Here is a 58,427-nt window from a genome sequence, read left to right as displayed (position 1 = left end):
TATTAATTTTATTGGAGTTTATAATTATAGGTTCATGAGTATTTGCATCGTTCTTGTAATCCTACAAGACACTAAGGGCAAAATGATAATTTTAAAATTACAGAATTATAAATAAAACGCTTAAGAATAATTAGTTGATAATTAATTATAAATTAAATAGTGTGATTATTCAAATTTGAATTTTAGAACACACATGTCCACATGGTGTACACGCTCTATGCGGGATTCAATCGCTTGCTCTAAGTTATCCGATTGACTTATTTGATAAGTTGTACAATTGAAATTCAAATTAAATTAAGTTTGACTTAAATTTGAATTTGAATTTGAGTCAAAATTGGACTGCAGAATAAAAACATAATTTTACCTTCTTCCTTACCTGTTATTTGCGCCTACCACAAGGAGGAATCTCCTTGTGGTGACTGGCCATATGGGATAAGGAGAGTGGATTTTGTTTCTAAAATCAATTAGAAGTGAGAGATAATAATTAAGCTTTATATTAGAGATAAAGTTTAGACTTTTTATGAGAGTTTAACTACTACTCTATAAATAGGAGATTGCAGAAAATTGGAGACCACAATTTTTGCTCTCCCTAGCATAGGTGGCCTAATTTTATAGAGTGGGGAAAGGAAAAATTTTCTCCAAATTTCACATCGTGCATGTGTTGGTGTTCATGAAAAATTTGAGTGTTTTCTTGTTAATCCAATTTTATTTCAGGTGTGTCCACACACATGTCTTCGTAAATTTAAGGAATTGACGAGGAACATTCGGGTATTCTAAACAAACTTGAAGCGAGAAACGTTCGTGGTGAAAGAACTCAAGTTATCGATCTAATCGTTATGCAGGTAAATAAATTAATTTAATTAATTTATTCATGCATAAATTAATGTAATTTATAGAGTATCTCAAATATTTATTAAAACTTTTGTTATACATAATCCGCTAAATATATGCTTCCGCATAGAAAATCATCTTAAAAACCAACAGACGGAGGCACTCATTCGATTTATGTCCCACTTCATTGCAACGGTAACATTTGCCCATCATGGGTCTTGTATAAGGGTTGGATTTGCCCACTTGAACCACAGCCTTGCCCGCAGTCTTGGAGGCACTGGCAGCAGATTCAACAAGTGGTTTGGTCAAAGATGGGTGGAATGTGGGCTTGCTGGGCTATGTGATTTTGACCTGTCACCAGTAGGACTAAAGGAAGTTCGGTTGGAATTGGAAGATCGGTGGGACGCTCAAGATAGCCTCGTTTTCGTCTGTTGGGCAAAGTTGAGAGCAGTTAAGAGATTCCAAATCGGTTGAAACACGAGCTAGTCACGAATCACATTGCACAATTCACCCAAATACCGAGCAACTTGTTGTTCTTCAGTCTTAGGGAGATTAGTGCGGGCACTGAGACGGTAGAATTCTTCGGTGTACTCACAGACAGTGAGGCTCTGCTGTTGGCAATACTGAAATTGCTGGTAAAGGGTCTGAGCATAGTCCAGAGGAAGGAAACGGGTCCACAACAACTGGCACATACGCGGCTAGGTCCGAATTTCGTGCCTCCCTTCTCAGCACCGATTGCTCTCAATCTATCCCCACCAGATGAGTGCACCTCCCTGCAGTTTCAAAACCACCATCCCAACACGTTGGTGCTCTGGAATTTCCTGGTAATGGAAGAAGTTTTCCACCACTTGCAACCATTCGAGGTGTTGAGAAAACTAATACTAATAATTGCGGAATAAAACTTTTCCTCTTTGTGTGCTAAAATAGGATCTCAAACAAAATGCCAACAAAGCCAAACAATCAATGCATCAATTAATTAAAATAATCAACCATAAATGAAACACTAATTTTTAGCGTGAAAAACCTCTCAAATTAAAAGTAAAAATCAAAGGATCCTTATGCCACTTAAATTTCTTCTACTATATTAATAATGAGATTACAAAGTTTCTCTCTAGAATCAAACTAGAGGCTCACAACAATAATATCATCAAGAAACACTATTCTTAGTTCACCAACAATATAGACATCATCATCAAAGATGGATAATAACAAGAACACCAAAGAAAAGTTTATGTCTCACCAAAATAGAAGTACTAAAGAGAGTACTAAAAAGATGCTAAATGAGAAATCAAGTCTGGTAGATGAAAAGAGTTCACCACAAGGATTCTTCACATCAAATTTGAGCCGAAACTGATAACGTTTTGCCACCCGATCGTCTTGTACAAACACCAAAATCCTACCATTTTTATCTTTCTCTCTCTCCTTTTCTTCCCTCCTCTTTCTCTGATTCCCTCGGCTGTCAGCCTCTCTCGATTCTCCTTTTCTTTTCTTTTCTATTTTGCTGGTTTGCTGCCCACCTTAGCAGCACGCCTTTCATTTTTTTTTTCCTTGGCATTTGGGCTTAAAGCCCATTATTTGTTCCCTCACTCAATTGATATTAACCTCAATGGCGAAGAGGAAAATACAAGCAAGAGAATTCAACCCAAAACTCAGTCAAAGGGGCTCTTCACGCATTAAAGAGTATAATAAAGAGGAAAGCTTATCAGAAGCTCCCAAACGACAAGAAAAGTCTGGAAACTTATTACAATACGCAAAACGACAAGTTAACAACTAAAGATCGTCTAGAGTGGGTAGCTGGACACATGAACGACTCGTCGTTCAAGGCCCTGCATCACTTGTTTTTGGTTTCTTTCCACTGACGAATAAATAAATAAATATTGAATATCAAGGCTCTTTCTAATAGTACTTTCCATTCTCTGAAAAGTAGAACATGTATTGACCATATGCACTAGTTAAAATATTAAAAGTATTATATAACAGATCTAGAACGTCGTTCGACAAGAGTCACTGCCATTAATAGATCCCGGAACATTTTGGATCATATATTATTCACAATATTAAAGACCCCAGCCCTTTCTTTTTTTAAATTTATTAGTATAATCTATATGCTAACCAAATTGAATCGTATAATACTGACTATTATTTTTTATTTGTCACGTATCCTGATTGAATAAGGAGACATTTAGTTTATGAATTAAAATCATGTGATTAGAACTATTTTTTATTTACGTGTATTTTTTGTGAGAGAAAACGCTGTAGTGAACCATGAACCATGATTCAAATCATGGTTTGAATCCTCCAACTAAACGTCCTCTAAAAGACCACGGTAATATTAGTAGCAATGAAAAAATGTCCAGCTAGTATTACAAGAATTTTACAGTAGGATATAAAAAAATGTCTTACCGGTAGATATATATTAGGTTTTATCGATTTTAGACATATATTTGTATATTTTTTATGGGATTTTGATTAAATTTGATATTGAAAAAATATTTGGTTGGGATTCCCTATTCTAGAAAGTTGTTATCTTTCAAACCAAATACGAAGGAATCGATAGAGAAAACTCAAAAGTAGTTGTCAATTGTATTAGGTATTCATATTAGTGTGGACCAACCACTTTTTTATTTTTATGTTTTAAGATTGTAGTTTGAAAATTTCCTTCCAAACACTCATTTTTGGAATCAAACTAACCTGAGCCACAAAATCAAAATATTCATTCGACCAAGTAACAAAAGTGGAAGAACCTAGACCGACATTAAATTAGGTCGACCTTAGTAGGCATATAAGTCTCGTTCATTTCACCGATTCGAGTTTTATTACAGTAAAAAATTCTTAAAAATAGTCACATTTAATTTTTTTACTACAGTAAAAAACTCTCACATAAAATCACATCTCAATTCAAATTAAAAACTCAAATAAACGAACTAAACGGACTCAAAAAAGCACATAGTTATTCAATTATATGGAGGGTGACCGTGAGTGAGTGATCAAAATGAGAGAGGAGATTCAAGATCAGTGCCCGCAAGCAAGCAAGAAGAAGGGGTCCACAGTCCACTTCATAGACAAAACTTGATAGCTAGAAATGACATGACTCGCGAGTCATCACATAAACTTTGATATTTCTTTGCCAAATCTCTTCGGAGGCCCATAGCTAAGCTGGGCAGATCCTTTTGTTTCATGTTTGAGACAATTTTTTAACTGTTGAGTGGGTCATATGCTGCGTGCTTGGCTTTCAGAGCAACTAATCATAGTATGTCACTGTCGCATATGCTTGTGTGTGGGTTTATTTTATTTTAGTTTTCGGCTTTTATGTGGAGGAGCTTATATTAGGTCCAGTCAAAATTACTACAAATTTTATAAATATATATATATATATAACAACCTATTTCATTGTCGGTAGAATTTGTTTTTGTGTATCCTACCGTAGAATAGAAAAACGGTTTATTTATATGGAAAGATATAATTTTAGGTCCCGTTTATTTTACCAATTTGAATTTAAAAAATGAGTTTTATTACAGTAAAAAGTTCTTATAAACAATCACATTTAACTTTTTTATTATAATAAAAAACTCTCACATAAAATCACATCTCAATAACCGACTCTTAGGTTAGAGGACAAAAAAATACACTAACATCATTGTATTAGATTTGTAGTTAAACTCGATGAAATATACACAATATATATTATTCTAGAATTGTGTAGTTTGGATCTGGATGGATGACCTTTCCCTTTGTTATCACATGAACAATAATCCTTTCAATAACCGAAGGATCCATTAAATCCATTAAATTTAAATCTATAAAAGGATTATATCCTCTAAAAAATTATTAACAAATAATAAAATAAACAACATAATAATTAGATAAATAAATTTTATCAAAGATTAAAAATATATGATGTCATCAAGAAAAAAAAAAGATGGTTGTGTTTAGAGTTATTTTTGTTTTTGTTTTTCACGTTTTTTGTGAAAGAAAAAATGAAAACGGGAGAGAAATGAAAAGTTTGGCACAATTAAAGACAAAAAACAGAAATGAAAATGATTTTTTGATTCAGTGTAAAATATGAGAGAAATGAAAAATGACTTTTAGTGTTTTTTATTTTTTATTTATGTTTTATCCTCTCTCGAGTAGAGAGAAAAAAAAAGAGACATTAATGAGTTATTTTATACTTGAAAATAATCTCTTAATAAAACTACCAAACGCAGTTTTAAAAATAATTTCTGTCTGAAATTGAAAACATTTTTATTTTCATATAAAAAATTAAATCATTTTAAAATGAGAGGATGCTCATTAGGTAACACCCTGCTCTATAAAATCGAGACAGTCCAACAAAATAATCTATGAGCGATAAAATTTTCCGTCCTCGGAATCGACATAAACTCATATAACAAGAAATCTGGAGCAGTTTCATATATTTTTAGCGTGAAAAGTTTCATTGATTTGTAAGTGGAAGAATCAAATACGCATTAAAAAAATAAAATAAAAATCAAATGCAGATCACGAGCATCACATTCCCTTTTTAAATTGTGGGTAAAGAATAAAATGTAGAGGCTGCCCGCCCGCAAGTCATCTCGGTCATTGAATGCTCTTTTTTTTTATTAGTTTTTTAAACACACTTGTGAACACAACTTTAATGTACATTATTGAAAAACAGGCTATAATAATCTTTCTTATTTTTTCTCTTTGTGCTATTTAATAGTTAAAACAAAGGGGAAAAAAAAGAGAGTTTGATTAACGTGGTTAGATGTAGAATTCTTTTAGCAATGATTATACCGGATTTAACCCAAAGTTTTTTTTTTCCTCTTTTTTTTTTTGTTCGTTTTTTTCCCTTTATGTGATAGATATTTTACGTAAAAAGTGTCAATAATGGAACATGTTAAGGTGACTTTTTATTGCTAGACTGGACTGGAGTATTAATGTGACTGAATAATGCAGCAGCGACAAGTTGGCTTGTAGTAACTGTTCTTTTGTCTTGACATGGACAACATTTACATAATTTGACGTGAAATTTACCTAAACCCAATTAATACTAAAACTTTATAAAAGTTCATAATCATTTACATTCTGTCTTGTGAAACTTTTATTGAGAAAATTAAATTCACATTTATTGAGAAAATTAAAATAGATTCACAATTTCCACACAATGTCCACTGCGTCGACCTAGCGTGACACATAAAATGGGGCCCGGCCATGCACAGAAAGTAGCATACAGCTACCTCCCTGCCCGGTGCTTGAGCTTTTTAGAGGTTGTTTGTTTGAAGTTTAACTCAAAAAAAAAAAATTAAATTTAAGTTATAATTTTATTTAAGTTTTTTATTTTATTTTATAAAATTTGAGTTTTAATTTGAGTTTGAGATTAAAATTTAAGTTCAAGTTTCTCCTTCAACTTAAATTCCTAAATTCAAATTCAAGTTAACGAATAATATTTTTTATATTATTAAAAACGTAATAATTTTTTCGTTTTAATTCCGATTGAGATGATTTTTTTTCTATGCGTTCACAACGAAGAGACGAATAAAACTCCACCCATATACATTATTAAAATTTTTCATCACTATTTAGTTTTTATTAAAATACTATCTAAATATAAATTCAAGTTTTGACTCACCTAAACACAAACTCAAATAGATTTTCAATTCAAATCATAACTCAAAATGTGTTCATCCAAACACAAACTCAAATTAGAGTTAAACTCAAATCATACTCAAATACACCTTAACTCAAATCAAAATCTGAACTCAAGTCACCCTAACTCAAAAATATAAACGAACAAGCCCTAAAAATTTTACAATTTATCGACATTAAGTCACATTTTAAACTATTATTCTTTTCTATCAAATCACATTAATTTTACAGATAAAGCCTTAAGTCCGTTAGTCGTACAGTTTGTCAGATGTAGTTATTTTTATATGATATAATTCATACATTTGTGTAACGCTTAATTTATTTAGTATAATCCTAAATATTAAATATTTTTGAATTATATATATTAAACATTACACTAAAATGAAGTGTTACACAAATATATAAACGATATTATAAGAGTATATATGGGTTAAGAACAGTGATTTTGACTATAACTTTTAAAATTTAAATTTTTATAAAAAAAATATTATAACAAAATTAAAACTATAAATTATATTGTAGCAAAATTGATATATCAAATAAGCACATAATTAATTCGAGTGTCGAACTAAGAAAATTTTTAAACATGTGATGGGGTAGGATACTTCAGAATCTATCCAAAAATAAAAAGAGAGAGAAAAGGAAAATGAAAGGGAAAACTCGCGAATGAATGAAAAATCGAATATATAAGTACAATTGTTGACGTGGAAATTCGAGTTAAAACAAAATAATGTGAGCTTTTCTGTACCCAAATATTGCCCATCATTACCGAAAAAGTAAAAAGTCGTGAGACATTTGGGGAGTCAAAAAAGGGCACGGTCCCATAACTTCACCAACTGACAAATTTTGTCATTTTTAACGTTATAACCTATAGTCGGTAGTCCATATTGGCACGGGTATAAAAGGAAAGGGAATGTTATGCGCAAAAAAAAAAAAAAAAAAAAAGGAAATGGAAGATTGACGGCAATACCCGTAATAACAATCAAATTCTCAGGGCAACTTGGAGCTTTGAATTCATTTTTCAATGCTGCATTGTTTTCAGTAAGCCACTCCACAAAGTAACGTGTTTATTAAATTTAATCAAAATTATATTAAATTTAAAAATATGTATAATAAATAATTTTTAATATAAATTTAATAGTTGAAAAATAAATACTACCGGTGTTTTTAGAGTTTTTTTTTTTTTTTTTGTATTTTTTAGTTAGGGTATCTTGAGTGATGATATTGAGTTGAGTTTGAGTTGTAATTTGAGTTGTGTTTGGATGTGCACATTTAAGTTATGATTTGAATTGAGAATGTCTTTGGGTGGGTCAAAACTTAAATTTGTATTTAGATAATATTTTAATAAAAACTCAACGCTGATGAAAAATTTTAATAGGATATATGTGTGGGGTTTTATTTATCTTTTCATTGTGAATGCATAGAAAAAAATAATCTTAATTAGAATTAAAACGAAAAAATTATGACATTTTTAATAATAGAAAAAATATTGTTTATTAACTTGAGTTCAAGTTGAAAGGAAAATTTGAACTTGAGTTTAGCTTCAAACTCGAGTTCAAATTCAAATTTTATAAAAGAATATAAATTTAAATAAAATTATAACTCGAGTTTAAATTTTATCTAAATTTTATTGTAAAATAAGAACCTCTTTATTTTTTCTACTCGAAACTCTTTACTCTTATAAATAATAAAGAATTCGACTGGCTGATTCTTAACATAAACTCCCATCAAGTAGAAAGCTAAAGTTCTCATTATTTTATTAACGGTCAAAACCTTAAGGCATGACTTTGACTTTCTACAAAGTATATAATTTTAATACTCGTCAAATTTCGGCTATTCGCATCAAGAAAAATAGCAAACGACATTAATTTGCGCATTATCCATGTGAAAGGAAAAAAAAAAAGAAAAGCAACAACCACAAAACAAAGACATTATGCAAGACTCAAAATCGTTAAATTTATTTGTAATTTAAAATAGTATTGTGGGTTGTATAGATTTTTATTTAGTTTGATTGCATATGCTGAATTTTTAGGAACTAATCACCAAATTAATCCTTTCCTTCCAGTAATTAATCTCAACAGCTTAAGTGGTAAAGTAACTTATGAATTATGATAGGGAAAATTGATGTCATTTTAGAAGAATTTGCATTTGACTTAAAAGGTTATAACTTTTTTTTTTTTTTGATAAAAAAAATATTATAATTTTACTGTATAGATATTGTTCGTATATTATTTATGGAGTTTTGTTTTAAACCCTTAAATTATTATTCTATTTTATTAATTTTATATATTTTATATTCACAAACTCTAGCATCAATACATTACTCAAACTAAAATATGTGTCTCTAGCGGAAGTTCCTGAGTATACTTCCTTGTGAAAACACATTTAGAATCCTATTTTCCCCTCCTTTGAAGGAAACTTTCACATGGAATGTTCTTTGTAGAAGCTTAATAGAGAAAAAAAATATTGGGAATTTCCTTTCTCTTTATTCTTTTTAAGGAATTGTTTTTCTTTTCTTGCCGATAATACTTCTATTACCACTATAACTTCAGTCAAAGACTTAGATTGTATAAATCTATGGAGATTATGACACAAATCTGAATAATAATTTTTTTGTTTCTAAAATATTATTAATTCAACAATGGGAAAATAATATTCTATCAATACTATACTCTACATTAATCGAAAACCGATCTGGCCATCTCCAAGTAACATTGCTGACGTGACAAAATATACAGTTCTCACTAAAGGTGATTATGATGGTTGATTTTTAACTACTTAAGAGTTGCTGGATAATGTATTATACAAAATCCCTAATCTGAAAATTTTATATGTAAATTTGCAATTAATTAAAAGTTTGCTGTTAATTACGCTTAAGATGGTAAAGGAATTCTTTAATAAGGTATCATAAAAAATTATTTTTAGCTGTAGTACATAACTTTCAACCATCAAAATTTTATTGAATTTTTTGTGTTCTTAGGTCCCGTTCATTTTACCGATTCGAGTTTTACTACAGTAAAAAGCTCTCAAAAACAGTCACATCTGACTTTTTTGTTACAGTAAAAAGTTCTCACATAAAATTACATTTCAACTTGAATTAAAAACTCGAATCAACAAACTAAACGGGCTCTTAGTGTGTTTGGTAGGGTGGAAAAGAGAGAGCAAAGAAAATAGATAAAGGATTTTAGAGAGGAAAATAGAATTTTAGGTTGTTTGTTAGAAAGAAAATGAGAAAGGAAGGAAAATAAAAATCTATGGGGCTCACTAATTTTTAATCTTTCTAACTTTAGAAAGAAAAGATGAGAGAAAAAGTTAGATAAACAAATGAGGTATAAAATAACAATTTTAACCTTCACAATTTATCATATTTTTATTTGTATTGAGGTATTATTATAAAATGCCTTAGATTTAATATTTTCTTTTCACTTTTATTTCTCTTCTACCTAACAACATGAGAGAAAATCATTTTACTTCCTTCACTTATATATTTCACTTCTTATTCCTTCATCTTTTCTATCCATCCTACTAAATATAGCATTAGTGTTATGAGATTCTCAGAAAATCAGCTAAAAACCATGTGTATGATCAATTTTTGATGTATTTTTTTAGGTATCGATTTGTAGAGTATATATGCATTGCAAAACAAAATAAATAACACATGAAATATATTGTTAAAAAATTCACATGCTAGAAGTTCATATTTTTCGTTTGGTTCATGAATTAGAATCATTTTTTATTTACGTGTATTTTTTGTGAGAAAAAATACTGTAGCGAACCACGAATCATGATTTGAATTAGGGAACGAATCCTTCTACCAAACATTAATATTGATATGCTATTGATATTAGGGAGTTTACTCTGGTAGGATAGAAAAAAATAAATTACGGATAATTTTATATTTTTAACTATTAAATTTATATTAAAGATTATATATTTTATATAAATTTTTAATCTCATGTAATTTTAATATAATTTAATAATTAAAACTTAACACTGAGGAGGACGGACCTAAAAAAAACTCCCTTCATATTATCATTTGCACTGGTCTAAAATATATAAAAAAAAGTTTGGTTTGGGTGCAAAATGTAACGTAGAAAGGAAAAAAAAAAAAAAAGCAGAGGAAACAAGTGTTGGGATTTGGGAATCCTCCTGAAAAAACTGCCTTTCCTCTGTTTACATTTCATTTTCCGATCCCTCTCTCTCTCTCTCTCTCTCTATCCTATTTTTTATTTTTTATTTCGATTTCATTAAGAAAATCATTTTCATTTTTTCGCCGACACATCGCACACGCATACACAACACACTTCCTTTCTCTCTCCTCATTACACCAAGCTTCGAATCTCTCTGTTTCTCTCTCTCTCTCTCCGTCTCCTTTAATGGCGATGCCTCTTCTCAGAGGTCGCGATCTCAATCCCAACTGCTACTTCTACTTCCACGACTCCCCATTCTCTTCTTCTTCTTCTTCACCTGCGCGCGCGTCCATGGTGCTCTTGCATGTTCCTCGCCTCACCTGAACCTCCCACCCTCCCTCCTCAGCTGCTTCGCATTTACCACCAATGGCCGACGCGCTCTTGTCTCACTCGCTCACTGAGTCGCTACTACTTGTGTTCTTAGCTGCGATCTTTGCTTTTCCACCTCTTGTTGGAGCCTTCACTGATGCTTCAGATGGTATTACTTTTTTTTTCTAAATTTATTTTCATTTTTTTTGTTGTAATGATTGGATTTTTGTTGGTGGAGCTTGGATTTGGTTATGATTGGATTGAGTGTTGAGAGATTAGAAGGGAAGATTAACAATGAGGTTTTGACTTTTTGTTTTTTCAAGTTTTTGATTTGTTCATAAATTTCGGTCCTTTATTGTTGGCGAGGAAATGCAGGAAAATCTTGAGAAGATTTAAGTTTCAATTTTTATCTTCGAAGTTGTCTTTTTTTTTTTTTATTATTATTTTTATTTTTATGTGCAAACAAAAGATTGAGAAAATATTTTTTTTTTTTTTTTTTTTTTTTAGAAATTTTTGCTACGGCTTACCCGGATAATTTTGGTACAACTAAGTTGGATTTGAGCTACAATGCTATTCAACAAATCAATCTATGTAATGGGTTTTCAATAATATGTTCTTTATAGAATTTTTAGCATTAAAATTTCCCTTTTTTTTAGTGGTTTGTGTCGTATATTGCAGTTCAAGCTCTTCAGGTTATGTACACCTCACTAAACAGCCCTTCGCAGCTAACTGGTTGGACAAGTAATGGTGGTGATCCGTGTGGGGAGTCATGGAAAGGGATAACTTGTGAAGGTTCAGCTGTTGTCTCAATGTAAGAAAGTAATCATTTATATCGCAAATTTGGATTTTGTTTAGAGATTCGCTTAATTTAATAGTTCTTATTGCTTTTGTAATAGAGAAATTTCTGGGTTAGGACTCAGTGGAACGATGGGATACATGCTTGCCAACCTTGTGTCTTTGAGAAAATTGTAAGAAATTCATTTCCATTGTTTCATTTTCTGTTATCTGTGTTTTGGGTTACTTCTGCTCTAAGCTAATTTTGAGGCTTTTTATGCTTGGTAGTGATTTGAGTGACAACAACATTCACGACACAATCCCATATCAATTGCCGCCGAATCTTACGAGCCTGTAATGTTCTAATGCCTATCATTCATTCATTTATTGTTCTTGTTTTTGCTTTAAACCTGTCACTTTCATAGTTATTGACTTGCCTGTTTATTGGTTGTATATTGCGCAGGAATCTTGCGAAAAACAACTTAAGTGGGAATCTTCCTTATTCCTTTTCTACCATGTCTTCTCTCAATTATTTGTGAGTGGTTTGTCTTTGTTGTCTTCTTCACTTCCTTTTCTCAAATAGTTTCAGTTGCAATATGGGGCCCTTCTCTTTGCCAATTACAAAACAAACAACCTTGGTTTTCAGGAATGTTAGCCGCAACTCACTCGCTCAGTCAATAGGAGACGTTTTTGTTAATCTTTCTAGCCTTGGAACCTTGTAAGGCATCTTACCTCAGCACATTTTCTCATCGTTGTTTTGTCGGTTTTATTTTGTTATTGCTTTGGCTAACCGTGATGTGATTCTGTTAAGATTGATGACAATTTCAATCGCATAAATCAGTATTATTAGTACTACTTACTGTCAAATGTTAATGAAACATCAGAATACATAAATTGCAACGTTAATGTTCCTGGAATATGTTATGGTTGGTTAGTTCTTCCACAGGATGCTTATTAGTTGTGATGATAAGAGTACCTTTGCTGTAATAAATGTCTTGTCTTGTGAGAATAACTAGGTTGGATCAAGTTGGTGTTTATTTGAGCTTTTGTGTGGCTTTGTCACATAGGTCACTCGCTTGAGTACCCTACTAGTCATTATTTCAGTTTTATTTTTATTCTATATTTTAGATTTCTTATGGTTTCTCACACATTTTATTATCCTACATGTCCATCTAGGGATCTCTCCTTCAACAATTTTTCGGGTGATCTTCCTAATACATTAGGCTCATTGTTCAATCTTTCTTCACTGTAAGTTCTCTTTACCTTCTTTTGAAAACACTTATTCTATACTTTGTCTTAATATGCTTTGAGTTCTCATAACATCTAAATTCGTGACAGCTACATGCAGAACAATCAATTAACTGGTTCTCTGAATGTTCTGACGGGTTTACCTTTGACTACACTGTGAGTTTCTTCCCAATCCTGGACTCCAAATTCTATTACCATCTTGTTCTGACTCTACATTTTCTTTCGAACAGAAATGTGGCAAACAACCACTTCACCGGATGGATACCTCAAGAGCTTAGTTCAATTCATAGTTTTATGTAAGCATTCACGTCTCTTTTATATTTTTCTCCAGTCTACATTATAATTTCAACTTCTGCATTATGTAATTTAGCTCTTAAAATCAACACAGATATGATGGAAATTCATTTGACAATGGTCCTGCTCCTCCGTCACCACCACATACCCCACCTCCCCCAGGAAGATCTCATAATAACCGCAACCATTCTGGATCTGGCACACACACAGAGGATTCTGACCATGATGCATCTCATTCAGAGAACGGGTTGGCAGTTGGGGCTATAGTAGGGATCATTCTGGGTTCTATATCTGCTGCTGCCATTGTGTTCCTCGCTATTTTCATTTGCATCCGAAGGAATAAACGGAAGGTCACAGGTGCAAGACCTTCTGGGGCAAGTCTTTCTATTGGCTCAAATAGTGGTAAGTTAGACCATCTTTGCTCTCCTACTCATTCGTCTGTAGTTTAGCTTTGCTATTTGGTTAATGTGATTCCCTTCTTTTGGCTTTATTGCTGAAGAGGCATTCTTTAAAGGTTTTATTTATTTATTTATCATAGCGAACTTCCTTCCTTTTTGATAGATAGAGAAGTTGGGACTTTCAGTGGTGTAGGAAATTTCTATATTTAAATGGCTATGTTCTAACCTAACCACAAATGGTTCCACAAAGTGTGAAATTTTTTCACAGCTATTTCAAGTTGCTTCTATTCCAAGTCCAACCATACTCACTGTTTCCATGCTTATGCTTTGCTTTGCTTTTGTAGTAAGTACTGAAATGCAAGAGCAGAGGGTAAAACCAATGGCTGTTGTAACAGATCTAAAGCCCCCACCGGCAGAGAAAGTGATGGTTGATAGCCTGCATGGGAAAAATGGATCTGTAAAGAGGATAAAGTCACCCATCACTGCTACTTCATATACCGTCGCGTCTCTACAGACAGCAACTAATAGCTTTAGTCAAGAATTTCTTATTGGTGAAGGCTCCCTTGGTCGGGTTTACAAAGCAGATTTCCCAAATGGAAAGGTACTTATTTGACATGTTCTAGCTCACAAGAGTGCTTTTTTGTCCCCAACACAATCATATTCAGTTTTATCATTTATGTTGCTGGCGGCAGGTAATGGCCATTAAGAAAATCGACAATGCAGCACTATCATTACAGGAGGAGGATAACTTTCTAGAAGCTGTTTCTAACATGTCCCGCCTGAGGCACCCAAACATTGTTACACTGGTTGGATATTGTGCAGAGCACGGACAGCGTCTTTTGGTTTATGAATTTGTAGGAAATGGAAGCTTGCATGACATGCTCCATTTTTCAGAAGATGGAGGCAAGACCCTCACTTGGAATGTGCGTGTCAGGGTAGCACTTGGCACTGCTCGAGCCTTAGAGTATGTCACATGCGTATGAAATTAAAGTCTCTCTCTGTGCGTGTGGTTAGAATGCATGGCTGATTGTTGAAAATCTCATATCAACTCCCTTCCTAAACCATGTATGTTTACACCTGTCAGGTACTTGCATGAAGTGTGCTTACCTTCTGTTGTACATAGAAACTTCAAGTCAGCAAACATTTTGCTCGACGAAGAGCTCAATCCCCACTTGTCAGATTGTGGCTTAGCTGCTTTAACACCAAACACAGAACGACAGGTTGATAGACTCGAAAAGATTATCTAGTGTAACAACTTTAGGTCTTGCTTAGTTCTTTTCTTGTAATTCTGTCATGACTAATAACATTTACTTCATGCTTAACAGGTTTCGACGCAGATGGTTGGTCAATTTGGTTATAGCGCTCCTGAATTTGCCTTGTCAGGAGTCTACACTGTGAAAAGTGATGTATACAGCTTTGGGGTGGTGATGCTGGAGCTTCTGACTGGTCGGAAGCCACTAGACAGGTATACCCATTATACATTATCAAATTATCATGATTATGGTCTCGGAAGTTCTTCAACCATGAAAATCTTGATGTTGATTTTATCTTTATGGCTTCCTATTCTTTCTGCTGGTTAGTTCAAGAGTTAGATCCGAACAATCACTTGTAAGATGGGCCACTCCCCAACTCCATGATATCGATGCCTTAGCAAAAATGGTTGATCCTGCTCTGAATGGCATGTACCCTGCAAAGTCTCTCTCGCGCTTTGCAGACATCATTGCTCTCTGTGTTCAGGTAAATTACTTACGCAATGACCATTGACCAATTGCTTTAAGCATCATCTCGTTGTTGCTTTCTTACACATTTTTCCATTTCCATAGGAATTTATATATAATAACACAAAAACCAATTGTTTGATGATTCTTTCATGAAAAAATGATCCTAACACGGTATCTTGTATGGTTATCGTATAGCCGGAACCCGAATTTCGGCCACCAATGTCTGAGGTTGTGCAAGCATTGGTACGATTAGTGCAAAGGGCAAGCGTAATCAAAAGGCGTTCGAGTGACGAATCGGGTTTTTCATACAAGACCCCTGACCACGAAGCAATCGACATCTCAATGTAAGTGTCCCAACAATTTTCAGTTTTTCATACGACCATACATGCAGAGGTCAGTTCCTGGCTTGAGCGCACACAGAGCAATGAAGAAGGTAAATAAAAAATAGCAAAAAACGACTATGCATTGAGAGAGGTGATTAGCTATGGTTGACGCACACGAAGAGATGAGAAGTTAGTGAGGATGTGTGGGAACTCCAGAAAGTTGGTAATAGGTAAGCAGAGATGTGTAATTATGATGCATATAAAACTGGAAACGCGGTTGAGGTATAGCTAGAATTCTGCTTTGTATTTATTTATATTAACCTTTGTCTGCGGTACTCTTAAGAGGCACAATGGAGATGCTTTTTTTGCATCAAAATAAGATTTTACCTTTATTTTTTTACCCTTAATACAACTTGCTTTGTAATCACTAATCAGTGATCGCTGTTGAAATGAGTCAAATGGGATTGTGAAAATGTAAAAAGTTAGCCAATACCCTGCAGGCTGTACTTGCCTTCTTTTGCCTTTCTTGTTAGTGGGGGTTTTTTTTTTTTTTTTTCAAAAGGTAATAATAAAATCTTCAGATGTACTTCGAACAGTAATACTATGCATATATAATTCGACTCAAGTTATAAAATTAAAAAAAAGAAAAAAAAAAAAAAAACATCGCAACTTATGGCAACTAGTTCGTTCGTAGGTACTAGCAAAATTTGAAATTTATCTTTGGGTAACTAAAAGAACCGAGGCTTCAGTTAAATAGAAATGACATGCTTTTCCATTTGACAGCAGAAGATTGTTGGATAAAGCTAAGAAGTCATTTCTCGTAATAATATGAAACGTTTACCTCTACAGCTTATAGCGCTCGTAAACGACAAGAAGATTGTCATACGTCCAATACAAACGACAGCAAGTCATTAAAAGACAGATGTGCCCTTTTTGCATTCCACCACAGCACTTCTTTACTCGATACGATGTCCGCAATTATACGACACTAGATTTATAAGTCGAATGTCAAGCCGTATAAGTTGAAACGACAAAAAAAATATTAGGAAGATGTCGTTTAATCAACTGAAAAACGACAGTTGAACGACTTCACCGGAGCCGTACTCGTCTCTTTAACGAACAATTTTCCTATCCTAACTTCCATTAACCGCCACTTCTTTTTTGTTTTTTTGAGTTTATAACGGCCTCTCTCTCTCTCTCTCTCTCGTTTTTTGTTTTTTTTTATGTGTGGTGGTTTTCCCCTCTTTGTTTGGCAATTTTCCCTATAATTCTAAAGTTAGAAAAAAAAAAAAAAAAAAAAAAAAAAGAAAAAGAAAAAAAAGGACTCTAAGCTGAGCTTTCACAAGAGCACGCCAAGCTTCCTTTCCCTCGCTTCTCTCTTTTTCTTTCCCGAGAAAATCCGAAAGCTAATCTCTCTTTTCTCGGATCTCATCTCTCCATGGCCGATACTTTCGATCCGACAAAACCTCCTCGTCAAGAACAAATACAACAAAATGGGGAGATTGGGGTCCCACTGTCACTTTCACTCTCGGATCACTCGGATCCGCCCAAAACATCCTGGTCCGCCTTCATCAATTCCCGCCTGAACGCTACCCCTCCGAGGAGCCGCCAAGCCTCGCCGGCTCACTCCCCTCGTCTCGGCCCCAGCCGCTTCTCCATCGCCGACCGATCCTCCGATTCTCATCATGAATCGTTTCTCGAGATCGGAAGATGCAGAAGAGAGCGAAGAGGAAGAAGCTAGGGAAGATGTCGCACGGCAAGAGGCGAATCAAAGGGTTCTTGACCTTGATTTGCTTATTGGCTCTGTTCTTGTTCGTGAACTGGATCATGCTTTTGCGGCTACAAGAGCATGGAATCGTTCATCACAAATCTCGCTCTTCTATCAATAATTCGCCTGTTTCTGCCCGGGTATGTTTTACCCTTAGGTTCTGAATTCGATTGTCATTTTTTTTTTCAACATGCATTGTAGATAAATATTTATTCTTTAGGGGCAGTTCTTGCAGAATAATGATTTACTTTGAATATTTATAGATGGGATTTAGCTGAAGATGACATTTATAGACGTGAACTAACTGAATACATTCTTTAGGTGTAAACTACATAATCAATTTGCTCTAGTACCATGGAATATACAAGGATATATCAGAGATTAGGGAAGTTATGAGAAGAAGACTATTATGTTATTAAGACTTTTTGACAAAATGTTTGGGATAGAGCAGAAAGTTCAAGTTTTCAAGTAAAGCCAAGAAGTTTCTAGCAACCCTGTTTTTATAACATTATTGCCATTTGACATGGTTTGGGAAGGATTTGCGAGACCTGGGACATCTAGAATAGATTCTTAAAGTTGCGAAGAAATTTAGAATTGTTGTTGTAATGCATTACAGACATACAATTCATCATGGCTTATGTAGAGATCAACATGAGTTGGTTCCTAGAGCGGTAGTTATAAAGATTCTTCCTTTTGTGTCGGTTTTCTTTTGGCTTCTGCAGAAAGGATTACGAAAAATTGGTAAAGGAAAAGCCACACAGAAAGGGAACTATGGAAGGATGTTGGCTTTAGCTGCCCATGCCTTGGCAGAGGTATTTGAAATGAATCCTTATCTCAACTGTTTGAATGACATTGAAACTTTGTTTAGTTGAGTTGCGATCTAGTTATCGTGTAATACCGTCGATAGATCTTCTTAGTGTGGTTCTTTTGCTCGCTCTCATTGTTTTTGATTGTGACACAGGGACAAAATAAAGCTGAGCCAAAAGATTTGTGGAAGGAGCCTTTTATTCTTGCTTCTTCTTGGAAACCTTGTGCCGACCAACGCAACTGGGAACCTAATGGTTTTACTCTCTCTCTCTCTCTCTTTGTGTGTGTGTGTGCATGTGTTTGTTTTGAACGTTGCTTATATATGCATATGAAAATGAGTACATTCTATATGTGATTTGAGAGAGTGCGTGGGTTTTCTCACAGATCAATTACTTTGTTATTTGATCCGTTACAGATTACTAAATCTGGTTCTTACCCGTTTTTTTTTTTTTTTTCTTTTTTCGTTGGTGACTTCTTCATAGAGGGAAAGAATGGATACATTTTAGTCACTGCAAATGGTGGGATGAACCAGCAGAGAGTTGCTGTAAGTAATGTTTATGGTACTAGCTCCTATTATTATCTTCTTCTTCTTCTTTTTGATATGCCTCCTGGTTTGTTAATATCTACCATCTAAAAACTGTTCTGTTTGGCAACAGGTCTGTAATGCTGTTGTTCTTGCAAGGTTACTCAACTCCACTCTGGTTGTTCCAAAATTTTTGTACAGTAGCGTTTGGAAAGATGTAAGGTGATATACTTCTTTCCTTTCCATTCTTACTGTTCCTTTATTTGTTTTTGTAATTTTTTTTGGGGTGAGTTATTCCATTATCATCATGTATTTGAACTTCGAAGTAGAATAATATCATGAATGGAGGAGAATTTGGGAAGAGCATGTCCATATTAGGCCTTACTCATGACATGAATGCTATTCATTATTAACATTCAATGTGTCTACTTGAGGCTAAGTAGTGCTGCATGCTTTTCTCCTTCTCCTTTGCAATATTATAATCTCATATTTTCCCTGGTAGAGTGATGATAACTAGTTTCATTATGTCACAGTCAATTCAGTGATATCTATGAGGAGGAGCATTTTATTAACTACTTGTCACCTGATATCCGGATAGTGAAGGAACTACCCAAGGAGCTGCGTTCATTAAACTTGGAGGCTATTGGTAGCGTTGTACGTCCATCTGCCAAATTTTGAATTATTATGAAAAGTAACAGTGAGTTTGCTTCTATCAATATTTTTGGATTACATTGATTGTTAGATTCTTGTACCAGGTGACCGATGAAGACATCAGAAAAGAGGCAAAGCCAAGTTTTTACTTGAAAAACATTCTCCCAATAATCCTTAAAAATGGAGTTGTCCATTTGCTCGGATTTGGAAATCGCTTGGCATTTGATCCAATACCTTTTCAGTTACAGGTAACCAATAGGTCCCAGAACCGTGATTCTTTATAAGATTTTGGTTAATAAATTCATAATAGATCGAATCCTTTCCTTAATAGTTGCCTCTTCTACTTTTGTCTGGTTTCCTTTTCCTAATTGGGAAATTTCATCTAGAGACTTCGATGCAGATGTAATTTCCACGCTTTGCAATTTGTTCCCAAGATCCAACAAATTGGCGCTTTGCTTCTCCAAAGGTTGCGTCAACATGAAGGTCACCCTGGTGGACCACTGGATCAATATCTCGTTGGTTCATATGCACAAGAATTTAGAAAACAAAATCAAACTCGTCCAAAGAAAGCTTCCAGATATCTAGCTTTACACTTGAGGTTTGAAATTGACATGGTAGCTCATTCTTTATGTGAATTTGGTGGAGGTGATGAAGAGAGGCGAGAGTTGGAAGCTTACCGTGAAATCCATTTCCCTGCATTGACACTTCTTAAGAAGACCACAAAGTATGCTTCATTTCACCTCTTAAATTCCAGTTGGTCTGAGATTTCTTTTTTCTTTTTTCAAATTTTCTAATATTTTTTCAGAAACCACCTTTCTCCACTTCATTTGAGGCTCTCACCCAGTATCATGATGATTTCACCTTTTTGTCCTCTCTCTCTCTACTCTTCCTCTATTGGAGACAAGTAAACTAGTTAGATTTGTCAGTGAATCATATTTATGTTTTCTAATTTATTCCAGGTTGCCTTCTCCCCAAGAACTTAGATCAGAAGGGTTGTGTCCTTTAACGCCAGAAGAAGCAGTACTTATGCTTGCTGCTCTTGGTTTTAATCGTAAGACACATATATTTGTGGCAGGCTCACAGATATATGGAGGCAGATCAAGGTTGGTTGCTTTGACAAGCTTATATCCAAAGTTGGTTACTAAAGAGAATTTGCTTTCGTCAAGTGAACTTGAACCATTCATGAATTTTTCATCTCAGGTAATATAACATGCCAATATTTTCAGCCTTCTAATGTGATTTTCTTGCGAGAATAGCAATGGTGAATCCTTCTTTTCATTGTTAATTGGTTGAATGATAATGTTTTGTATAGTTAGCGGCACTGGACTTCATAGGATGCACTGCTGCCGATGCTTTTGCAATGACAGATTCGGGGAGTCAGTTATCGTCCTTGGTATCTGGTTTTCGCGTATATTATGGCGGGGGGAATATGCCGACAATACGACCAAACAAGCGTAGGCTAGCGAGCATCTTTATGAAGAATTCAACCATCGAGTGGCGTGTGTTTGAGCAGAGAGTTAGGAAGGCAATTAGACAAACTAAACATGTCCGAACAAGGCCCAAGGCAAGGAGTGTTTACCGGTATCCACGGTGTAAAGAGTGTATGTGCAGAACAGAATAACGGTACTCTTTTTTTTTTTTTTTCTTTTTTTGCTAGAGCTAATTGTAATATGTAAACATTAAACATTTATTCTTAATTTTGATTTTAAATAACTCCATGTCGTTCATTAGATTCTTCAGAATGTTTTTTATTCTACATAACGTGAATAGACTGAAGTGTAATGGAATATTAACTCGTCCTAAAATGATTTTGTTTTTTTTATGAAAATGAAAATGTTTTCAATCTCAGATATAAATTATTTTTAAAAATGCATTTAGTAGTTTTATTAAGAGATTATTTTCAGTATAAAAAAACTCATTAATGTCTTTCTCTCTGTTCGAGAGAGGAGAAAATGAAAATAAAAAACTCTCTTATTTTACACTAAAATAAAAAATCGTTTTCATTTCAATTTTGTCTTTATTGCACCAAATGTCGTTTTAAAAACTTTTTCATTTTTTTTCTCAGAAAGCGTAAAAAATAAAAACGAGATCAATTCTAAACGGTCTATGGGTGCGTTTGGAACTCGCTTTAAAATGAATTTATTTTTTGTATGAAAATGAAAATGAAAACGTTTTCAATCTCAGATAGAAATCATTTTTGAAAATGTGTTTGGTAATTTTATTAAAAGATTGTTTTCAGTATAAAAAATTTCATTAATGTTTCTCTCTCTTTCTCTCTGCTTAGGAGAGAAGAAAACAAAAATAAAAAATGAAAAACGACTAAAAGTCGTTTTTCATTTCTCTCTCATTTTACATTAAAACAAAAAATCGTTTTCATTTCCATTTTATTTTTATTCTGCCAAATGCCGTTTTAAAAACTTTTTCATTTTTTTTCTCAAAAAACGTAAAAAATAAAAACAGGCTCAATTCTAAACAGCCTATGGGTGCGTTTAAAACTCGTTCTAAAATGATTTTATTTTTTGTATGAAAATGAAAATGAAAACGTTTTCAATTTCAGATAGAAATCATTTTTAAAAATGTGTTTGATAGTTTTATTAAGATATTATTTTCAGTATAAAAAAATTCATTAATGTCTCTCTCTCTTTCTCTCTGCTCGAGAGAGAAGAAAACAAAAACAAAAAATGAAAAACGACTAAAAGTCGTTTTTTATTTCTCTCTCATTTTATACTAAAACAAAAAATCGTTTTTATTTTTATTTTTTGTCTTTATTACACTAAATGCCGTTTTAAAAACGTTTTATTTTTCTTTCTCAAAAAACGTAAAAAATAAAAACGGGATTAATTCTAAACGGCCTATGTTTTTGGGTAATATTTTTGGGTCCATATTACTGCTTTTAAAGATTATTCATAGATATTGGAAGAGATTATTCATAGATATCGGAAGAGATTAGCTACATAATCCTCATCTTTTCTGTACTGATATGGGAAAAACTGACAAGGGTATTTTTACAATATGACCTAAACTTCCAGTTAGTATGATTTCACCAAAGCTGAAGTCATTCATTGCTTTGGTCACATTTAATTGTACATCTAATTCTTGTGTTCCTTGTGGAGCTATGGTAAACCAAGGAGGATTCAAGCTCACCGTGGTCCCATTAGGAGGCAACACCGCACAAAGGTACGTCTCCGGCTCGTTTCGTACGTTCCTGACAGTTCGCTGTACCGACAGAGATCCTATCAATGCTGATATCGTTATTGAAGGAAGGTTTAGATTGGCTGGGTGAGTAAGCGAGTAATTGCAGCTTTCTCCAATGGCAATTTTGATTGTAGCAGGATTCATACCGGGCAATGAGCACAAGAAGGCGACGTAATCTTTATATCCTGCTTCATCAACACCCCATGACTCTGATTTGTAAGGGGAATGAAAAAGAGTTTAGCAATGATAAACTTTTAGTATGAAAAACATTACCTGAAGAGAAAACCAGCCCGGGATCTATGGCACAACTCGGCGTGACAAGGCCAGAACCTAATTCGAAAGGGGTGGAAGGATACAAACTGCCGATACTAAATCCTTCTGCCATTATAACTTGTCCGTGGTTATCATACTTGGTTGCCGTGGTGTCAATTGCGGATGAAATCATGGATGGCGTCCATGAAGGATTGTACTGCTTTATAAGTGCCGCTATTCCCGCTATATGTGGTGTTGCCATGCTTGTACCAGAGACTAGTGCAAAACTGAGTCCTACAATAGCCATCATATTAATGCTTGAAGACAAAATAGGAAGAGAAATAACTGCCGTGTTTAGAATTGTTCTTATTTTTATTTTTCTTTCTAAAACGCATTTGGTATAATTAAAGACAAAAAATAAAAATGAAAACGATTTTTTAGTTTAGTGTAAAATGAGAGAAATGAAAAACGAGTTTTAGTCGTTTTTCAAAAAGAGAGACATTAATGATTTTTTTATACTGAAAACAATCTCTTGATAAAACTACCAAACGCATTTTAAAAAATAATTTCTATCTGAGATTGAAAACGTTTTCATTTCTATTTTCATAAAAAAATAAAATTATTTTAAAATGAGTTCTAAACGCACCAAACACCTTGACTTTTCTCAATATAAAGACACTCTTTTCACCGAACTTAATTATAGTGTCATGGAGTTGAGGAGATATCGCTATAATATTTACCAAAAATAATAATAATAAGGACTAATCTCTTGAGTCTTTCTTGTTTGAGAGTTTTTACTCTCTTTTTTATTATTATTATTATTATTATTATTTTTTCGCTTACCTTCTAGTATGGGATCAGAGGCACTAATGGGGCTCCAAGCCGCCCAAACTCGTTGACCCGGGGCAAGAATATCAGGCTTTAGAACATCAGTTGGGTTCCTTTTAGCATCAATGAAATCAGGTCCCCTTGAAGAGAATCTGCTCACCGTTGGCGCTTGGCTCTTGAAAGAAGCAACTCTTCCTTCTCCTATTGCAGCTTTTGCCCTGAATCTCCTTACTAATTTTGACTCACCCCTATGTGTATGTCGTTCATAATAGTTCAATATAACCTACATTTCATAGTTCTCTCATAATTAAGATTTCCACAAATATTGGTTATCATCATTATGTTAAATATTATAATGTAAAAGTAGTCATGTTATTTGTACCTGAACATCAGCAACACTTGGGATCAAAAGGCCTGGAATATCAAAGGGAATAGGCTCTGCTATGAAATCACCATAGCTTGGATTTGCAACAAAGACGAAGCCCGCAAATCCTAGTGCTTTTGCCGTGCTGATAATGGCTGTGACAGAGGATGTTCCATTTGAGAAGCCCTCAGAGAAGGTACATATTACAATGCTACCTCGTACTACTCTTGGGTCCAATGCTTGAGGAGATTGACACTCTTCAATTAATGATGGCGTTTCAGGAAACGACCCATTTGTCCTCGCAGCATCCCTGGCTAATACCAGCTTATGCAAGAACAAGCCATTTCCCAAAGATGGTCCTAAAACAAAAAAAGCAATCAATTTATAAATAACTGATTTGTGACTCGTTTCATGTTTTTGGAATCATTAGTCTGAGATTATATTTGAAATATTGGAATCAGTGATCGAAATTGTGTCTAGTTATACTATCTTGGTTGTATTTAGTAATTAAAAAAAAATGTGAAACCCCATTTTGTTCAAATCAAAATTCTTAATTTAAACTGAAAATCTAATCTAAATTGGTGTTTGAAAGAGAAAAAATACAAGCGTCATTCGGATTTTGAAAAAGAAACGTCTGAATTAGATTCGCAGTTTAAATTGAGAAGTGGTTGAAACCTTCTAAACAAATGGTCCGAATTGTTTAAGATTATTAACAAGTGAAAACATCTAACAGATACAAAAAGTTGTCATGAAAACAGACAAATAAAAAGCATTTTTGCTTTGTTATAAGCTTCTAAACGTTTGGTTCATAAATTCAGAATTATAATTTAAAATTATTCTCAATTTACGTATATCTTTTTATAAAAAGAAATACTATAATAAATCACGAACTATAATTTGAATCATAACACAAATCCTCGTACATATCTGTTTTCATAATCATAAAAACGAGAACAAAACCTTGACTATTAACAAACCTGATAATCCCAGGCCTCCAACTTTTCGGCCATTCCCAAGAAGAAGACATCCGGGGTAACTTCTATCAGTACCGGAGGCAGCTACTCCTACGGCCCATGGGCTGAATGAGACTACTGTTGATGGGCCTGGGCCTTTGTTGCCCGCTGCTTGGACCACCAAAACCCCAGCTCGCCGAGCAAATAGCAGTGCGATATCAAACAAGTTTAAGAAGGTGATTGTGTCTTCTGGAGGTTCATCGGGTCCCACAGAGAGTGTTAGGATGTCCACTCCATCTAATACTGCCTGTGGTAAAATAGTCAACAAAGATATATAAACCACTTTAATATTTTTCTTTAATTTCTATGAAATCAATTTCGGTTTAACTGGTAAGTAGTGATGAATTAATTAATGTGCTCACTTGATCAATTGCTGAAATCACGTCTGTTAAGGTTGCCACTGTTGGGTAGACAGCCTTGTATATAGCAATTCTGTTTAACAAAAGGCGTGGATATTTACTTTATAAACATTGGTAATTATCTCATGGTTTTGTTAACTGATCATAATTTTTCATCTTAAGTACATGTCAGACTTGAATTAAGGTCTATAAGAAACCAAAATAAAAACTAACAAATGTTTTCAATTTTAGCTAGCCTAACATTGAATTTACACCTACTTTCAACATTAAGGTATAGAATTTAAGGGTCCGTTTAGTTCGCTGATTCGAGTTGAGATGCAACTTTATGTGAGAACTTTTTACTGTAATAAAAAAATTAAATGTGACTGTTTATGTAACAAAATTCAAATTCTAAACTCGAATCGGTGAAATAAACCAGACTTAAATCTTCCATCTTTTAATTATAAAATTAGAATAGGAGAAGAAACGAACTGGGCACGTGGCGCCATTCCACTAGCTCGTCCATAAAAGAAGCCATTCACCACCACCGGTACTCCAGCATTTCCAGCCGCGGTTGATGCCACATGACTGTTCAAAGCATTATTTTTCCTTGTCAAAGAATTGACTATACTCTATACGTACTTTATGGTAAAAAGTTCATACTAATATATTATGATTTTGAAAGTCACAATACATTAAAATCATATAAAAAAATCAAACCAAACAATTTCCAAACACGACTAATAAAAATCTTACTTGTAAAAATTTCTGCAAAATATTAAGAGAGTATTTAGAGCCCGTTTAGTTCGCTGATTCGAGTTGAGATGTGATTTTATGTGAGAATTTTTTATTGTAGTAAAAAAGTTAGATGTGACTGTTTCTGAGAGCTTTTCACTGTAATAAAACTCGAATTCTAAACTCGAATCGGTAAAATGAACAAGTTTTAACTTTCATGGCAAATATGATTTAGAGACTTGATTTTCGATCATATAATTTATAAATACCTGCCATGTCCAACTGCATCGTAGGGTGAGAGAAAATCCACAGAAGTGTTGAGAGTAGTGGCCGCTTGAGCGCCCGCGGAGAAGAATCTCGCGGAGACTATCTTTCCGTTGCAAGAACTCGCCGGGAAATGAGGACCGGCCTCACAGGCGCCGGAGAAACGAGAAAGGTTGGAAGTAAAAGGATTGAAGGGGTTAAAGGCAAAGCTAGGGTGTGTTGGGTTAATGCCAGTGTCCACAAAGCCAATCACAATCCCTTCACCGGCGTTTCTTTCTCCTCCTTCTTGTGCCCAAACTCCCTCACGTAAGCCTAGGAATTTAGGAGTGTATGTTGTCATCAATTTGGCTCCTCTATCTTTCTCCACCAACCTTACGCCCTCAACATCTCTCAGTTTTGAGGCCTGCAATAACCATGATATAATGTTCTACTTTTTACCATCTTTTTAAAAAAAAATATATATATATATATATATGTATGTATTTATGCTTGTTTATGGGACTAAAAGGAAATCTGTATAAATTGGTATAATATTGAAAAGTTGGAGAGAGATCATATCAGGAAATTCAGGACCTGGGAAGGGGTGGTATGAACGGCAAATCCATTAACAATGTGTTTGAAGCTGTGAAGCTTGGTGTAGCTTCCGGTCTCCAGTGTGCTCTGTAGAAGTTTGTCGTGAGAATTCACCAAGCGCTTTGCATGGGCTCTAGAAACCTCACTGACCAATATATACACATGCAAGATTATATAATATTGAGTTATTGAGATCGTATATATGTAATAATAAGCCAATGTTGTAAAAGGTGCTACTTATTATAACAGATAGATAGATAAATAAATAAATAAATAATTATAAGTACTATCTTTGATTCCGAAAAAGTTTAGGGTGGAAAAAAGGAAATTCTATACCCAAAATCTTGATTATTATTATTATTATTTTAAGATAAACAAAAGCTTGATTATTAAAGATGTAGATGAGCAATAAATTTTACCAGTACAACATCGGATTACGGTAAACTAATTAGTACGTACGTGAGACTTTAAAAGATTCTGGGATGAACTAATTAGGATTTGAAAGAAAAAAATGATATGATATTAAAAATTGGAGAGAAGGAATAACATTTATGATTCACCTGTGTTTATGACCTTTGTGAGACAGATTAGAACCTCCAAGGAATGCAGCAGGTTCATCTTCCATGGTAACCAAGTACAAAGCTCTCTCCTCTGCCAAACAATCAGCAGTCATGATCACCATCAACAAACCGAGACGAATCACTTCCACCCGCTTCAATGAAGCAAATTCCGCCATGGCTAAGATAATCAAGCTGTTTTTTTTTTCTTTTTAATATCTTTGATAAGGATTATAAGATATCGCTGATCTCATGAACCATGCAAAAAGACAAGTGATTACCACGCTATCAATGCGCGTTAAAGTTGCTGGTCTTAGAGCTTTCGTCTGGAAAACATATACTTGTTTTGGAATAAACGTTACAAGTAAAAGTTTTGATCCATCCATACATGTTTATAGTCGAAGTTGGATTGGAAAAGGTAAGTGGGTTTTTTTTTTTTTTTAATATTTGCACGCAGTCCTTGCCATGTCACGTAAAATAACCATGATTTATGTCTTATTTGGTTTTTAGTTAAAGAGAGGGAAAAAAAACCGAAACCGAAAATCCAAAACTGTTAACATATTGAATTCTTAGTCCCAAATTGGAGACAATTTCTTTTACTTAGACTCTCTCTCACCAAACTTCGATAAGATTGTCATTGACCGGATTTTAAGGAATAAAAAGTAGGGAATATATCTTTCAACAACTTTTAGATATAAATGGAAACAAGTATTGAAATAAAGCTCTTGCCTTGTTGGGTTGGAGGCATAGAGCCGAAGTCCATGGTCAAGAATTTGTAGTCTTAGAATCAATCATAAGGTAATTAAGAACTGGGTTTAAATTACCAGATTATTATTGCAGTTAGTTGACCAATTGATTTCTTCCCTATTTGTAGGACGGTTTCCAAAAAACAGTTTGGACAGAAAATAGTCTCCTGTTCCAAATTAATTTATACTTATAAATTGTTCAGACGACAATTGGAAAGACTCATACATGGCTCAAAGAGATGACAATTAGGGAGTTATAATCGTATTTAGTGATGTAAATTGTGCCACGAGAGATTGCTATTCGTAGCACAAACAATGGTTCACATTTATCTTATTTTACCTTCATACTTCATTCGTGCCTATATCATGTTTTGCTTTCCAAGTTGTCGTGTTCTTTTTTCCTTTTTTTTTTTGTGTGAATATCTTTATTATGCTAATATTTTTGAAGTTGATAAGTAAGTGATCATTCTCCTAAGACTTTTTGGTCGTGCCGCCCCGGCTGTGCCTGTACCCCTGCCGTGCTCTCCATGCCGGTACACAGCACATATTGGCGTCACTGATCGTCCCCATCACTGTCTTCGTGTGCTTTGATAGGGAAATAAAACCCAGAAAAATTTCTACACTTGGATGATCAAAATTAGAAGAAATGGATGTTAGATAAATAAATTAATAGTAATAGAATATTAATCCGAATCCACAATGCATTGTACTACAAAATGCTGGGACTTAAATATGATCACAGAGAGCATAGGTTAAGGACACAGAACCTCCTCCTAAATCTATCTAACAGGAGTTACCTAGAACTGTAGTCAAAACACAGAATCTGTAAGAATCTCCGTGAGCTGTACAACACTCGTGATGACAATTCAAAAGACGAATGATGCTTCAAGACGACTTGTTTAGACGTAGTCAAAGTACTTGCTGCCTGCAATTGCAGTCATCTCTTCCTGCGCTTGGGCTCCACCTGCAAAGAGTTTGGATTTTAGCACTAATTACTAACTAGAAAATATGTAGGGGTCAAAGAGAAATAATAATAATAATAACGACAACCCCCTCTCTTTTTTTTTTCCTTTGCTAATCTCCCTCTTTCTCACGTTTAGTAAGAACTCAGTGCAAATTGTCGTACTTAGATTCATCATTAAGTAAATATGAAACTGTATATCAAAGGAAGGGACAGTAATCACTTCGCCAAACCACAATGCATAAACAACCAATGCCATACGCCATTATCTGGCATTGTCAAATCTTAGTATGTATCTAAGCATTATAATCACCATAGATATTCATCTTAAAACGTATTCAACCAATATCCATTTATCAACATACTTAAATAGAGTACAGAATGTACTCTGCACATATATTAGGCCATGAGTGATTGTCAAGAGCTATATCAAGAAGCTTCAAGGGCATAGGCTGCATTTCAGAAAAGTTTCATGCCTCGTTCATTTTACTGATTTAAATTTAAAATTTAAATTTTATTACAATAAAAAACTCTCAGAAACAGTCACATCTTTTTTTTTTCTTTTTGCTACAGTAAAAAACTCACATCTCAACTCGAATCAACAAACTAAACATGCCCTTAGTGTTTTCAAAATAATTTTATTTTGAGTTGAAAATGGGAATGAGAACTTTTTAGGAATGGTGTTGAGATTGTTTCTAAAATTACACTAGGTTAATTTTCGTAGAGATTGTTTTAAATACCAAAAAGGTGAAATTGTGTCTGGGTATATTTTGAAAGACATGTACTAAGTTATAGCTTAGAAAATGAAAATCGGAAAACAACTTTTTAACAATTTTCTATTTCTTTAACAAAAACCATTTTCACTATTTCTTACTTTCGTTCTCGCTTTCAAAGGATTTGGTAACAAATGCGGTTTGAAGGCCATTTTCGTTTTCCGGCCTTAAAAAGGCCCTTTAATTCCTCTTCTAAAGATATCTTGGCCATGTAGCATCCACTTGTGAGCTAGTACAAGTTCACCAACGTACTAGCAAATTTGGAATCAGAATGCCAATTTTATGAACCATTTGAAGGAAAACAAGTAGCCCATCGGAATGTGTATAACGTCTAATTCATTGTCCTATGTGTGAAGAAGCAGATTCACTAACAGAACCAACTGTAGGCAATATTCCACCTTATCTGACAAACGAAATCAATCAAGATTTGCACCACTGTGACATATCAAGTCAACTAGCAACCATAGAACATACGCACATGCGCCAAACTAGAATTAGGAAACAAATGCAACTGAAATTGTGTGATGTACCTTGGAATCAGCTCCTGGTGATGCTGTGAATCCATTCTGGGACTTTTTAACATCATCATCAGACGAGCATTCAGAACACACAAACTGCTCCAAGTTTTTTGCTTCTTCAATAGTCATTCCCACACAAGCAGGATGGTACCTACAAGACAATTATAACGGAACTTTTTGAATAGTCATATGGGATAAATTGATCCTAGTGTAACGAGGCATCTAATTAAATTATTTTCCTTCTACCTCTAATCCCACATCGGTTATAACAAGTAACAACAACCCGACAGAAATAGTACCAACAAGCATAGATTTAAAGTAATCAATAAAGATCAAAAGTATTGAAATTAAGACTCCCCGGTAAAAATCACGGCAAGAACTAAAATTTCAAAATATAACTCATAATAAAGAGAGAGAATGATAATAGAAAATCTTTGGTAGAACTTGCACATACACAAACAGTAGCTTTCTTTATCTGAAAAAGAATAGATGGTAGATGATGCTTTCCATAGGCAAACACAAGAATAATGCCTTAGAAGCCAGGGCTGAAAAAATACCTAAGGTCCTAAACTCAAATTTACTTCACCTTTTGAAGCACCCCCACCTTTTCCCTTTGGATCCAACACTTGGCTTTACTTATACTTGATAACAAAATTTTAACTACAATGCTAAAACGCATTCACCAACTTCCATTACTGAGAAACAAAAACACACAAGAAAAAGAAAAAAAATAAGAGGGAAGGGGTTGGGGGAAACTGAATTTACCAGTCCTTGCACCCCTCACACTGCACCATGAGGTCATCCGGGTTATAAGGCATCTCACACTTGCAGTAGCTTCAAGAGAGAGAGAGAGAGAGAGATAAAGGTCAAAATCCAGCAATGCCATTAATCAAAATGAATACAAAAGCTGTAAAGTTGCCAAACTTTAGTTGCTCAATTATAAGATTATTAATATCCAACTAAACTAAGAAGCGAAGCACTACTTCTGGTACACAGAAATGGATCTACCTTAAGTTCGAGGGGGCAGCCTAAGGACTCCTTAATCTTGTTGCCCCAAATAAAAATAAAATAATAAATAATAAAAAAAAGACTTTTACAATTCTTCTCTTAGTTTGCTTCTTGAAATATTCTAATTGCAACATCTACATAGATTTTTATAAAAAATTTCAGTTACACCCCAAATTTTAGGTAGTAAACATAGTCATATTTCAAACTTATTTCTTATCCTACAAAAATTCATAATTTTTGGGACTCTGATAAGTAAACTTTATACTGTTTGACTTTGACAAACTTCAGTTTATTTGGAAGAAAAAAAAAATACAAATAGATGAAAGGTAAAAGAAATGGACAAAAAGTTATTTTTTTTTTTAAAGAAAAGATAATTACATTGTAATTTTAGAGTATAGTTCAAAATTTTGATCTACTTCATGCCTCTTAAAAAAAATCTGGCTCTGTAACTGCCCATAAATCCACTTAAACTTGAAGTTCAAATTGCGAAAGAAAACAAAAAGAAGCCATTTTGGAGCTATTTCCCTTTCTATTTTCAAACCTAAAAAAATTACAAATAATCTATGTTAAATAGTAAATTTAGTAAGTTCATATAAAAATGCATCCCAAAAACCAAAAAGCCCACATTTTTACGAACAAGAAAACCAAAAAAAAAATAAAAAAATGAACTCACACAGCGACTCGGTCAGGCGTGAAGCTCCCAGTGGCAGCTTTGTACTCAAAACGACAATAGTAGTCCTCGGCGGCGACATTCTCGAGCTTGGTGTAGTTCTTGAAGGAGTGAACGACACACTTTCCTTCAATGGTGTGTGCGCTCTGGACGTCGTAATGGTCCGACAAGAAGAGCTCTTTGGCGCCGTGGAACTGCCTCCGCCCTCCCATCGACTCCTCAGGCCGGTAGTACCACCTCACCCTCACCTTCGCGTGGTTCCTGTTGTCCGCCTCGATCTTCTCTATGCGCGCCACGTATGGGGGCTTACCCGTGTCCGATGGGCGCATCAGCACACAATCACCAGCTACCCGAACCAAAAAAAAAAAAAGGAAAAAAAATCTCATTTTGTTGTCTTGAAGTTTAGAGAGAGAGAGAGAGAGAGAGAGAGTGAGAGAGAGAGAGAGAGAGAGAGAGAGGACCTCGGACGACCTTGTTGGTGCCTTTGATGGTGTAGGAGTCCAGGTCCTTTTTGCCTGGTCTGGTTTTGGCCATGGCGGAGGGACTTTTCCTTTCGGAAGAAGACTTTCTTCTAGAGAGTAGAAGGAATGTATAAGGAACTGTGGAGCTATTTCAATGGCGATAAATCTGCTCATTCAAAAACCTAAATTTGGGTGCAGCAAGGAAAACCCTAGAACTTCGTGTACAGGAGAGAGAGAGAGAGAGAGAAAGTGAGTGACGCTTGTCATCAGTTGCAGCGACTTCACGTATATATTGGTGTTTAAACGCATCAGAGTCATTAATGCTCAATTACCGTTTATATCTCACTTTTTAGTCCTTTTTAATTTTTTAATTTTTAATTTAAATTTCTCTCTTATCAGTATGCATTGGATTTCGAATTTATCTTAAATACTACGCCTAATAGAAGCTAGCTAATATGGTTCGTGGGTTTTTTTTTTTTTTTTAATATGTTCTTTAGCTCATGATTTTTTTTTTTTTTAAATTTTGGGTTTATTTATTTCACTTATGTGAGTTTTTAATTTAAGTTGAGATGTAAATTTATATGAGAATTTTTTACAACTTCTTAGGATAATTTGAGTTTTTAATTCGAATTGAGATGTGACTTTGCGTGAGAGTTTTTTTACTGTAGTAAAAAAGCTAGATATGACTTTTTTTTAGAGTTTTTTACTGTAATAAAACTAGAATCGATGAAATAAACGGAATTTTACTGTAGTAAAATTCGAATTCTAAACTCGAATTGATGAAATAAAATAGCCTTTATTTTTTTAAACATGTAAACAAATTGTTGTTTTTTGACGAAAGATTGAAGGTGTTATTTATTATTATTATTATTTGCTAATGGATTGAAGGTGTTATTTGGATACAAGAGTTCACAACCATCTTTGGCACTTTCAAATATACAAGTATACCTGGTATTTTTTAATTTGTGTTTTCCAAAAAGAATCACTTCTTCAGTAAAGGAATTTGCAACAAAAGTCAGATTTAAACGTATTGACTTGCAATTTCATGAAAATATAAAGTTATTTATCTGAAGTGTGTGTAATTCTCCAAAAATTTTATTGCCAATATGTCCATACATATTCAGCGAAAGGAGGGGGAAAATGCCCTTTTATTCGACCTATTCGTCGTTTACCATATGTGTTCACTGATAAATTACTGTAACGCCATTAAATCTAGTGTCGTATGTTTTTGCCCGTTTCCATGTTTGCCTCTGCTGGGGCAGATTTGCGTCGTTATGCGCGTTTGCCTCAATCACGGGACTGATCGGGCATTCTAGCCATTTCACTGGTCGTTGAAGTAACTCAGCAATGAGAATAACTGATAAATAACTCAGCAATCACGGGATAGATTCAGAATGATGCTTCAGAATTATTCTCGATTTACGTATATTTTTTTATGAGAAAAAATACTGTAACGAGTCACGAATTATGATTTAAATTATGACACGAATCTTTAAACTAAACGCACACTAAGATGAGGAGACCAAAATTTTTAAAATTTTGCTCCCAAACGTTCCTAGTCTAGTAATGACAATGAATGAGAGTACATTTTTCCATCAGTCTTGTTGTAACGTTGTCAATAGTATTGGTAGTACTTTCGAAAACGACATTCTATGGAACCAAAATTTTTGACGGGATAAATTATGATAAAACAAAAATTGTCGGCTATGCAAACCGACAATTTTCCACACTTTTTTCTTTGAGAACTGTGCTTTAATCACTTTTTTTTTCCTTTTTAATTTAAGATGCGGATATGAAATTCACACGCTCAAGTCATACTTGCAACCAAGCATATTGACTTCAGAACAAAAAAGAAATTATAAACTTATTCAACGAGACGTGATTGTTGTCAAAGAATGCGCCAAGCATGTGCACTTACTCTCTTTTTTTTTTTGGCTAACTGGTTTACTGCTGGTAGTCCGGGCATCTTCTAACAAGGAAGTTACATGTCTCGAAGGACTTCTCATTCAACTCTGGAATGTCCTGATATCAAAGAATATTAATAAGCCTATTGGAAAATAATAATATTACAAAAAAGCGCCAACTACGCGTCCCAAAAACCAGCGAAATTAAACCACAATTTTCATAGCAAGGCACAAAGTCCAAAACAAACAAAAAATGGGAATCATTTGAGTCAAGAATTTGCATATCTTTCAACTACGAAAAAGCTCATTATTATTGGCTTTCTTTTCTTCTACAAATTGCCAAGGGAAAAAAAAAATTTGAAAAGAAAGAAGGCAGTTCCGGTTGTGAGTTGAAAGTAAATGAGTAGAGCAGACAAAGTAAATATAAGATCAACGGTTGATCGGAGTGTGCACCCTCTCAACAATTCCGTTTACTGCATCACGGGACATCACTAGCGTGTCATGCAGCAAAATACTGTAGACATTTAGACCCTGCAAAACATGTAAAAACAGGATAAGAAATCAACTGTCTAACAGAACTTCAAATAATGGAGCCGGTAAAATTTTGGTAATACACAATTTGTGCAGCTTACAAAAAAGTTGTAACTACAAACTATTTGGTACAAAATGGATAAACAAAGTTATTAGAGAAAGTAAGAGACTGTTATATGAACAACAGAGAAAAGATAGTTCTATCAATATTCACACACACACACACATAGAGAGAGAGAATGAGCTTAAGTTTTTGCGAATGGAAAAAAAGAAGTATGTAGAGAATAAAAGATCATGAATATATACAATATATATATATATATATATATATATATATATATATTACGAAAAAAAAGAAGGTGCAACTTACAATCGAGGGCAGCACGTTCACGTAATGTAAATTTTGTGTGGCCAACTTTAGCTTTTCACCAATAGGACTACCGTCCACCAACAGAAGCTTCTTGGTGTTCTCCATTTGACTGACATAATTCACAATGTTCTTGGTTTTATGTGTGGGGACCTCCAAGTCCTCAAAAACCAGAAGCTGTTTATTGCACAGCAGAAAAATATAAATCATAAGTGCAAAGGTTGAGACATGAAACAACGCACGTGCGAATTACAAATGTTATTTGTGACTAGCTATATACAAACACATTATAAAGGCTTCTTGTGTACGATGTTATTGTATTTATCCATCATGAAAAAAAGGTCTTTCAGATTTAGGATGTATACAAAGCCTTATATCAAGACAATGTGGACATATATGTCTCACAACTATACAGGAAAAATAAATTCCATGTCAAATCTATCTCTAAACTCGTTCTCAACAAAGAATATTGTTAAGAAATAACGTGCGTGTTTGGAACCGTTTTTTAAAACGGTTTTCACGTATTTCGAGAAGCAAAAAATGAAAATGAAAACGAAACGACATTTGTTTAGCAAATGTTTTGAAAATGAAAACGAAAACAGTGAGAATGGTTTTTGTGAAGGAATTAGAAAACAGTTGAAAGTTGTTTTCACTTTTCTGTTTTCATTTTTTAGTACTTATCAACAATAATATAATATATTAATTAATAAACACGATTTCACTTTTTTATTATACTCAAAACAATCTCTTAAAAAACCAACCAAACGCAATTTTAGAACCGGTCCCAGAATGATTCTCAAAACATTCTCATTTTTACTTTTTATTGAAAACAAAATCATTTTGAAACCAATTCCACAACCTATGCAAGTGCTGTACTTGCTAAACAAAGTCGTGACAAAATACTGTGAATTTGCTAACGATATGTACACACGAATTTCGCCAAGGTATGCAACGACAACTGTTGCAGGGCTTTATTGTTGCAAGAACTAGAATCTATTTTTCAACAAAGGGAGAATACTTGCCTTTCCCTCTGCTGCACGGGCTGTTAAAGCAATCTTCAGCCCTAGCCGTCGAACCTTCTTATTCAACTTAATAGCATGACTTCGTGGCTTAGGACCATGCATTGTAGCACCTCCTCGAAACTGTTACCCATTTGAAGGTCTATTAAGCTTCATATGATAGCATCTTAAGGACTCAATAACATCAAAACCCAACCAGTTAGATCATTTGTACCTGGGGACCACGTAATGTTCCATGCCTTGCTCTACCGGTACCCTTCTGTGGCCATGGCTTTCTCCCAGTTCCACTGACCTCGCTAATAGTTTTTGTTGAATGTGTTCCCTGCAGACCACTTGTCATCAGAAAATCTGTTTACGTTCTCACATAAACAAAGTCTCTTCAAAACCATTTTATGGTGTACTTACCGTCAATGTGCTGGAATGCAGATTAATTATAAAAACTACACCACGTGCTATTTACAAGAGAATCAAAACTTGAACCGCTATGTTGCCAGGTGATGTGGCTAATAAAAGAGAATCTTAAAATCTGCTTTTTCAATAGTTCAAGAATAGCATGTATCTTCGATATACTTTATAGCTAGGTAAAATCGCCATTACTGGATGTCATTACATGCTTAAAGCATCAACATAAATTAATCAGAACCTGCTGTCGTTTTGCAAGTTGCCATAGTACAACTCGGTGTATAATGTCCTTCCTAATAGGCACGTCAAAGACATCGCCAGCTAAAACCATGAAGCCCTTATCTTCATTATGAAAATTTGTCACCGGAATTACCATATCCTGATAAAGCCCTAAACAAAGATATCTTAAATCAATATGCGTTCAAACAAATTTTATAACCAAACACAATGAAGAGACATAAGGCCTCTTTTACACACTCAATCCATCAGTGTTAAAGATAAAAACATTTCAAAATCTATATTTATTATCCACTCGCAGTTCAAAAATGAAATCGTTTCAATTCTTCCTTATACCTATTTCTCGGTCTGCTGCCACCACGGGCTTAGCTGAAAGTAAATCAGAAGGAAATACACCTTCACTTGATTCAGGAGTCAGGACCGTTGAAAGCTTTCGATGAGAAAGGAAAGATGACCCGCCCTACAAAGGATCAAGATAATATGTGTCCGTAAACTGAAAATCTATAACTAAAACCCAAAATTGGAATGTCGGTTAGAATATCTCATTTACATTTTATTCTAAGCTAAACTTTACAGAAGACAAAATGAAGTAATATTCTACCTTCAAAATGCCTGAAGAATCTGCAGAAAGTAAGCTATCGCCAGGAACGTGGTTGTACAGATCTGTTTAAGGAAGGAAACGAGTGCCGCAAACATAGATTTATAACTATAGATATGTGTGCGCAGAAAGCCGCAAAATGAACTCAAATGTACAAATTACGAAGCAATTAATGAGCGATACTTAATAAGTACATATTGTTACCATGAGTTGTGCATAACGATGGAGAGGTAATGCTTGAGTAATAGCAGCGAGAAGATGCGGATGAAGACCCAAGAGCACGTAAGATCCTTCTGGAAATAGACAGAGCCATGTCTTAAACTAGCAGACAACCGGCAACCTTTTCTCCCAAATGCATCAATGGACGGTTAACCTGCTCATCTATAAACACACAGCATAAGTTTCCTAATACCTTTTGCCCCATCCAACTGCAGATTCCAACTGCTTTCTTCTTAAAATGAATAAATGAAAAGTACAAACCAAGTCTCCAAATCGTTCTTTTGAGTTTCTTATATGGTGGCCACTAAATCATCTAAAGAATGCAGCTTTATTAGGAAAAACATCTTATTTACCTATTGTGAAGCATGTTAGAAACGAAGATACACAACTTTTTACAGAATTATCAACTAAAGCACCAAGAAAATTGATTTCTGGTTCTGCCCACTAGATGTTCGATGATTTGCGCCAATTAAAACTAATATTATTTGATAAGAGAAAAAGGAAATGTAGCAGAAGGTTACTCGGAAAGAATAAAAACGGAACAGCAGAGTGATTGGAAGCCGAAAAAATATCAATTTATAACGTAAAAAATCATTCCTGTGTCGAAAACAAACGTCCAAAAATGACGACACGGCAGACAAAGTAAAGACGAAGTAGCTAAGAAGAAGAAGAAGAAGAAGAAGAAGAAGAAAAAGAAGTACAAGGTTTCGACGGAGATGGTGGAAATCCGGTGGCTAAATCGCTTGAACTGGCGTCGATGGTGGAACTTCCGGCGAGAGAGTGTTGAGGAGGCAGAGGCAACTGGAACCCAACGATACGAAAATGAAACCTCAGTTCCAATTTCCACTATGTTGGATCTGGGGTTTGGGCTTGGTATGAAGGCCCACTTAATTCTCCGTGGTTATTCGTGGGCTACTGGGCCTGAAGATGTGATTGCCGCTACTGGGCCTAAAGATGCGCCACTCGCTAGTGCTTGGATGTTCCACGCAGGGAGGGGGATGACAGACGGCAGATGGGGAAACTTCTCGATTTTGGAGGTTGATAGCACTTGGTTTAATAAAGAGGTGTTAACTTGGTTTTAAAATAAAAATGAGATAATTTTAAAAAAAATTTAAATTGATTTTAAAATTATGTTTGGTTAATTTTTGAAGAGATTATTTTGAATATAATAAAAAAATAAAATTGTGTTTATTAATTAATATATTATAATATTATTGATAAGCACTAAAAATAAAAATAAAAAAGTGAAAACAACTTTTAACTATTTTTTAATTTCTTCACAAAAATCATTCTCATTGTTTTCGTTTTCAAAACATTTGTTAAATAAACACCGTTTCATTTTATTTTCATTTTTTACTTCTCGAAATACATGAAAATCATTTTTAAAAACGGTTCCAAACACACAAAATGTTTTATGAAAGCGTCTTTGTAATTGGACAAAATGTAAAAGAGGAAGAAGGTTTTTATCAAAAATCATTTTAAAAAATCATTTGGCTTAAAAAGGTATGATCAAAAGAATTTTAAACAATCATTTTAAAAAAATTCATATCAATTTAGTTTTTACAAATGGACTTTGGACTTTGCTGAAATTGTTTTTATATCATTAAATCCTTCTCAAAGTCTATTATGTGTTTTCTACGATTTTAGAATGTATTGCTTTTAGGGTAAGGTGCGTGACAAATATTTTTCAAAGGTTTCCAGTAAATTTTAATTAGATTTCGACAGTAGAGCATGAAACGGCTCGTGGGGTAATGTGATTTGAACGATGAGCTAGTTCCAAAGTAAATTTTAGATGCACAAATTTTAGTCCAAACTAATTTTTAGATGCACGAATTTTGTTCATTCTTTAAAGGATGATGTGATGTTTTAAACTAATCATACTAAAAAATTAGAGTTTCAACCCCTCACAAATTCATCAAGTTTGAGTCCCATATTATTCCAAACTCGAACAAAAATACTTCAAAGCACCTTACTTCCAAACTACCCAAACAACTTGATGAGTGTACCATATCAATAAGACTATTTTAAACGGTCATTATCTAGATCAAATTCAATCTTTTACATTTTCCATTTGTTCAAGTGTAATTTAAACCTAATCTAACATTCGAGAAACGACCTTACAATATGATAGTTGTTGTAGTGTCAATCGCAAGTGTAAGATATTGCTAACAAGTAATAAAAAGTTAGTTTAAAAATATTATTCCGATGAGGATAATATATTCATTAAGTACTAAAATCGGATAATTTTAGTTTTATTTGAGTAATCGAAAAAATGACTTCTGATTTATTTTACAAAATTTAAAATTTGAAACAACAACAAATTTTAAAAATAATAAAGTAAAAAGAAAATTATTTTATAAAATGACAAGACTGATAAAACAATAATTATGAAAATGTTAGGAATCATGATTTCATCAATATTAATCGAATTTAATTTATTTACTGCGATTTTGAGATCATGCTATGTTCATGGTTGAATCCTCTTGTGTATTACGTGCTTTTAGTTATACATAAAATATACATTTTCATAAAAACTTACTATATCTCTATGTGAATTGAATTACAAAAATGTTCATTAAAATTAAAAAATTCAAAAATGACCACATAAAAAAGATAAATATATCTCCATACTATCTCAGAATTTACGGTATTATTTCAAAGCTATGTCATAAAAATCTCCCATCAGTTTCATTTTGATCCTCAATTCATTCAAAAAGTTAATCAGAAATTTCAAAGCATTATGTCTAGAAATAAATACGTCAACACAAGTATGATAATCACAATAATATTTACACAAATTAAATCCTTATAATATTATCGTGTCATCATCCCAACAAAAATTAAATTTAAAACATAATTATAATTAAACTAACACAATAAAAAAATCAAATAACATTTTCATGACAAAAAATAATGGATACCTCCCAACAGGCTCGAGGTATGCTTGAAGAGGGAAGCAGCTTAAGCTTGGAATGCAGATGAGTCCAATGTATGAATACTGTAGAGTTATGGAGTTTTATAAGCTTTAGAATTTATTTTTTATTTTTTTCTTCTTCTTCTTCCTCCAAAATTACCCTGAGAATCCAATATTTCAGACTTAGTCCGGTAAGGACTATGTGAAACCGAATTTCTATTGGCCATCAGATTCCAACAAACATTTATATATTAGGGCTAATATAAATTAAGAGTGCTTAATTAAACGTCGGGTTTTACCACGTACATAAGAGATGTCATGTAGGACATGAGAACGTATTGTTGTTAAAGCAATATGCTTATACATATTTATTAAGTATATATATATATATATATATATATAGACTCTTCAGAGAAGCGCGGGAGAGATATCCATAGGAAATGGATTTCCCAAAACATTGTCCATGTAGTAGTGATGAGGATGCGTTGCGTCCATCACAACAAACTGCATATCTTCGGAAGGCTTCCAGTGCCTCTTCCTTTGGTTGATGAACCAGTTGTTTATTTGCTTCTGATCCAGTCCCGTTGATTCTGCCAATGCCAGCTTCTGTGACTCCTGTTTGATCACAATAGCCCATTTGACATCAACTAGTAATCAACAAGTACTAGTAGTAACTAATTTGATGAGATCAGTACGGAAAAAAAAAACTAATTTGATATGATTTTATTCTTCTAATCTAAGATTTTCTTCGAACTAGCTAGTATATAATCAGCGCTAGTAAAATAACCAATCAAACATCGACTAGTATGACCAACAAGTACTGATTTTATCACGTCTACTATCCAAGAAAATGTTTACAAATACAAGTCAAATATTGCATAGAACAAGAATTGCTGGGTTGGTTGGGCGCTTGTTCACCTCGCACGAAGTTTTTTAATAATAAAACATCTAAAAAAGACAATAAAGGTTCAATCTATTTATGTATGTTTCGATAAGATACATATATATATATATATATATACCCCAACTAGTTGGGATTAAGGCTTGTTGTTATTGTATATATTTATGTATGTATGTTTGCATTACCGAGGGATAAGGCCATTTGTAATGTCTGCTCCACCAATCAAGCAGCTGCTGCCTGGCTTCCTTAGGGAGTTTCCCTTTCTTCCTCTTCTTCATGAACTCTTGCTTCAGGCTGCCCAAGTACCCACTGTACTTGCGCAGGAGCTGGCCTTTTAGTTCCCGGTCTTCAGCTTGCGGATCTATGAGGCTGTTGTTCACGTCAACCTCTTCTTCCGACGAACCATTCCGATCAACAGCCTCACCACAACCTGAATAACAAGCATATTTTAGGGGTTAAATCGGAAGAAAGAACAGGCTCTTTAAACACTAAAATGTTGCACAAACTAGTAGTGTGCCGCGTATATATGTTTAGAACCCTTGGCAATAGCAATTACATGACATTTCCATTGCTTCAAACTTCTCAAAAAAATGCGTAAATTTCCTTTGAATAATGTGCGCGAAGAGAAAGCATTCGTGTTCATTCAATCTCACACCAACAATATCAAAGCATGAAAGTCCTCATTAATCTTCAACTTGATAACATTGTTCACATTATTTTCTCCAAAGAAACTATACTTGTACAGGAAAAACATTTATTCAAACGTGTTATTTAGACTAGTCAATTCCTAATCGGGCTATATAGGAATTGACTTGTCTAATTTAGTGTCTGCTCCACATACAAAGATAAATATCTAAGTCTGCATATACATTGGATGAAATTGCTTGATGAATTTTTACATGGTTAAAATTAGGGTGAATTGTGTCGTTGACAAAGACCGTTTCTTTTGGTTTATTTAAGGGCCACCCATTCTAGTTCAAAAGATGTAGTGTATGTCTTTCGCCAAACTCCACAAAGATGATAAATATTTTACTTTCCACATAAATCAAGTTGTGGACATATTACTTTCTTCCATCTTCTCATCAAGAGTCAAAATGTATTATATGCTTCTAATGATGATATTAAAAAAATATAAGTCTTAATGATCAGGGAATTATGGCAAGCAAAAAAGATAAAAAGATAAGACTGTTAAGCCAACGCCAACATAGAGAGAAAAAATGTCAGAAATATGAAATAACCAAATTCAATTCACTTTGACAAAACAACAGAACTAGAGAGAAAATTGAACAAAGATAAATATTAAACACCCCCGGAATAGAAGGTGATGGGAAGGTTTTTTTTTTTTTTTTTTTAAGGAAGGAAAGCATCTTATAGCCAATGAAAATGAATGACTCGATAACTACAATCCAAAACATATAAACTACGATCCAAAATATATAAACTACAATCCAAAACATATAAATTTTGAAGAAACAAAGTAATATCTTTAAGCCATTTCATTAAGAACATACCACTTCAGTTCCCCTTCATCTCGACAGCATGCTTGCCATTTAAAAAAATAATAATAATAGTAATAAAAGATTTTCTACAGCCCAAAAAGTAAGACATAAAATATATACTTCGCCGTTGATAATTATAGGTTGTCATCAAAGCTTCACATTAACAAGCGATAAAGTACGTAATTACATGACACCAATTAAACAACCAGTGTAGATTCATAAAATTAGGTTTACTCAAAAACACATTTCCTCACTACAGCAGCACTGCAAGAGATTATATAACTAACTCTATCAAGCTACTAAACACACACCATCAGATAGAGTGTTTCACTAACGGCCTCCCATTAACCATGCAAATAAACTAGCATCTATACAAATAAACACACAAGTAAACACAATTATCTACTAAAGTCATAAATACACTAATTACAAAGACGTGAAAATCGGTTCTACAAAGTACAAATATACTAAAACATGTTTTAAGTACACAACATGATGTGACAAAGAATGGCAAGACAGTTTTTCCGTCCTCAAACAAAGGTAGAAGCAATTCCAAGCTAGTAGAATCTGATCCATTAGTAGGGAAAAAAAAAAAATACACCATACAATTCCATTACCACGAAAACTTCATCATTTACAGAACATATATAAGAACGTATGTTACACATAAATACATATATAGTTTATTTCTTTATTTATATGTTTTAAATGGGTGATCCCAATCTCCTTCAAAACATACCCTATTAATTATTTCCATCTGAATGGCTTCCGATCAGTGTCACTTGTCTACATTGGATAACTTTTGCAATGAGAGAGTTATAATAATATTAATTCATTAAGCAACTGACTTTTTGGTGCAAAACTCGTGCTCTAAATAGTCAAGATATAGAGTTTAAAAGTGGATTTGTTCAAAAAAGTCCAAAGAAGCGCAAACAGTTGAGAGTAGGGATTGAGTTTTGGTTCAAATATGTCCAAGTTACTGTCAACAGACCAAGAAAAATTCTTTGACTTAAGTATACAAAAACCATAATCATCCAAGTATATATATATTTACCATTAATAGAATCTTATTCACCTTCCCCATAAGGACAGAGAGCTTAAAGACTTGCATATATATATATATATATATAGTACAAAACAAAAGCAAGTGTGTGTTAAAGAGCATGGAAATCGGAAAGCGCCAAGAATTTTTGGGAAATGAACAAATCCACTTTTAATGCAGACATCCAGAAAACCATAACAGCGAGAGATGAAGCTGACCAACTATATACATCTCTAAATAAAATGCCTGGCAGCAAGAACAATTAGCGTCACATTTGAATCACTACTATTCAAACCCAAACATACTTCTACAAAAATATACAAGCAAAGAGAAAACAAGAAAAGTACAAAAAACGAAAGCAACTAACAAGGATAGAACAAGAAATAGGAAAAAAAAAACAAAAACAACACAAAACAAAAAAAAAAACCTGCTTCGGGAAACAAGCCATTATTTCATGGATATATAATTTTTAATTGAACCCATCACAACCATGCTTCTTGGAAACATACACATGCATGGGGGGCTAGTTAGCCCGGAGTACTATAATATTATTATATAATAAATAAATATATATATATATAATAGTTACAACACAAAATCATGATCAATCAGGTAAAAAAACAACTGAGAACAGTTGAAATCAGGTCAAACCATTTATGCAAATTCATTAATACCAGAATCCGACGAGGAAAGCGTGAGAGTTTTGAATTGACACTCAATACTCTGGAGAAAAAGCATGGCCTCTTTGAAGGGTTTGGAGAGCTCTTGCTCGTACTTTGTCAGCATCTCACAATAAGCCTCCATGAACTGATCCAACGCCGGATCTTCCCCTAGACTCCCTGTGCTGACGTGGCCCATTGCCGCCGCCGCCGTCGCGCACGCCTCTTCCAGTCTCGCCACCACCTCCACCGGTGCTCCCACCTGCATACACTCACGCACACACACGCACACACACACACACACAAACATATAATATTATTATTTTTAGGCTTACATAAGTATATTATATATTACCACTAGTTGCTTTCAACCCTAGTTCTTTGACAAGCTGAAGAACTTTAGTGTTATTTTGTGGATGAATTCACAGATCCAAACATCTCAAGGGCAAAAGAAAAAAAAATACTCTAGTGTAATTTTGTCTTTGTAGATTTTTTTTCACCTTTTGGCAATTGACATAGGCGGCCAAGAGACGGTGGTAGTGAGGATGAGCCATGATCTTGGCCTTGAATGAGGAGATATTGTTGCAGTCGTTGTTCTGACCGGCCATGAAGTAAGTAGACCCGGCAGTTGCTGAAGTGTTGTTGTTGTTGTGGTCAAGCATAATATTGAAAGAAGAAGAAGAACCGCTAGTATTAGAACTGTGGCGATTTTGATGATTAATGTTGGTGGGAGCTGGAAGAGGAAAAGGAAGAAATAATGGAGCGATATTGTTTGTGTCTGCATTAGCGTTAGGATTATTTGGATTAATAGGATGATGATTGTGATGTTGTTGTTGTTGTTGTTGCTGCTGATGATGATGATGATGATGATGATGAGCATGATGAGAATGATGGGAAGTCATTAGAGGCATCATCATCATTGGACATAGTCCATTACTGTTTTCTCCAAAAGCCATCATGCAGGAAGTGCCATTAGAACCACCTTCCATTATCTCTCCCTCTATCTTCTCTCTCTCTCTCTCTCTCTTGATCCTTAAACTTACCTAAGTTTTCACTATGGAAACAGCTCTCACTTTCTCACTGCCTAGACAAAATCTTTATGATCTAAAGATGGGAGTGCTCTCCCGGGTTTTAAGCTACACAAGTTCCAGGCTTTTTCACAGGAAAGAGATGCATCATATGTTCCTAAACAGTGATACTGCTAGTAATCACTGGTCAGTTTTTTTAAGTAGAAAGCAACAACAACAAACAATATTTCACTGTTTTTCCTTTTTTTTTTCTATCCTTTCTAACTTGTTTCTTTTCTTGGCTGGTAAATCTTGCAGGAAAAAACCACTCAGATATAAGCGTGTGGTATTTATGACTAATTAAAAACGGAGATCTTAGATGGGGGAAAACAAAAGGGGCCAAAGTGGGTTGTTCGTGTAAATGGTGAAGAGGAAGAACCCTGGTACTGAAAAAGCTTTTACCTTCCCGATGTAAACTCTCTCCCTCTTTTCTTGCACTGCAACTGAGGCACTGCCATTACTGGCAAAGAATAAGAGAGATAAAATATTTTAGAAGAGGAGAGAGAGAGAGATATGAACGATCAAATCGAGGAGGAGAAGAGAGGCCAGGGCGTCACCCTACTAGTTAGTGATATTAGAGAGGTTTTTGGGGCACGGAATCACCTTCACTACTACGATATCTTTCTCTCTCCTCTTTCTCTCTCCTCTTTCTCTCTCTATACACTGTGGCCTGGCTTTCTTGTTACTGCTGGGGCTTGAGAGCAATCTGTCCACTCATTTGATATTCCCACTTTTATTATTGTCTTCTTTGATTTTGATCCCTCTTCTCTCCATTCCCGAACCCCAAAACTCCAAATGTGCCTCTATATACGTCCCCCAGTGAGGAAGGTTTAATTTACTTTTTTATTTAATTAATCCACCAAATTGTTTGTTCCTTGTTTCTGCTGCCTAATAATTGTAAAACGATGCCAGTTACCCAAGAATCTGCCACTTTGGTTCCTTGTTGATCATTATAACTTGGCGAGGAAAAAATTCAGAAATACCGCAGAAAATAGTTTAAAATATTACTTATTTTTTATTAAAAAATAAACCATTATTATTTTAATATTGTTAAATCAATAATTACCATTTAATTAATAAAAATAAAACAAAAACTATTATAACATTAAATTATTTAAAACAATATAAATATTAAAGTCTCGTTAATTTTATTAATTTAAATTTAAAATTTGAGTTTTGTTATAGTATAAAATTTTTAAAAATAATTATATCTAATTTTTTTATTATATTAAAAAATTTAATTTTAAACATGCACATTTTATTTATGAGTCATGTATTTTTCTCATAAATATATATATGTAATAGGATAGGTTATGAAAAAGAAATTGTTTCTTTTTATTTTAAGATTGTAATAATTATATTATATATTTTGGATTATATCATTTTACCTCTTCATATATATTTTAAATTTTATGCCCGATTTTTATTTTTTCTTGGTTAATAGTCAATTTTCAATCTTAAAATCCATAAATCTTTTAAATAAAATAGAAATAAGAATAAGAAAAAAAACTAAAAATCCAAAAATGTGAATGTTCTTTAAGTCATTTCTATATTTTTTTTATATTAAAGGTCTTTTTTATAGTTAAATAAACTTTTGATAAAAGAAATGATATATTTAGTATGAATTTGAAATGTGAAAACTATACCTTTTACATTTTTAAAATACATTAATGTAAATATGAAAATATCCAAAAAAATCATTACATGATATAGCTTTCAAGCTAAAATTGTAATAGATTAAAATAATCTAAATAACATAAGTTTGATAAATCTATGACAGTTAAAAATTTTGCTTTAGCTATTACTAATATTTTTTTCATATTCTATTCTATCATAAAATAGATGAGTTTTTGCTTAAGGAATAATAGCTGCCCTTTTAAATAATAGTTTTTGTTTGGAACCTCGCCTGTTTTTTTTTTTCTGAAAATTTGGAACCTCACTTTTAAAACAACTTAATAGGTTAAAATTTTTTTTAAGATCTCGTTCATTTTATCGATTTGAGTTTTCAGTTTTAAATTTTTACAGTTAAAAGTTCTCATAAAATGTTCTTTTTTTGCTACAGTTAAAAGCTCTCAGAAAATGTCACATCTTAGCTCAAATTAAAAACTCGAATTCACAAAACGAATGAGACCTAAATAATTTTCTTACAGTGAGCAATAAAAATATTACAATGAATCATGATTAGTCTATTTGTGTCATAATTTTAATCATGATTCGTAGATTACTACAGTATTTTCTCTCATAAAAATATACATAAATAAAAAATAATTATAAATCATAATCTTAAATCTATGAAACAAACGTAAAAAAGTTTCCGTCTTGCTGAAACTCAAATACAAGTTTCAAGCTCTCCTGAAGATAAAACTCCTCTGAAGATGATCTAAACGACTTCTTTTAGACTAAAATATGAAAAACAACGTCGAGTAAACTCTGAGCCCATTTTGTTCGTTGATTCAAATTTTTAATTCGAATTAAGATGTAATTTTATGTGAGAATTTTTTATTGTAACAAAAAAGTTAAATATAATTGTGTATGAGAGTTTCTTACTATAACAAAACTCAAATTTTAAACTCAAATTGATAAAATATACGTACTTCTATAAACAAACTCATTGGCCTCGTTCACTTTTCTGATTCGAGTTTAGAATTCGAGTTAAGATGTGATTTTATGTGAAAACTTTTTATTGTAATAAAAAAGTTAAATGTGATTATTTATGATAATTTTTTACTATAAAAAAATTTAAATTCTAAATTCGAATCAGCAAAGTGAACGGGGGCCATAATATGTTTAGAGGCATGTTAAGCACTACAAAAAATAGGCGGTATTTCTGTGTGCACCATTACAGAATCTATCTGTTATTAATGCGCCATATGATAATATTGTTCTATGTTTATGCACTGAAGATGATATTACAGGCTGAAAATTTGTGTAATAATTTGGGCACCCCGGACCCGTTGTTGTCTGTGTTGCGCCAAACCAAGTGAGAGTTTATACTGACAAAAATCTCAACCCATATCATTATTAGTCACAGTCATAGCATCTAATCTGTAATTATTTACCACGGAGAAAAGTGGAGGGTTTCTCAGCTTAAAAAAGCTGATAAAGTTAGTGGGACAGTCCGAATGTCTCTTCCTCATCTCTCTCTAGTCTCTATATATCTATAGGTTTCATTTTTTTCTCTCATTCTCTCTCTCATCAAAGATGAAAGGCCGAAAAAGCTAGCTATCTCTATACACATTGTATCGTGTGAGAAACCGTAGAGACAGCGATATAATCCACGGTAAACAAATCGTATTTTATGTGTGTTAATCTGTTCATTTAACCGATTTAAATTTTTAATTTTAAGTTTTAACAGTAAAAAAACTTTCAGAAAATATCACATTTAATTTTTTTTATTATAATAAAAAATTTTTAGAAAATATCACATCTCAATTTAAATTAAAAACTCAAATTTATAAAGTGAACGAGGCCACATATAACTGTTACAACCAGACAAATATTAGCATTATTTTTTTTTAATTTTTTATTACGTTTTATATTTATTATTTGACATATAAATTTTATTAATATAATATATTATCACTTAAACAAAATAAGATAATAAAATTCATGTGTTAAATTATAAATGTAAAAAATAATAAAAAAATATTTGAAGAAGTGATGTTCATAATAAATAAAATAGTAAATACATAGAATAATAAAGAAGGTCACAGAAAAAATAATATTAGTATTTCATATATATACACACACCACCAATTAAAGCACGTCTAAATATGATTTATTTCCTTTTTTGTAGTTTTCTCTTTTAATATAAAATTTGTGTAGTTTTATGATTTGAGTTGATATATGATTTTATATAAGAATTTTTTATTATAATAAAAAAGTTAGATGCGACTGTTTTTAAGAGTTTTTTACTGTAACAAAACTTAAATTCTAAACTCAAATAGGTAAAATAAACGGATGATATATTTTTTCAGGCGAAATAGTGTACTGAAGCTTCATGTGTACGCAAAATTTACATTATTTTTAGTCGTCTTAACTGGTTAATTTTAGCAAAAACCAAAAAGAAAAAGAGAATTTTTTTATTTTTTTGCTTGAAGATGTATAATTTATGGTTCAAGTTAAATGACAAAATATTCGATTAAATCTTTCAACAATAAACTCTACTCACAGCGAGAAATTAGCTTTGTGGGGGCTATTAATCTTTTTAGAAAATTTCATTTTAATACCCTATGTTATATTTAAATATGAGTTTAGTATCTTTACTTTTAATAATTTCATGTTGAAACCTCGATCTTTTAGGAAATATTCTTTTGTTACCCAAGAAAATTTTTTAGGATACATTTACTCTTATTGTTAAATACAAAAAAAAAAGCTTTTTAAAATATCTTAGACTTACAACTAAAGACGTAATCTTCATTTTACCCAAACATAAAGTGAAACTCTTGAATCTTGATTGTAAGTTTAAGATTTTTTTTAAAAGGTTTTTTATACATTTAACATTAAGGGTTTTAAAATATCTTAGTCGTGCAACTAGAAACTTAGGCATCGTTCATTTCACCGATTCGAGTTTTCAGTTTTAGGTTTTTACAGTAAAAAACTCTCAAAAAATATCACATCTAACTTTTTCTGCTACAATGAAAAACTCTAAAAAAATGTCACATCTCAACTCGAATTGAAAACTCAAATTCGCGAAGTGGACGAGGCCTTAATCTTCATTTTACCCTAAACATAAGGTGAAACTCTTGATTGCGAAGTTTAAGATTTTTTTAAAAAAGCTTTTTTATATAGTTAATAATAAGAGTAATTTTATCTTTTTGTATATCAAAAAACTGTCCTGAGACACTAAAAAAAGATTTTCTAAAAGATTGAGATAACAACATGAAATTATTAAAACAGAAGGTAGTAAACTCATATTTTAATATAACACATGTACCAAAATAAAATTTTTCTTAATCTTTTTTATATCCGTTTAGTTCGTTGATTTGAATTTTTAATTTGAGTTGAGATGTGACTTTATATGAGGTTTTCTACTGTATTAAAAAAGTTATATGTGATTGTTTCTTATAATTTTTTACTATAACAAAATTTAAATTTTAAACTCGAATCGGTGAAGTAAACGGACATGTGTTTGTCCTTTTGCGTTATGTAGATGCTTTTGGTGTCTCTGTGTTTAATTTACAACAATTTTTAGCTTACTATAAAGGACAAGAAAAGTGTTATTTATCACAATTAGTGAAACAATTTCTATATATAATAATAGAAAAATAACTACTACTTACAGTGGCGTAACAGTTTCTTTCTACGTGACAGTTAATTTCTTTAGAAAATCAATTTTTTCTTTCGTATGCTTTTGGGTTGGTAATCCCTTTGAATTAAAAAAAAAAAAAAAAAAAAACCTACTGAGAGACATGATTGGGACATCTCATGGCGCAAGGTATCGCGTCTGTATAGTATACGTAGAATTTTATATGTAGCGATACGAGAGAAGTAATTGGTTATGGTAGCTACGTATTAAATGAATCACCTGTTTCGTATGTCAGTCATGTAGACATTTGAACTGCTGGATCTATAGACCATGATCAGTGGTGAGGATTTTTGTCGTATTCTAGCTAGCACAATGACAAATTTGTCTTACAATAATGGCAAAAGGGAAATGGCCGTTATAATGTCGTAAATGATCAAGGCATGTTTTTAAACACGTAGAAAAATTTATTGGGGTTCTTTTTTTTTTTTTTTGACCTTTTCATTTCCAAAGGGACGAGTAAAAGAGAGACTTGAGTACTTTGGAATTTTCTTTATATTTGGTAATGGTTAGAGCTTGGCAGTTAGTACAGTTTTGAATAGTTCCGTGGGATTTCTAGCCTTTGTTCTGAATTAGCTGAGCTGTAAGTTTTTGGAATTTTCAGGTAGATCTGTAAACTTCAAAAAAAAAAAAAAAAAAAAAAAAAAATTTTAAAAAAAAAAACAAAAAAATTTTTTTAAAAAAAAAAAAATTTTCGGGAAATGGCCGTTATAATGTCGTAAATGATCAAGGCATGTTTTTAAACACGTAGAAAAATTTATTGGGGTTCTTTTTTTTTTTTTTGACCTTTTCATTTCCAAAGGGACGAGTAAAAGAGAGACTTGAGTACTTTGGAATTTTCTTTATATTTGGTAATGGTTAGAGCTTGGCAGTTAGTACAGTTTTGAATAGTTCCGTGGGATTTCTAGCCTTTGTTCTGAATTAGCTGAGCTGTAAGTTTTTGGAATTTTCAGGTAGATCTGTAAACTTCAAAAAAAAAAAAAAAAAACAGTAAAAAATTTTAAAAAATAATCACATATAATTTTTTTACAACAATAAAAATTTTCACATAAAATTATATCTTAATTTAAATTAAAATTTTAAATCAATAAACTAAACATATTCTCGTATTAGTGTTGCACTCTCAAAAATAAATAAAAATAAAAATTTAAGCAAAACTCAATTTTGCGAGCCTCAGAATAATATGAAAAGCCTACATCAGTCATCAGAAGCTACATTGAAGTTAAATTCTTTTTTTGGCTGAACAACTTTGAAGTTAAAGTTTTTGGCCTCGTTCATTTCATAAATTTGAGTTTTCAATTTAAATTGAGATGTAACATTTTTTAATAATTTTTTACTGTAGTAAAAAAAAAAAATTAAATGTGACATCTTCTGAGAACTTTTTACTGTAAAAATCTAGAATTAAAAACTCGAATCGATGAAAGCATTTTCTGAGAGCTTTTGATAAATATACCCTCTCAAAATTTGAGTTTTATAAAGTTCAGAGGACGTTTAGTTGATAGATTTAGAATCATGATTCATAATTATTTTTAATTTATGTGTGATTTTTATGAGAGAAAATATTATAGTAAGTCAGAACCATGATTCAAACTATGACACGAATTCTTGAACCAAATGCACTCTTAAGGTTTGGTTTGGTTCGTAAATTTGAGTTTAAAATTTTGAGATGAGATGTGATCTTTTTTAAAAAAAATTTAATTGTAATAAAAAAATTTAGATGTGATATTTTTTAAGAGTTTTTAACTGTAAAAATATAAATTAAAAACTCAAATTAATGAAATGAACGAGACCTAAAATACTCAAATCCTATATTACTAGTAGATTAGTAGATCTCCTGCAAATTTAATATTTTTTTGCTTAAATCCGACGAATTTAATATATATAGAGAGATAGTCATTTATAAACTCAAATTTACTTTGGAACTTGGCACAATTGAACTATAGGATTGTTTGAGAACTGATTAAATCAATGGGCCCCTCGTATTATTTGTTTATTACATGCCATTTCATCTGACCGGAAAACTTTCTTAGGAGAAAAAAAAACATTTTTCCTTTCTTTTTGTTCCTTAATTTTGGACGTTTTGAGGAATTAAGAAGGGAATAGTTTCGGAGTATTAAGAAATAAGGACATCTCAGAACTTGGGTCATCTCAGAGATGTGGGTTAGGGTTTCAAGGTTAAAGGGCAGAGCAGTATATATCTAGGTTTAGGGTTTGAAGTTAAAGAGGAGAGAGAGGAGAGAGAGAAACGAGGAGAGGAGAGAGAGAAGAGAGAGAAAGAAATGAAGGTGTCCAGAACATATAGTACACGAATCCGTCATAACAGTGTAAGAATAAGAAGCAAAAGGAAAAATACTGTAGAGAGTGGTGTAGAAGGTTGAAGGATTCGTACCTTGATTTGAATCATAATTTATGATTTGTTACAGTATTTTTTTTTACAAAATATACACATAAATTGAAAATAATTTTAATTTTATGATTCTAATCCACGAACCAAACGTCAATTTTTTTTTTATCTATTCTCTCATAATTTGATACTTCGGGATGTAAAAATCATAGTCAGTAAAAAATTAGTTCAGACTCTTTTTATATTCTGTGATATCTAAGATTACTTATTATAATTAAAAGGATTAGGGGATATGAAAGCCTCGTTTATTTTACCGATTTGAGTTTTATTATAGTAAAAATCTTTTAAAAACAGTCATATTTAATTTTTTTGTTACAATAAAAATTTTTCATATAAAATTACATATCAATTTAAATCAACGAACTAAACAGACTTAAAATGCACCACCAAATCTTTTTTTGAGTAGAAAAAATAAAAGAAGCAAAGGAAAAGCAAAAAAGAAAAGAAAGCAAAAATTAAAGTAGTGAGATGAGAGACGTCACTGGTGAGTAGTAGTAGTAGAAGTAGTGTGTGAATTTGGTGGGTGGAGGCTAGGGCTGTTTAGACTGCTTTAGAGGGACAGAAACGCTAAAAGCTCGACTTGCAACCAAAGCTTTTTCTGATTCACTTTACGTCTACGTCTATCTACAGTTGCACATTGAGATAATAGAAGCCAAGGAAAAAAAAACACACAAAAAAAAAAAAGGAGAACCAGTCTAAAATAGGTTAGCATGACATAGACATGAACCATCAGATTATATTAAGATCGCATCAAATCTAGGTGTATATTTATGTATGGATTTTACTATAGTACAAACTACTAATTTTAGTTTTATTATAATGTTTTTTCTCATAAAAAATTTAAATTTATAAAGTTATAGGGTGTTTAGTTCGCTGATTTGAATTTTTAATTCTAGTTGAAATGTAACTTTATGTGAGAATTTTTTAATTAGATGTGACTGTTTCTGATTACTTTTTACTGTAACAAAACTTAAATTTTAAACTCAAATCGGTAAAATAAACAAAACCGTAATAAAAAATCTTGACCTGAATTCATAATCAAACGGGTCCTACATTTGTTGTAAAATATTTTTCAATTCCGCGAGTCGTGCCATGCTACTCAAATGAGCTCCATTACTTTGCGAGTGACGGGCTGAATAAAATTCCTCATACCTGTTTCATAGGTTTAAATAAAAAGATTTCAGTACAAACCTTTGAATAAAAATGTCACAAGTTAACAAAAGAATTTCAATTCAATAGAAATAGTTACTAATGTACTATTTTTTTTTCAAGAGAATATATTCCACATCAATGGAATAGAAGCACTGTAATTCTAACTTAGTCCATAAATTACAGAAAACTGTGATCTCCGAAGATAACTAGTTCTAACAATAAAATCAAATGAAACACTTAGGTCCCGTTTATTTTACTGATTTAAATTTTTAGTTTTAAGTTTTTACAGTAAAAAACTCTCAGAAAATATCACATCTAACTTTTTCTGTTACAGTGAAAAACTCTTAAAAAATATCACATCTCAACTCGAATCTGTAAAGTGAACGAGCCTTAAAATTAAAAAACATGTATCAAGTTTTGAAATGTACGCTAACAATTGAGCATGCATATTCCTCTTTAAGAAGTCCGTTATCAGAGATCGAGAAACCCGTGGCACAAAAGTCACACTTAGCATCGCATAGATAAAGTCTTTGGACACCCTAACATTAGTAAACAAAATAAATGCAACAACGGAGTGGGGGTAAAAACCACCCTTTTTAACATTAAAAACACACATATTAGAGCAAAGAGATTAACCCCAAACCTCGTCATCGAAAGACTATGATGAGGAGACAGAGGTCTTTAATGTGTACACACACACACATATATATGCATGCGTTTAAGTTAATCACGTAAATGATCCTGCGGTAGAAATCTTTAATCTAATTTTGGTCGATAACTTTTAAAACGTCTCACAATTAGTCCATAATCTATTACTCTCTTTCGCTTTCAATTTTTTCGTTAATTGAGTGTTAAATATTTGACAGAATCTGTATAAATTAAGAATCAAAATTGGAAACATCTAAAATTTTGATATTGTTTCTGAAAATTAACTTTTATTTTTATATTGTTTTAGTTCCTAAATTTAGATGTTTCCAATTTTTGTCCTTAACTTTCACAAATTTTGTCAATATTTAACATGTACTTAACGGAAGAACCAAAACTGAAACAAAATAATAGATTGGAGACCAATTGTAAGGCGTTTTAAAAGTTAGAAACTAAAGTGGAATTGAAAATAAACCTCATAAATCATTTATGGGATTAAATTTTTTTTATATACATATATATTTAGGTGTGGTTTTAATAGTTACTTCACTATTTACGCATCAATGTGTATTATTATTTTTACCACAAGATATTGATCTGTAAGACCCAAAAAATTAATGGCAATTAATCAGAATTGGATTCTTATCACGTCATGTTATCAAATTTCTATAGTTAATGATTAATATATGTGAAAGTTCGGGCCGCCCAACCTGGGCTGCAAGCCCAAATGGAAAAATTCAAGCCGACCAGGCACGTCCCTAAAGGGGAGAAGGTTGGCCCAACCCAGCCCTAAAACCCAAAAGATCTAGGGCCAGCCTAGCCATTCCAGGAATTTTATAAGGTGTCTTCAAAAATTAAGGAAATGAGACAAATACCCCTTTAAAGTTTGTGGGTTAGGATTTCTACCCTTACTTTTGATTAATAACTTTTTTAGTCAAATAACTATACTAACAAAAAGATATTAATCAAGAATGGGGGATAAAAATCTAGTCTTAAGGGTGAATTCTATAATTTTCTCTCAAAAAAGAAAAATCTTTAGAAAAAGGGTGGATGGCCCGAATAAAACATTCATGTTCAAAACCGTGGCCGGCCAGTATCACAGGTTAGGGTCGGGTCTAAGTCAATAGTGGGCCATCTCAAATAAGCCTACTTAGCTATGCTCAAACTTGCAGCTATAATAAGTAATTAAGATGAAAACACCACTATTAAAAGCTTGTGTATATATATATTTTTTATATATTATAGCACGAAATTCTCTTTATTAATAATGTAGGGTTTGTTCATTTACATTTTTTGAGTTAGGATGACTTAAGTTCATATCGTGATTCGAGTTAATGTATATTTGAGTACAGTTTGAGTTGAGACTCTAATTTGAATTTGTATTTGAATGTGCACATTTTGAGTTATGGTTTGAATTGATAATCCATTTGAGTGGGTCAAAACTTGAATTTGTATTTAGATAATATTTTAATAAAAACTAAATGGTGATGGAAAATTTTAATAGGGTATATGGGTAAGGTTTTATTTGTCTCTTCATTGTGAACGAATAGAAAAAAAATTATCTCAATCGGAATTAAAACGAAAAAATTATGACGTTTTTAAGAATAAAAAAAATATTGTTCATTAACTTGAGTTTGAGTTGAAGGGGGAACTTGAATTTAGCCTCAAACTCAAGTTAAAACTCATGTTAAAACTCAACTTCAAACTTAAATTTTACAAAAGAATATGAACTTGAATAAAATTGGGCTTGTTCAGTTACATTTTTGAGTTATGATGACTTGAGTGTAGATCTTGAGTTAAATTTGAGTTATAACTTAACTTAAAGTTGTAATTTGAGTTTGTGTTTGGTTGTATACTGATGCAATGCAGCAGGAGTGGAATTTCATGGCCCAGAAGTAGAGGCAGAAAAATAATAAGAAGAAAATAAAATCTTTGATTGAGGATTTCCTCAGTTTTATTCAATTCCTCGGTATTCTTGTGAATCAACGAGTTTTGAATTGAAATTCTCATTTTCCCTGCGTACGCTGCATCAGATTGGTATCAGATTTGGAACGATCCTGCGCCATGCCACCTAGGAGACGTGCGAATGCTGCCCCAATGGACGACGTTCTCCAGCACGATGAGCTTGCACGGCTGCGCCGATAGGTGGAGCAGTTGACACAGCGAAGGCCGCCCTGCAACAACCCCACCCTCCACTAGACCACGATCTTGATGTTGATGAGTCAGACCTCAACCAGAACCCTTTTGCCGCCCCACCTGTGATTCCTCTTCTAGCCGATTGACGTTGGGAAGTCAGTTTCAAGGTGGATATTCCTGAATTCCATGGTCGTCTCCAGGCAGATGAATTTCTGGATTGGCTGCATACGGTTGAGGAAATTCTGGACTTCAAAGAGGTCCTTGATCCCCGTCGTGTTCCCCTAGTCACCATGAGGTTGTGGGGTCGGGCATAAGCATGGTGGCAGCAATCCAAGACTAGTCGTTTGCGTGCTGGTAAGGACAAAATCTCCACGTGGCCGAAATTCAAAAAGCATATGCGGGCCTCGTTCCTCCCCTACAATTATGAACGTGAATTGTATCCACGATTTCAACTTCTTCGCCAAGGCACACATTCTGTGGACAACTATACTGCAGAATTTTATGAGTTGTTGGCTCGCATAGATCTTGTTGAAACGCCAACCCAATTGGTTTCTCGTTATATTGGTGGTTTGCGTTTGCAACTCCATGACGTGCTGAATATGTTTGACCCTATGACCGTTTCAGAAGCGTATCAACGAGCATTGCAAGCTGAGAGGCAATCAGCTCACCGCTTGAGCAGTGGATTCAAACCAATGTCTGCTTCCACGT

At 33.1% G+C, this 58,427-nt stretch overlaps 6 protein-coding genes across 8 annotated transcripts; 2 read left to right on the top strand and 4 right to left on the bottom strand.

The window, feature by feature from the left end:
* The first annotated feature begins 10,667 nt into the window (after positions 1-10,667).
* LOC21397310 (protein STRUBBELIG-RECEPTOR FAMILY 8) lies at positions 10,668-16,137 on the top strand. Its single transcript, XM_024167444.1, has 16 exons — positions 10,668-11,124; positions 11,634-11,766; positions 11,852-11,923; positions 12,018-12,083; positions 12,193-12,264; positions 12,376-12,447; positions 12,906-12,977; positions 13,068-13,133; positions 13,208-13,273; positions 13,366-13,673; positions 14,014-14,270; positions 14,362-14,633; positions 14,754-14,889; positions 14,995-15,134; positions 15,250-15,406; positions 15,586-16,137. The coding sequence occupies exons 1-16, from the start codon at positions 11,013-11,015 to the stop codon at positions 15,736-15,738; spliced, it is 2,154 nt and encodes a 717-aa protein (XP_024023212.1). The 5' UTR covers positions 10,668-11,012; the 3' UTR covers positions 15,739-16,137.
* Positions 16,138-17,017: 880 nt separating this feature from the next.
* LOC21397308 (O-fucosyltransferase 2) lies at positions 17,018-21,111 on the top strand. The gene is given in 11 exon segments (XM_010100858.2): positions 17,018-17,409; positions 17,412-17,621; positions 18,204-18,293; positions 18,443-18,542; positions 18,771-18,832; positions 18,945-19,033; positions 19,345-19,465; positions 19,567-19,710; positions 19,849-20,186; positions 20,422-20,662; positions 20,775-21,111. Coding segments are annotated over 11 exon segments (1,962 nt in total). The 5' UTR covers positions 17,018-17,151; the 3' UTR covers positions 21,084-21,111.
* A 1,312-nt stretch (positions 21,112-22,423) lies between these two features.
* On the bottom strand, positions 22,424-27,760 carry LOC21397307 (subtilisin-like protease SBT2.4). Its single transcript, XM_024167433.1, has 10 exons — positions 27,585-27,760; positions 27,025-27,169; positions 26,457-26,854; positions 25,945-26,040; positions 25,477-25,546; positions 25,079-25,361; positions 24,120-24,460; positions 23,753-24,020; positions 22,931-23,203; positions 22,424-22,842 (listed from the first exon to the last, which is right to left on the bottom strand). Exons 1-10 carry the CDS (start codon positions 27,758-27,760, stop codon positions 22,424-22,426), a joined length of 2,469 nt encoding a protein of 822 aa, XP_024023201.1.
* Positions 27,761-28,917: 1,157 nt separating this feature from the next.
* LOC21397306 (chromatin remodeling protein EBS) lies at positions 28,918-32,968 on the bottom strand. Of its 2 annotated transcripts, XR_002902438.1 has the most exons (6): positions 32,719-32,968; positions 32,261-32,603; positions 31,345-31,413; positions 30,592-30,730; positions 29,125-29,291; positions 28,918-28,944 (listed from the first exon to the last, which is right to left on the bottom strand). XR_002902438.1 is itself a non-coding variant. In XM_024167427.1 (5 exons), the coding sequence occupies exons 1-5, from the start codon at positions 32,789-32,791 to the stop codon at positions 29,265-29,267; spliced, it is 651 nt and encodes a 216-aa protein (XP_024023195.1). In that variant the 5' UTR covers positions 32,792-32,968; the 3' UTR covers positions 29,016-29,264. The 2 variants fall into 2 exon arrangements, 1 of the variants encoding a protein (XP_024023195.1); XM_024167427.1 differs by lacking the exon at positions 28,918-28,944 and having other exon boundaries at positions 29,016-29,291.
* A 1,525-nt stretch (positions 32,969-34,493) lies between these two features.
* Positions 34,494-38,792, bottom strand: LOC21397305 (50S ribosomal protein L4). Of its 2 annotated transcripts, none has more exons than XM_024167424.1 (9): positions 38,697-38,792; positions 37,981-38,157; positions 37,780-37,841; positions 37,515-37,638; positions 37,183-37,331; positions 36,754-36,861; positions 36,543-36,662; positions 35,524-35,697; positions 34,494-35,153 (listed from the first exon to the last, which is right to left on the bottom strand). In XM_024167424.1, the coding sequence occupies exons 2-9, from the start codon at positions 38,087-38,089 to the stop codon at positions 35,052-35,054; spliced, it is 948 nt and encodes a 315-aa protein (XP_024023192.1). In that variant the 5' UTR covers positions 38,090-38,157; positions 38,697-38,792; the 3' UTR covers positions 34,494-35,051. The 2 variants fall into 2 exon arrangements, with proteins under 2 accessions (XP_024023192.1, XP_024023193.1); XM_024167425.1 differs by having other exon boundaries at positions 37,981-38,149.
* A 2,378-nt stretch (positions 38,793-41,170) lies between these two features.
* On the bottom strand, positions 41,171-46,626 carry LOC21397303 (homeobox protein SHOOT MERISTEMLESS). The gene is made up of 4 exons (XM_010100853.2): positions 45,511-46,626; positions 45,026-45,272; positions 41,996-42,240; positions 41,171-41,524 (listed from the first exon to the last, which is right to left on the bottom strand). The coding sequence occupies exons 1-4, from the start codon at positions 45,997-45,999 to the stop codon at positions 41,318-41,320; spliced, it is 1,188 nt and encodes a 395-aa protein (XP_010099155.1). The 5' UTR covers positions 46,000-46,626; the 3' UTR covers positions 41,171-41,317.
* Between the last annotated feature and the right edge of the window lie 11,801 nt (positions 46,627-58,427).

This window comes from Morus notabilis, unplaced genomic scaffold (assembly GCF_000414095.1).
Source record: "Morus notabilis unplaced genomic scaffold, ASM41409v2 Scaffold1292, whole genome shotgun sequence".
Lineage (NCBI taxonomy): Eukaryota > Viridiplantae > Streptophyta > Magnoliopsida > Rosales > Moraceae > Morus > Morus notabilis.
Note: the sequence above shows the minus strand (reverse complement) of the source record. Positions and strands in the feature narration are given on the sequence as shown.

Excerpts from the sequence above, each read along its gene's own strand:
- LOC21397310 (XM_024167444.1), top strand. The coding sequence starts at position 11,013 with ATGGCCGACGCGCTCTTGTCTCACTCGCTCACTGAGTCGCTACTACTT. Across the intron at positions 12,265-12,375 it reads ATGTCTTCTCTCAATTATTT|GAATGTTAGCCGCAACTCAC; the intron begins GTGAGTGGTTTG and ends CTTGGTTTTCAG. Across the intron at positions 15,407-15,585 it reads TCATTGCTCTCTGTGTTCAG|CCGGAACCCGAATTTCGGCC; the intron begins GTAAATTACTTA and ends GTTATCGTATAG.
- LOC21397305 (XM_024167424.1), bottom strand. The coding sequence starts at position 38,089 with ATGGCTCTGTCTATTTCCAGAAGGATCTTACGTGCTCTTGGGTCTTCA. Across the intron at positions 37,842-37,980 it reads ATCGTTATGCACAACTCATG|ATCTGTACAACCACGTTCCT; the intron begins GTAACAATATGT and ends TTCCTTAAACAG. Across the intron at positions 36,862-37,182 it reads AACTTGCAAAACGACAGCAG|GGAACACATTCAACAAAAAC; the intron begins GTTCTGATTAAT and ends AGTGGTCTGCAG.
- LOC21397306 (XM_024167427.1), bottom strand. The coding sequence starts at position 32,791 with ATGGCCAAAACCAGACCAGGCAAAAAGGACCTGGACTCCTACACCATC. Across the intron at positions 31,414-32,260 it reads ACGCCTGACCGAGTCGCTGT|CTACTGCAAGTGTGAGATGC; the intron begins GTGAGTTCATTT and ends TCTCTCTTGAAG. Across the intron at positions 29,292-30,591 it reads CACCAGGAGCTGATTCCAAG|GTGGAGCCCAAGCGCAGGAA; the intron begins GTACATCACACA and ends AACTCTTTGCAG.
- LOC21397307 (XM_024167433.1), bottom strand. The coding sequence starts at position 27,760 with ATGGCGGAATTTGCTTCATTGAAGCGGGTGGAAGTGATTCGTCTCGGT. Across the intron at positions 26,855-27,024 it reads TTCATACCACCCCTTCCCAG|GCCTCAAAACTGAGAGATGT; the intron begins GTCCTGAATTTC and ends TGGTTATTGCAG. Across the intron at positions 25,362-25,476 it reads TGATTTCAGCAATTGATCAA|GCAGTATTAGATGGAGTGGA; the intron begins GTGAGCACATTA and ends ATTTTACCACAG.
- LOC21397303 (XM_010100853.2), bottom strand. The coding sequence starts at position 45,999 with ATGGAAGGTGGTTCTAATGGCACTTCCTGCATGATGGCTTTTGGAGAA. Across the intron at positions 45,273-45,510 it reads CCTATGTCAATTGCCAAAAG|GTGGGAGCACCGGTGGAGGT; the intron begins GTGAAAAAAAAT and ends GAGTGTATGCAG. Across the intron at positions 41,525-41,995 it reads ACAAATGGCCTTATCCCTCG|GAGTCACAGAAGCTGGCATT; the intron begins GTAATGCAAACA and ends GTGATCAAACAG.